Source organism: Lethenteron reissneri, chromosome 25, assembly GCF_015708825.2.
Source record: "Lethenteron reissneri isolate LAM-NWPU_2019-01 chromosome 25, ASM1570882v1, whole genome shotgun sequence".
NCBI classification, from domain to species: domain Eukaryota; kingdom Metazoa; phylum Chordata; class Hyperoartia; order Petromyzontiformes; family Petromyzontidae; genus Lethenteron; species Lethenteron reissneri.
The window spans coordinates 1,760,649-1,817,609 of NC_083803.1; the positions used below are offsets into that span (position 1 = coordinate 1,760,649).

General features: G+C 44.3%; 1 protein-coding gene across 2 annotated transcripts; it reads left to right on the forward strand.

Annotated features, from left to right (window-relative positions):
• Window positions 1-7,904: 7,904 nt before the first annotated feature.
• On the forward strand, window positions 7,905-56,185 carry LOC133346990 (thrombospondin-1-like). Of its 2 annotated transcripts, XM_061558854.1 has the most exons (22): window positions 7,905-8,124; window positions 8,710-8,798; window positions 9,286-9,848; window positions 11,446-11,533; window positions 14,843-15,051; window positions 17,363-17,491; window positions 20,084-20,177; window positions 20,747-20,917; window positions 24,946-25,122; window positions 25,798-25,971; window positions 28,951-29,078; window positions 29,587-29,739; window positions 30,111-30,329; window positions 35,295-35,402; window positions 39,079-39,238; window positions 45,771-45,889; window positions 47,168-47,402; window positions 49,399-49,626; window positions 50,189-50,460; window positions 52,070-52,167; window positions 54,024-54,163; window positions 54,285-56,185. In XM_061558854.1, the coding sequence occupies exons 2-22, from the start codon at window positions 8,732-8,734 to the stop codon at window positions 54,290-54,292; spliced, it is 3,540 nt and encodes a 1,179-aa protein (XP_061414838.1). In that variant the 5' UTR covers window positions 7,905-8,124; window positions 8,710-8,731; the 3' UTR covers window positions 54,293-56,185. The 2 variants fall into 2 exon arrangements, with proteins under 2 accessions (XP_061414838.1, XP_061414837.1); XM_061558853.1 differs by lacking the exon at window positions 54,285-56,185 and having other exon boundaries at window positions 54,024-54,183.
• The last annotated feature ends 776 nt before the right edge of the window (window positions 56,186-56,961 follow it).

A 56,961-nucleotide genomic window follows, 5' to 3' on the forward strand; every position in this document is an offset into this window, starting at 1 on the left:
AATAATTGGAAGAGGGGAGAACAATATGTGCAGTGCAGATAATACATTTATGAACTCCTTAGGATTTTCACATATTTTACATATTTCAAACCTAAAATGTGATTAGATCTTAATCTAAGGCCTAATAATAGATAAAGATACGCTGATTAAACAAATAACACAAAAACATGATCATATTTTCACATTTCTTCATCATCAAATTATTCTACATTCAATAACCACGTGTGAAAAAGTATGTGAACATTTAGATTCAGTAACTGGTGACACGTCCTTGAGCAGCAATGACTGAAACTAAGCGATTTCTGTAACCGTTGGTCAGTCTCTGACATCGGATTTGAGGAATTTTGACCCATTCCTCCATACAGAACTCCTTCTACTCAGTGCCATTTGAGGGTTGCCTTGCATGGACAGCTTACTTCAGGTGCTGCATGGGGTTTAGGTTCAGACTTTGACTAGGCCATTGTAAACTGTGGAATTTCTTCTTCTGCAGCCATTCTTTTGTAGATCTGCTTGCTGCAAGATCCACTCTCTGCTTAGCTTCAGCTCACAGTCTGACATTCTCCTCTAGAATCTTCTGATACAATGCAGAACTCATGGTTGTGTCAATGATGACAAGCCATCGAGGTCCTGAGGCAGCAAAGCAGCCCCAAACCATCACATTCCCACCACCATGCTTGACGGTTGGGATGAGGTTCTTTTGTTCAAAAGTAGTGTTTGGTTTTCACCAAACGTAACGTTTCTCATTGAGGCCAAAAAGTTCTACCTTTGACTCGTGTGTTGATCATCACGATGCTCTTTGGCGAACTTCAGACAGGCAGCAATGTTCTTTTTGGAGTGCAGTGTTTTCTCCTTGCTGTCCTTCCATGAACACTATTCTTGTTCAGTCTGTTTCTGATAGTTGAAAATGGCCTGCAGTTCCTTGGATGTTTCTCTGGGGTTCTTTGTGATTTTCTTGATGACTTTCCGGTTCTTTCTTGGATATGTTTTAGTAGGACGACCATTCCTGGGTAGAGTGACTGTGGTCTTGAACTTTTTCCATTTGTAGACTATCTGTCTGACTGTGGATTGGTAGAGCCCCAAATCCTTAGAAATGGTTTTGTAACCCTTCCTGGACTGAGGAGCATCAATAACTCTTTTTCTGAGGCCCTCAGAGATTTATTTGGATCGTGGCATGACTTCTTTCCGCACACCTGTATGGTGAAGACCAAACTCACAACATGTTTTATCGTTATGTAGGGTGGGGCCTCCCAAAACTCACCCTGGAAGATCTACTAATTATTGAAACACCTGATTCTAATAATTCCCTTAAATGAGCTAATGAAACCAGGGGTTTGCTTACTTTTTCACATACCCTGAACCTTAATTACTCATTGTTTGTTTAATTCGTACTTAATTTAGTTTCAAAAGATATGGAATTGGTTAATATAAACCGTGTTAGGTTTTGATTCAAGGAGGCTATCATGGTAAAACTATGGAATTTCCATAATTATTATTATGGATCACAAACTTTTTCTCAGCACTGCAAATGCATTGCCTCGAGTGCCGCCTTGTTAAGCAGCTGACAAAAATCAGGACTTTTACTGTTCCTGGAAAAACCAGGACTGATGGCAACCCGAGTGAGTGCTGACACTTTGAAATGAGTGCCCAATTGTGTAGAAAGCCAGCCATCGCCTCTGTCTGTTCAGTTACTGGGTGTGGCAGCTGAATGTGAGCAACGGTCCCGAGTGTGGCAATTTCTCAGTGTTGGTGGCTGGCAGATGTCGAGCTCGTCATCCCAACCAGGTTGCTCAGCGGCAACTTGGACCGAGCTGGTTGAAAATAAAAACACCGGAGAGCCACTATCACCTTCATTACTAACGGGACGTCTGCATGGTGATGACAGTATCACAATTACATGTATGGCCCTGATAGCAGACATCAAATATTGGATTCCTCCCGTGGGGAAGTGGGAATGTCACACATCACGCCAGCTCACCCACTTTCTCAACAGCGCTGCTCCTGTAGCACCCTCCGTGTGTGGCTATGTGCTACCCCAAGCACCTTATCTTCCCTTGGTGAGCTTGCAACACCTGGTGTAGCAATGGCAGCTCCTAACAACCATATTGAAAACCTCGGTGACAGCTGCACTAATGCCCCAGCTTGCCGACACGCACGTATGATGGCAAATTACCGAGGTGGGAGCAGACAGCTCATATCTGACCTCTCCATGTATCCCTCTGACACACTCACAGCATATGCTGTTTGTCAACGGAGTGTAAACAGGATACGGGATGTTGGTCAAAGCAAGACTATTGGTGGCACGAGGTCAGAACTCGGGACAGCACAGCATAATTTCAGATTATTCGTGCAATTCTAGATTTGAAGCTTTCGTGACTGCAAGGATTCATATTCTTAGGTTTTTTCGGTAAAGTCACGTAGGTAAAACATCAAAATTAAAACAAAATAAAGATCACGACGTTGCGTGTGTTGCCTCCGAAACGTCGTGATCTTTATTTTATTTTATTTTTATTAATTTTGATGTTTTACCTACGTGACTTTACCGAAAAAACCTAAGAATATTCGTGCAATGTTGTGTTATTTATCGTCACAGAAGTGCAGACGTGAATGAGATAATACCTCTTCTTTCAGTCAGCATGTCAATCTCGCGTTTGGTTGCCAAAAGGTAGGAATACGTTTGGCAGCACATACAGGCATAACTTAAATCTACCTATTTTGCAAACCGTGCCTCTTTTTACGATTAATAGTACAAAAAAGGTCTCAATCCCTTTCAGCAGCCAAAATTAAGGCATGTGAAGGACCAGCAAACAGCTTTGCTTTGTTTGCGTGTAAACGCGCCAATGAACTTATGCTGCTGATCTTGTCCAATTATTTTCAATGATGGAGTATTGCCAGACTCTGATGACGCATTCCTCCAGTGGCATGCGATATTCTTTTTTTTGTAACCAGTGTAGAATCAGTGTTCCAAGTGCTTAGTAAATTTAGGTTAGTTGTTGGACACTGCTTTTTCACATCTGAAAGTTTGGAGGAAGGACGTTTTTGTCTTTAGAGCTCAACCCCCACATTCACGATTTAAAGAAAAAAGTTATTCAGTGTTACTTTAGGAGTCAGAGGAACTCTTCAAATGTGTTGACATTTGTTCATATATTTTCAAGGTACTCATTAAAAGGCATAAGGAGTCCACCACGATGGACACGATGCATGAGGTTAACAAATATAGATGAGGTGCCACATTCAAACCAACATGGTCATGCAGGACCGATGCCTGGCCGCTTTGGTCTATGTAAATATAGAAGCCATAATAATGTGGCGTGCTACCTAAACAAACTATATAATCCAGCCAGTGCGTAATTGCCGAGCCACACGATGGCTTCCTTGGAGGCCATATGTTAGCTAGCTCTCGCCATGTGTTAGCTAGCTCTCGCCATGTGTTAGCTAGCTCTCGCCATGTGTTAGCTCTCGCCATGTGTTAGCTCTCGCCATGTGTTAGCTCTCGCCATGTGTTAGCTCTCGCCATGTGTTAGCTCTCGCCATGTGTCAGCTCTCGCCATGTGTCAGCTCTCGCCATGTGTCAGCTCTCGCCATGTGTCAGCTCTCGCCATGTGTCAGCTCTCGCCATGTGTTAGCTCTCGCCATATGTTAGCTAGCTCTTGCCATATGAACCTTATGGCGGGACCCCGAGACCCCGAATAAACGGTAATCAAAATCGCAATTAGTTAATTAACTTTTGGCGACTCCGTCCCATCGCGCACACAGAGGACAAATGCCGTAGTCATCAACAAAACTTTGAAACTTTGCTGAGCGCATCGTGTAGAGCTCATCGAGAGGAATAAATTGCCGTGTCATTCGCCTTCAACAGACGTATTATTACGTCGCAACGCAGTTTATGCGAGAACTGGGGGCTTATGGGACCCCGGGGTCCCGCCATAAGATTCGTTTGTAGATCTCGCCATATGCAGCTCTCGCTGAACTTTGTCAAACTGCCACAGCAGCAGGTCATGAAGACCTCAGCCGTGGAGGTTGACTGTCAGGAACCTGTTCAGCAGGGCCCGCTTACGGCTTGGCAGGCTGCAGGCAGGTGGAGGGTCTGCGAAAAGGAAATGGTTTAGTGCTGATTTTGCCCTCTATTCCTCCTGCCAGACAGTTTCTGCCAAGCAGTCCTGGCGGCTGTGTGGATAGCAGAGGGTGTTGTGATGTACGTATGTTGAACTTCTTTTTGGAGATCTTCGGGTCGTGGCAGGCATTGGTTGGCGTTGATCTTCTCCAGTAGCTCGCTAGTTGCGACTTCCCATCGGATGTTGGGGGCAGCAATGTTGCTCAGAACTAGAAGCCATAGTAGAGGCGTTAGTCGTAGAGTTTTCCAAGATGATGCGCATCATTTAATGTAGCTGGACTTAACTTTGACATCATAACGTGGTGTTATTGGCACTCTCATCCTCGCTTCATCTAGATTTGGCAAATTCTTCATAGTGTTTTTGTATTAACAAAACCGGTTTACAAGAGGATACTCACACCGATATATATAAGACTATTCAATCTTCTATGCAGATAGGTCTACAAGTTAATTTCTGTATAAATGGCTATACCACTAATTGATTTCACGAATTCAAACTCGTTTTCCCCCCTCAGTTTTATTCCATTGTGCTATCAGCGTCGTGTTACGAGAATCAGCAGTGGAAATTCCTATGTTCCTGTGGTGAAGCTCAGTCGTTCTACAAGGCAGCCACTGTTGATTCCCCACCAAATGGACTCAATGAACTCAGGCTGCGTCAACCCCCAACCAGGATGTGAGCTCACGAGCTTCAAATTGTGAGACTCGTGCTCAAATCACAAGCGCCACCAAGCCAGATCTTGAATGGACAATTTAAGCTTGCACGTTGAATGGCAGTACTTGTTAACATACCAAATAAATACGTACACATATCTTACAGCCCTTTATTCAATTCACCGCTGAAATAAATGCCTACCAACGCGGTTGTCAATCACGGGGATTGTTTGACCACACTTTACACCATGTGGGTCTTGTAGATTTCTCAAAATACCCAGTAGGTAACATCTGATTCCCGTGTGCATCTCGTAATGTCGGCACTTTACAGTTTAAAGGGAATTTGCAATCACAAATGTATTTGGATATTAACAAAGTCATGCTGCATTGGCTAACACAAATAACAAAAACGGAACACTTTCGTCAAGAACACTGCCCTCAAGAGGAACCATGCGGTAGGTGACATTTCAGGCAACGGCAATAAAAAACAGCCAGAGCCAGACATTTCCCGAAATATATATGTTGTCGTCTCTCAGGCCAGCGTTATAAACCCATGTTTCCGTTGTTTTGACACACACACACACACACCACCGTGAAACTAGTTGGACTTCATAGTGCCAAGATGGAAGCGGGGAGCTTCATCAGCAGGAGGGATTGTGCTGTCCAGCCAAGGAAGGATGAAAGTTCAATTGGAGTGCCAAGCAGCAGTGTTAGTCAAAACAAATCTATTGCGAGTACAAGGTCAGGACTGGGACAGAACGGTTCCGAATGTTACTTCAAATGATCTACTTCCTGCCATTTCCCATAAACCGATGCTCGATGTATCTGTTAGCTATGTGATAAGTATTTTGTTTGTACAATTATTTGCCCTTTCATTTATTAACATATGAAATGGTCGACAAAATGACACATTGATCAAATGAAAGTTATGCACCCTACAAAGTGTTCGAAATTTCAAAGTGTACACGTTGTTACAACTTGGTTCGAGTTTCAAAACTCGCAGTACATCCAGAACACTCACACGATCTTTAAAATGCTTCATTTAATTGAGGTGGAAATTAATGCAGGGATATTGTCCAAAACGATGTTATTTTTTGGCTACTGTGACATACGGTGTTGTGGCTTCCACCTGCCTGCAATGGGCGGCCAGTTTAGATTGTTTGTAAATAATCCAGCCTCACTTCTTCAGAGGATATGGCTCATTACTACTCATAGTTATAAAAAAAAAACCTGTGGAAATGTCCACCCTTGTGGGTGACCCACAATATACACCGTTAGGGTGGTTCACAAATCACCATACGTGCATGTACGTACGTACGGTGAACTTCTTTAGCACCGTACGTAACCAATCGTGCTAATCCTTGTGTGGGTTCAAAGGCCAGGCAGATATCTCGACGAGCTGTGGTCTACCCATTGATACTGCTGGCTGGACAGAGACAGGAGGTAGGAAACCTACCACATTGGATCAACTGCCGCGCCTGGAGATAGAACCGGCTACCTCTGGATTACAAGCTCAGTGTGCTAACCAAGAAACACCATGGTGACATCCCATACTTTATATATATACAAAATAAGCAATGTATCGTGTAGTGTACCAAGGCAAAGTGTCTCTTGAGATGGCGGTCCGGTGTCACGATCGCCTAGAACCTATTCTGCAACGTAATCCCGTTCACGCATTCATAACAGTTAACGCTGCGCGTCGCTTCACCATTTCATCGTGTTGATGTTGGGGTGCGTTGTGATGAGGACTTTAATGCCAACTGGGAGCAGCTGCGGCTGCTGGCGCGGTTCGCCCTGATAGGGGGCGCCCAACCGACGATAGAATTTCGGCAGCCTCGGCACTTTCCAAACGCAACACAAATGCGTTTGGGCTTAACTCACACGCGGTGGCTGTCTTCCACTTCCCAGAGTTAATCGTGCAGAGCAACAATTAAGGGGGTAATTAATATGATTTATCCAGGCCGACCGCATGCACTCACTGGCACACAGAGAGTAGCACGGCAGATCCGGCCTCTACGGCAGGTACCATGCTTCGTGTTGCTGGGGAACTGGGGACTCCACTGATCGCAGAGTGACCCCCCCAGACAGAGTCCACACCCAGAGTGAGCCCCCCAACACACATGCAGTAAACTATAACGACTATTATAAACTGTTACTTATTTTACTTGACCTGGCCACAAGTGATAGCTCAACGAAGTGGCTTTATTATCATCACCTGGAAATGTATAGCGGCCAAATACTCGAAACACGTGATGTTGATTCTAAATGTCGGGGGGGGTGGGCCGGAGAAAAATCCACGCGATCACGAGGAGAACATGCAAACTCCAAATATCCAGCAACAGGCGTCAGGGTCTGGATCGAACCCATGCCCCATGTATACAAGTCGAGGTAGTTAACATCTCCTAGCCACCGTGATGATGATGAGAGAGAGACACGCAAACCCCAAATATACAGGCAGCAGGGTCGGGATCGAACCCGCAACCTCCTGCATACCAGGCGAGATAATTAACATTTCTAGCCACCGTGACCCCCAAAGTGACCCCACCCACCACTCCACAGTCATTACCCGTCCTCATATTGTCACCCCACCACACTCAAGAGATTTCTGCCAGAAAGATTTTCACTACTTGAGCATATTGGCACAAGACAAAGGCAAGTGGAAATACATCGCGAAATGAGCAGTGGACACCAAGAGGTTATCTGCCCATGGATCGTGATGATGATGATGACCCAGAGTGGCCTCACCGACCCCCCACAGTACGCCCCCCCCCCCGGCCCCACACAATGACCCTCCCAGTGACCCCCCCCCCCCGCCCACAGTAAGCACACCCACACACGGAGCAACCCTCGCCAATGTGAACCCCACTCACAGTGAGCGCCCTGCCCAACGCATCCCCACCCCACACCAACCAACCAGGTGAGAATTCCCCACTACCTGCCCCCCCCCCCCCCTGTGCCCTCCAGACAGACCTCCCTGCTGCTACTGCTGCTGCCTGGCTGTGTTATGACGCGCCCCGGATTCCACGCGCTGGAACAGCACGCGGTGGGGGGGGGGAGTGGAGAGTGGCGGCGGCGGTGGGGGGGGGTCTTCTTCCCTCGGCACGGCGCGTCGAGTCTATAAAAGGCGGAGAGGGAGGAGGCTCCGGCGAGAGGAATCTGCAGCTCGCTCGCTCGCACACTCACGCGCGAGTTCCACCCGGCACTCGCAAGCTGAGAATTGGAGGTTCGGCGTCGACTTCAAACTCGGCGCAGTTTGAAGCGACTCAAGTGGGTGGTTTGCAGAGGGAGCTTCACGAGGAAGGACGTTTGCGAGTGGGTCTCGGCTCCAGGAACGCGCGTTGCAGCGTCGGCACTGCGGCGAGGTAGGGATGGGATTTTTGATTTTTGCAAAAGCTCAACTCGTCCGCCGTACGTAGCATGGTCGTTGTTGGGGCTTCTTTCGCACCGTTCGTAGCCAACCGTGGTAATCGGAGGTGCGTGGGAAGGACAACAGACTAAATACACCAATTGCGGTTCTTAACGCGTGAGTTTTCAATCTATAGATGATTTAAAAGTGCATAGCTCCAGTGGCTGACTAATGTCGGAAGGAAGAGCGCGCTACATTCTTGAGCGCGGATTGCATTGAGCACGGCTTGAATATTTGCAGTACACGCTGACCGTTGTATATTTGAGCTGTGTTTGAGTCGTGAGAGGGGTAATTTGAGCATACTTGACGCTATGATGATGATGATGCTGTCTTCAACTCTTATTCATTCTAACTGTCAATGTGCTGTGAAGAAGGGCCGTTATCCGAAACGTCACATATTGTCATTCAAGAGCAACAGTGTTCTTGTTGAATGTGTTGAGTTTATAAGTTGTTGTTTTTGTTGTGCTTGCATACCACTGCCGACGCGTCACCAAATAATGTGTTTAATTTTTTTCCCATTCCGTGTGCCTTACGGGAATAGACCGCAAACCTCCAGGGACGCCATGCGGCAGAAGAGATGGGCATTCCTGACCCTTTTCGTAGCATTTTTCCCCGTGATGCACGGCTCAGGTGAGTGGCGGTCGCGCTCTTCACGATATCTTGAACGGACACGAGACAATTCCGTTACTTGGTTCACATTCCACAAAATTGTTTCCACGTTGCAATTCTAACAAAGTGCGCTGCGCAAACGTCTGGAAAGCCACTAGCTATATAGATAGGCTGACGAACTCTAACTTTAGTCAATTTAATACGTAGGTTTTCGCGATCAATATATTACGGATCAAACTTTCGTGTTTATATGTGGATATAATGCAGGGAATAGTGTTTTTTCCATATGTTTAATGCGGAATGAGTTATCATTTGTCAATTATTGTGATCTCATTGTTTGGTTTAACGTTTGAGAGTATTTTTACCCGGATAATAATCATCCCTTCAAATGGAACGTATCGTTTGCAAGGGTGGCTAGGGTAGACGATGGCGATGATAGCAATGCTTCTGCTGATGATGTCGTTGATGAAGTTGACTAACGACGGCGATCACGATGCCGACGATACAGACCTGGGCACGGAGGAGAACCCCGTCTTTGACCTGTTCGAGATCAGCAAGCTCAACCGCAGGAACAGCGGCGTGCGGCTGGTGCGGGGCCCCGACCCGGACAGCTCCGCTTACCGCGTGGTGCGCCCCGAGCGCATCCCCGCTGCCTCGGACAAGCAGCTGCAGCGCCTGCTGGCGCTCATGCGGGACGAGGAGGGCTTCGTGTTCGTCGCCTCCATCCAGCAGGACGCGCGCACCCGCGGCGCCCTCGTGAGCGTCCAGACGCAGGACGGGGCCTCGTCGGCGCGCCGCTTTCAGATCGTCTCCAACGGGATCGCCAACACCCTGGACCTCGCCTACTCCGTGGAGGGCATGCAAAGCGTCGTCTCGTTTGAGGACGTGGACCTGGCCAACGGCGACTGGCAGAACCTGACGCTGCACGTGAGCGGCGAGCACGCCAGGCTCTTCATCGGCTGCGACCTCGTCGAGAACATCATCCTGGAGGGCCCCTTCTACGAGCAGCTGTCCGGCCCGCAGAGCCGTCTCTACATCGCCAAGGGCATGGTCAAGGATGACGACTTCAAGGTGAGCCACACAACCAACGCCTCCCTTTGAGGTCTGAGGAACTCCCTGCTGTGATGCCGATTATCTTGGAAGTTCCACTTGGTGGACCCTTTGTTACGAGTGATGTGTGGCGAAATACTGAACTTTGTGGTGCTTTCGCACAATCACGTCGGCGTTTTCTTATAAAGTGAAGGAATACTTTACAGTACTCATTTGCAAGAATGTGCGCTTGATAAATATCTGCGATGTGTTCATTCGTCAATCCACTGCTGGACGAAGGTATTCGCACAACTGCATGTCATGGGGGTTGTTTGACCATACTTCACCACGTTAGTCAGGGAGGGTTAGTGAAGGGGGGTATCCAGGATCAGTTCAGAAACCACTCGCAGGGTTCATAGTGAAATCAGATTTAGGTGAGAGCCACCACTCCACGGCATTGAGAGGCTTTCATTCAGCAGGGAAGTCGTTTTAAACGAACACGTGCCAAATTGTTTCCTCTTATAACAGTAATACATCCGCACGTTTTTAGTGCAGACGAAAGTGAAATTTATTGCGTGTGTGCAAGCAGTGAGCACTAGACATCTGTAAAAAAGAGCGTCATAAGTCATCGTTTTTTTTCCAGAATAAACAAAGATTCTGGTTTTGATCAATTTCAGCTGGGATAGTCAAGAACGTTGTTCTGATAATTATTTTGGCACACTCCATCCAAATTCGACGTCCAGGCATCTAATGTTTATAAACCTCTGTTTACGATTACATGGATATTGGATACAATAATATGGGATGATTAGGGATAGATGCACCTTGTACTCTCATGGCAATGTCTTATGCCAATGATCTCTTTTTCAAGCCAGCATAGTGGCGTACAGGGAAAATATCGAGTCAGAATAAATAATTGTCACAATTATCATGATAATTTCACCTTATAATGCACCGTAACAGCGTATTTGTACACGTATGGAGTAGAAAGAGAGAGAGGACGATTCAGAGGCTTGAGGAGCCACAATCAAGCGGTACGGTGGCAGCAGTAGCCAGGGGGTGAGCCGGCACCAAATTCCCCCCAAGCTCTCGCAGTTCTCTACATATTAAGGTGTTGTCAGCCAATTAATTAGTGTTTACATGTGGGAGGAAACCACAACACCTGGAAGCCACACATGCGTGTGAGGGGGCAACACTCGATCCCATACAGATGGAACAGGTGGTGTTTACATCTGATACTCTTTGGTTCTTTTGGTAAAGTCACGTAGGTAGAAAAATAAAATAAAATAAAACAAAAAATAATATATCACGACGTTTCGATTGCAACACAATCAGTCGTCCCCAGGCAGAAAAAATAATCCAGCAGTGGAACTTTACCGAAATAACCAAATAGTATGGATTCCTGCAGTCACGAAAGCTTCACATCAAGAGTTTACATTTGATGTAGCGCTTTCTCCTGGAAAGCCCAGGTTTGGTACATCGACGCCTATGGGAATGGAGCTTCACAACATTTTGTGTGATCCATCAACCCTTGTATATCTTATTAAATAAGTGTGGAAATAAAGGAGCGTTCGTTTGCGAACTGAAGCCCTGGCTGCGAGTTTGCAAGTGACACCTTTCCGTGCCTCTGTGTGTTCAGGGCTCGCTTCAGAACATGCACTTCATCTTTGGCATGGCCGTGGAGGAGCTTCTCCGCAACAGAGGATGTCCACTCGCTGCCCAGCCCGGTGAGAGCGCGCAACGTGGAGGGAGGGGCGCGTGTTTTACATTTGTTTCCCATTTGCTCGTCTGTGCGTGTGTGCAAATGCCGCGTGGTCCCTTTTTTAAAGCGGTGAAAGTGGATAATCTCTTGAAGGTGTAAAGCTACATCCCCGAGGCGTGGCTCTATAGGAGCGTCCAGATTAGCATGATAACTTGTTGTGCACCAAAGCATGCGAGAAGACATTCATCGTTTGGTATTAACTGGGATGCTTCCAGCGTGGTGAGCACACTGCACTTGCAAACCAGAGGTTACCGGTTCGAACTTCCGGCGTGGTTGGTTAAGCAATGGACACACGTTTCTTAAATTCCACCGCCTCTACAAACGGTTACGAGACCGTTGCTCGGCAGTCCGCATATGGTCGGCTAAAGTGTGGATGCTCGCACGTTTTCCAAAATGTCTGGCCAGCATGGAAGAGTCAGCCAAATACGATACTCTCTGGAGAAGCTCACTCGAGCTCCCTCGAGTGGAGGACCCTTCCGCCAGCAGTGCAATGAGCAAAACATTTCAGAGCTGCACCTTTATCCTTATAATGTAATGTGGTCTTCTCATTTTGATGTCCGCTGTAAGAAAGCAACAAATGTGGTGACATTACCAACACAGACTGTGTTGTGTTATAAACGTTGGTAAAATTACGTATATCCATTTGTATATACAATCATTCAACTCAATATTAAACTCTTCCAGAAGGGTTTAAGACTGTGTTATGTCTACTGCCACGGGATGTTTAGCATATAAAAGTATAAATTGAACTGTCTAGAACTGCCATAATGCTACCTCATATCCGTCCCAAATAATCACTGCTAATTATAACAACAACAATGCAAACGTACCTGTCTAACATGTGTTTGTAAAGGACTAGAAATATAAATGGCGTCAACATTTAGGCGGGAATTTGATATGAACTGTGTATAGTGTAAATGCATTTTTTTGCATCAGAAATCTTTTACACCAAAACCACGCCGTGTATACGTACAGACACCATAAGATGCTTACTCACGTTCACACAACCAAGAGAGATATGAATTGCAAAGCCCTTAACCACCATCAACGTTAGTGTTGCAAGCTCCAAAAGGGGTATTCCAATCAAAAAATTAACAAGGAGGTGGAGGAAATGGCACAGATGCTGGGTTAAGCGGCGCCACGGGATGGAGGTAGGGATTGGATGGAGTTAGTTGGGGCTGGCGGTTGAAGGTTCGTTGGCTCGGGAAGTCACCGCCAAAGAGTGAGTCAAACATCGCCACTGTCATTGTTTATTTCTATTGTTTACTTTTTCTGCAGCAAGCATGCCAAGGACACGTCCTCTACGTCCGCTAAGCGACAGCCTTGACTTTTTAAAAGGCCATTACAAAATACTAATCATGTAAACAGGGTCATTTAGGTTTCTGTTGAAATTAAATTGCTTTCCTTATTTATTTTCGTGTTTTACTTCAGTGATCCCGTTGTAATAAAAGCATCATTGCGTACATAGCACGTGATATATATTGTAAAAAGTAACGGTATTTTCAGTTAAACCTGCATCTAAATGTCACATAAATATTGCAGTTTTAATGTTGGAAGTCTCAAGCGGTATCTCATTATCACAACCATGGGTGGCACGGCTCCCCCTACTCCCAAACTGGACACCTTTATGAATTTATTTTCAATAGTTTACAATTACGATTAAACATACATTATTTATATGCACCCGCGATTCCTAATGTGAGGGACAAGGCGAACCCTCCCCCCCCACCCCTCCAAATATAGAAGTCAACTCTGCCTATGATCAGAACATCAGTCTTCCAATCACCTATTGGAACTCACATCAAGCCCAGATCACTCTTGAAAATAAGACTATTCTGATCTCAAACGTTATCACCAAATAAACTGTTGAGAACTAGCAACCGATAATGAGCACATACTTTGTTTGAGGAAATCTGTTTTGCTCTCTGTGTTCGAGGACGAGGTGTGTGGTTGATAAGTCCTAACTTTCTACTTATAGTTAAATTTACCCCAGTTAAGCTGATGTCAGAGATGGAATAATGTTAAATACCGTACTTTATTGTTCCATGAATACCACAGGAATATGCAAGTTCCAGCACTGGCTCTAGATTGCCAAAGCATATGCTTTAAGCACACCTTGACTGAAATATTACCTCATGTTCTAATTAGAAAAAATGTAAACCTTTGACATTTGAGCTCATCAAATAGATCCCTTTCTTTCTGTGAGTGAAGGTATACAGTATTTGTGCTGATGTGACAGATTGTTTTGGTATACCATTCCATTGAACGTTACAAATTCCTGCAAAATCACTAGCAGGCCTATATTTTACATGTATTTACGTTGAACTTATTTCGCAACGTACCTAGCCAACCGTGCTAACCGAGACTAAACCACCGTGAAATTTTGCCCCACTTTATTTCAACGAATGCGTGGAAAGTAAGAGTTTCAGCTGAGCATTCTCGGACCCCCGAGGGCCACACAAACCATTGGAGATTTGGCAAGGACAGAGCGGCAAAACAAATGTGGCGTACAGATCAGCTATGGGGGACGGCTCCCTGCTGTGCAAAGCGTAGTGTGGCCAGACCTGTGGAATAAACATAAAACATCAAACACTCAGTAGAATTTCTCAGAAACCTCCAAATGAATCTCCACCCTATAAACTCGTAAGGAAATGTGAGAAATTTCCGTGACAGAAAGTGGCGAAACGACAGACGAAAACGCAACGAGAATTTGGGCCCCAGAAGGTGCAAAATCATTTGTTGAGCAAGTTGCACCAAACTGCACAATTGTAATAGGACCGTGTTATTGAATACATGCCAATTAATTATCCACTATGAGTTACGATGGTGTTTAAATAATTATTCCAATGCTTGTTTACCCAGGAGTGTAGGAGGTCAGTAGATTTAGGGGATCTGCATATAATAATCAAAATCAACCCCGTATGGAGTCTTCTTATCCGTGGACCCCGCGCATAACAAGATGAAGTTAACTCCCACTGTGATCACTTCTGTGTTACTCCTCTAAACTGTGATTGTTGACAAATGGTGAAAAATAATTTTGCAGATAACGGTTGTCATTTATCGAGTCGTACCCACGGATCTCGAGGATTTGCTCAGAACAGAGTTGCAGACGGGGAGTTTCATTGCATAATATGTGATACAATTATGATGTTTCTTACAGGAAGAGATATGAGCGAAACTTGTCATGCGATACGGTTTGAGGTCAGCGATTTGGCTTCTTGCTGTGGCGGGTTATTCACAGAGGAACATTCCCCACTGCTTTATGTTCTCCCAGATGGCCTGGTCCTTGCTCCCTTGGAACAGGCTGGACTTGAGAGCACGAGTTCTGCCATTGTCAATAACATCTTGGGCCAGAAGATGGGCAAGACGTTGGAGCCAGCTGGCTACTGTGACTACTCTTGCAAGGATGTTACACACATGTTCTCCGAGATGAAGGGACTCCGCGTCATCGTGAGCAACCTTGTGGATGACATCCAGAATCTGGTATGGCGCATCGCATCCTGCGTCTACTCTCCATTCACTCTTCCAACTCGAGTAATAGGCCTTGTTTGGTCTGTAAACAAAACATCAAGTTATTTACATGTATAACTATGACGTCGTATTCTTTAGATTTTCACAAATCAAACCGTTCAGCGAGTTGGATATGCTATGTGCTATTATTAATTGTCTCTTTTTGTGCCGTTTGAAAACATGATTAACAAAAAATCAACACGTTCATCAACAACACTGCCTAAAATATATATATAGAACGACGACGTTTTGAGCAATGGACCTTCGACACAGGACATAATACTCTTTGGTTCTTTCGGTAAAGTCACGTAGGTATACAATTTTATTTTAATTTATGGATTCCTGCAGTTACGAAAGCTTCAAATCAGGACATACATAGATGGGCAAAATGATCCACCCCCCGTGGTTTGTATTTTGAACCAAGACAGCCGTAATAGGCGAGTGTCTTGTCAACATAACAAATAACCTAGGACATAAAGAAACAGGAGCTCAGGTAAGAAGGTTTGAGACCATTCAGAGCATTATCAGTGAAAATCAGACCTTTGATATGCAGGGAGCTTTAAGAAGATGGACCTAATTTGAAATCGCTATATCTCTGCAACCATGAACCGCCCATGAATGAAATTCTTACCACTTGAAAGGGCGGGGCATAGATAGGGCGGGGCACAGAGTTTCAAATGATTACCACGATATGCCTCTCCCAGCCCACAAACAGCCTCTAGCCTCAGTCATTCGCAAGATGGTGACCCCGCAACACAAAGCGTTTTGCGTTCTGCAGTTCAGCAAGACTGAATCCGTAATTGCGGTGCAGCGTGCGTTTCAACGGCGTTTTGGCATTGATCCGCCAAAGTCAAAGAGCATTTGTCGTTGTTACCGACAATTTCACGAAGCAGGCTGCTGTTTATGTAAGGGAAAGAGCACAGGGCGACCACGCACCTCAGAGTAAAACGTGAGACGAGAGGCGTTTGGGACGAATTCAACTATCATCTCGATGTTGTCCGTACAGCAGGTGGAGGGCACATAGAGCATTTATAAAATGGTTAGTAAAACTGGACAACTCATTAAACCGTGTGTAACTTTTTGTGTAATTGTAACATGTTGCCATCGTGAATATACTGCTTTGAAATTGGGTCCAGTTTTTTCAAATACGCTGTATTCTACTCAAATGAGCCTTGCAGCAAGGGCAGAACTGGAGTCACGTGAAACAATTTTTCAAACGTTTGTCAGATCTCTGGCAGAACATGTTGTGCAACTGGTAGCCAGGACTTGTAAAGTCAGATATTTCAATCGGAAGAGGATTGCAATCATTTATTCTAAATTAAATAAAGTCTGAATCATCTTCTTTGGCATCTGATGAGGACAAACAAAGCCTGGCGTTAGTAATATCTCTGAGGTGACAGAGACCCTGGTGACATCGCTGATATGAGCCTCAATGAAGAGGCCAGGACTACTAATACTGCCAAAAGGGTTTCTAATTCCAATTTTGGTCATGTAGCAAAGCCAATACTGATGGTTTCCAGCAGAGTTCAAGTTATGAAGTGTATATGTGCAATCCCAACACAATTATCCTGGAGAAATTATTTGGGCCTCAGGGAACGGATCACTTTTCCACACTTGGAATGTGATGAGCACTCGTTCAACTTTGCGAGATTTCTCGGTGTGTGAAAGTCTGTGCTGTGTCGCACATATGCTGGGTAATACGTCCACTTACGTTCCCGAACAAGTGGTGGAAATTCCACATTACTATGGTGGGGCTAATCAATCTATAGGAAAATCACCGTAGATTATCGCAGAGAGACAGAGGGCTAGTTTTCTGTCAGAGGGACCCAGCTGTAAAACATAGGCGAGCATGTACACCTTTCGTAGTTGTAACTGAAGATGGGAAAGAGACCAACAATTATTAAATAAAGAGCTGGACGAGTGAGTTGGAATGCTTTAGGAAATCTGAGTCGACCCCTCCACGTTTTGAGCACAGACAAATATATAAATAAAACTTGTATCGTTATACAGTGGGGAAAACAATTTACAGCATGCGTGTGCCTGTAATTCAGCGCTTTCGAGGCAAAGGTTGGTAGATTGCAGATTGGCGATGACTATGGCGTGTCTGTGCGGCCCGTCTGAGTGTGCGTGGTGAGTTCTTTCAGTGCACTCTTTTCTCCTCCCAAATATGATACGCTCCTTTAAAAGGCAGGACCCTCCTAAAAACGAGTATTGTGAATGAACAAATTACATTGTTGATTCTCATCATCATTATTTTTATTCTCTGTACATTTCCGGTGAGCAGAGTGATGAGAATACGAAGCTGCATCGCAGCCTGGGCATCACAGAGAAGGGCATGTGCTGGCACGATGGACGAGTCTACGAGAACCACGCCGAGTGGACGGTGGACAGCTGCTTCTCCTGCACTTGCCAGGTGGGTGGGGCGACTGCATGCCCACGTGGTTTCAAAGAAGCCACACACAGTACTTCAGTGAAGTCACCAGTGGCTGCCAATCAAGTACGGATTGGCTACATACGGTGCAAAAGAAGTTCCAACGTACATAAATACAGCCCTGCAAATTGCTTGCTCACACCGCTGCTGGTGTGCAATGCACTCGAGGGAGCTCTAGAGAGCTTCTCTAGAGGGTATTGGATTGCATGTTCCACAATGCACAGACATCTTGAAAGGGATGGGTGTCACGTCACACTACCCCACCAACAGTGATTTGCCGATCGACTAACTATGGTGGATCGATTGATATTGCTGGGTGGATAGAGGTGAGGGGGGGGGGGGTTTGAAATGCATCTATTGTTTCAACTGCCGCACCGGGAGATAAAACCGGTGACCTGTGGATAACCATCGCACCACGGCAGCATCCTGCTATTCAAGCGAGAATTGTACATTTTTAAGAAAAATATTGGGGGAATTGTTCCAAAAAAACAAATGCAAAATTACGTGTTTTAAAATATTCTTTCATTTATAACTCATGGTCCTGGGCTGTAGTCCAAAAAGCAGCCTTTGCAGTTAATAAATGCCTTGGAGAACGTGTGTGCGCTTTTTTTTACATTTTCGTAATCCTCGGGAGGTGTTTTTTTTTCTTGCAACCATGCATCGTTTACTTTTCTACAAATATATGCTTTGTTAGTAAATGTTTCGTGATTTGATACAAAGTGCACGAGTAGACGATGTTCTTTAAGGATGAGTCAGATTCAACACGTCAGTGCTGGTAGCCGGTCTGGTGTGGTGCCCATCTTGTCTCTGGCTGTGAGGCCACAGAATGCATCCTGGCAGCAGTTCTATAAACAAAGCTGCCTTGGACTCAACCCACCGAGTCTGATCCCTTAAACCAATGCAACTGGTACGATCGAATATAAGCAGAAGTCAATTCGGTGTTTATGAAAGCTCAACAGCATACAAATAGATATACATACGCATACACACGTGTTTTCCGTCAGCCGATTGGATATCCTGAACAATATCAAGCACCATTTGTTTAAGCAGGCAAACCCTGGGCCGATTTTGATGTTCTGGGTCCCATCAGCAGTCAGGCTTGTTAAGTACGTGCGGTGCGAAAGAAGTTCAACATACATCGTTCAACATACATACATGTCACTGAATTACCAGATGTTATTGGCAGCAGCACTCCATGTAAGATATCGGCCCGCATAATGAGTTTGTGATATGATTAAGGGCCAACAAGCTGGATTTAAGCAATAAATAGCAAGTGTGCAAAATATTGCTGCGCTCTTTCGGTGAGCTGTGCTATTAACGAGAAAATACATATTATTTCTAAGCACAAAATGATACGACAATTTCTGTAATACTTTGGCTAATAAGCCTTTCACAAGAACTGTAATGTTTCTCAAGGAGTATTTGTCATTTGTGTTTCCATGGATTTGTTAAACAACTTACCTGTTTCTATTTAATCAATTACTGTAACTCACCATTACCGTAAAGCCCCACACAATTACCTAAGCATAAAACAATATAAGCAGTTTTCCACAAGGCTATCACCCCAACAGTTGGGAAAGAACCATCTGAGGACCCAAACAAAACCATCACCTTGCCATACATAGCAGGGGTCACAAGTTCCAGGTTCGATTTAACACAGTACATAAATGTGTGATCTGATCGCATCTGTGAAGGATGTGATCCCTGACATGCAATACCCCGGCATCTACAAACTAAGCTGTGTCTGTGGCAGTAGATAAATTGGGGAAACTAAGCGACATGTCTCGGACCGTGTTCGTGGACATAAGGCAGATCTTAAACACGTTAGGACCAATACCTCAGCCGTGGCTGATTATTGTTTTAATGCGGTGGGCTCACAGGAAATTGATTTCTCTAAGGCGAAGGTACTTTGCAAGCCCACTGGCTATCAACAAAGATTCGTTCATGAAGCCATTCATATATATAGACACAGACACAATTTCAACGGAGAAGATGGGTACAAACTGAGCAATCATTGCAAGGACGTTATCAACCAGTTTATGTCTTAATTGGCTGTGATGTTCCCATCCTACCACCTTCCGATGTTAGTTGTGTTTTATGCCCATTTCAAACTTGCGCTTTCACAGTCACTTCGCGTGCCGACCCCTTGGTTGCGGCTCTGCGATCTACCATTAACATGCTGATCTCTCTTTAACATGCTAATTTTCACCTGGCAACCCTTTGATTGGTGGAAAACGAACCACCACTGGGTTCGCTGCAGGACACTTACATTATCATTGGCTGCTGACATTTGGGCTACGCCCATTTAAAACCCTTAGAAACAGTTTCCCTTGGCAGCTAATCCCCCTTTTCCTGAAGACGACTGCTTATGTTGTGATTGAAACGTCGTAGTTTTCCGTTATTTTTTATTATTATTTTCTTTGAACCTATCTACATGACTTTATCGAAAGACCCAAGAATATATGGTTTTCCACAGTTAAGTGTATTAAATTGTACCGCATTCCTGTGGTCACATGCCAAATAAGACAGTAATTATGAACTTGTGTCATTTTTGTTTTTAATTTCTCTTGGTAGGACTCCAAGACCATGTGTCGCCAGTTGTCCTGCTCCCCTGTTGCCTGCATGAATGCCGTCGTGCTGGAGGGAGAGTGTTGCCCAACCTGCATAAGTACGCCACACAACATTGCACTGGTTGCTTAACCAAAGTTCTAGAATATCGAATTATTGACTGCCATTAAAGTGTTCGTGCATTTTTTATTCGCTAAATTTCTGTCTCGATAAACAAAGAGTCCACATCTTGGAATTCCCTTCCACTGTCTTTTTTCTTAAGATTGTATAACCTTGCTCAATGAAAGAACAAAGTGTAGTTTGGTTAAAAAAAAAAACTATTTCCATGATTGCAGTGGACTAACACATTGCTGTAGATTCAATAGATATTAACTCTTTTCTATTACAACCTTTCCAATAGTGCTGATTGTTGTTGGGCACTTGGCATATTGGACCTCTGAATTTGTTCTCAGCAACAGTGATTAAAAAAGCAAATTTCTAAACGAACTAATAAACCTCAAACTCAACACAAGACATGACCATCCGCGGGCATTATCCGAAATAATGTTGTTCCATCTAAATTGTGAAGGGGTCCGAGCTATGTTTAACCGTGAAGAAAGCGTTTTGGTTTGGCGATTTTCAAAGGTGAGGTCCGGGAAGCTAATGTGTTGTGTTCATTGCGGTGCCCAGCGGTCGACAAAGGCGAGGGCTGGTCCCCGTGGTCCGAGTGGACCGAGTGCTCCGTGTCGTGCGGAACGGGCTCCCAGCAGAGGGGCCGCTCCTGCGACCGCATCAGCAGCACATGCGAGGGGCCCTCCATCCAGATTCGCAAGTGCCACACCAAGAACTGCGACAAGAGGGGTGAGCGTCAGTCACTCTGTGCACGCACAACGGTCACAACCGTGGCTGTCGCAAATTAGCATCTGCGTTTTGTTTTGCGTCTAAACATTGCAATTATTTCCATAAGTCCGGCGACCAAAGGGAAAAGCTAATGTCAGATAATGAAATACTGTAAGGGCTGCGGGATCTGGCAGACGGTAAAAAGCGCTGGCGAGGCAGCGGTGGCATCAACGGCTGTGGCCATCGTGATTTATCGAGCGCTAAAATACAAAGTGTCTCCAAGCGCTTTAACACGCACACACATCTTAGGAGTACAAAATCACCGGGGAATGGGAAGAGAATAGAGAGGAGAGACAAAGACATACAAGAACAGTGGCACAAGGATAGCACAAAATGCACGGCAACCAATCAGGCACGATTCAAGAATCTTTTAATACTTACATTATTGGGGAAAGTAGCACCTCCAGTGGCTGCAGGGGTCACGTGAACAAGTTGCATACAACATGTGCCAATAAAGAATAATGCTCTCTTACATGTACCATTTCCCCACGAAAGAATGTGTCCACCATTGCCGACTCCAGCATGGCCTGGACACCTCAGGTTCCTTCAACTTTAATCAATACATTTCACCTCGTAGATGAGGTATAGAACCACGTACATTTATAGAATGATTGAAATTAATTATACCGACATATACACTGCGAAATAATTTTCAGTGGTTTTCACTGAAACGTGATGAAGGTGGTCTCTTTTCTTGGACATAGCAAAATAATGTTCAGCTTTGAGTTGATGGATGAGTGCGGGTGTATGGTGTGAATCAGGGCAGGCTCAGGCCAGCTCACTGTGTCCAATAGACTTATTAAAGTAATGGCACCCAATCAAAGTAGCCGCGAGTGCTGGGCCCTCAAATTTATCACCAGATCAGAGCAGAATAATAGTCACCATTTAACCAGAAGCAGATGCTATCGTTCTGGAAATCGCTTATGTAAACAATTATATAATTCTACTTTCACATTTGCATTATTTTTACATAGAATCTGAAAATAGACTTGAGAAAATATGTCTCTCAGCCGTTCTCAATCTACCGACGGGCACAATGTCAATCATGTGCTTTTTTTTACCATACTTCACTATACTGTGGGTTCTGTTAAGGCTGTCAGGGATCTATTTGGTGGGGCCATATTAAGACTCTAAAAGTGGAATAAAATAATACATAACTTACGTCATTTCCTGCAACACTATCACTATCATCTTCACCTTCAAATGTACTCTCGCCATTAACAATAGAGTCAGGTTTCTCCATAACTTTTACTACATTAGCTATCTCTGCTAAACGATCAGCATAGTCACAAGGCTATACTTGTCTTGATCATAATCAATTGTTTTGGGTTGACTAGGTCGTTTCATTATGTTGTTATAAAATTAATACAAAGTTATTTACTTATTTAGTATCATGCATTATATGACACCTTTGCTCTCCTGTACCTGAAAGTGCTTTATGTTTATTATTAATCGTAAGTTACATAAAAGTGTCTGTGATTTCCCAGATACGCACCCTTTAACCACTACACTGGCAGTGGTGCACGAGCACAAATAATAACTCTTCCCAAAAGAGGAAATATTATTTTGTTGGCAAAGTTTCACGCTATGGCGCTTGCATTTTTTTGCATAGTAACTCCAACATTACTTTTACAGTGATAAATCCTGCATACGGTGGATTAGTAAAAGTTTTAAATGCTCCAGTGTTGATCAGCTTCAGTGCATCATTGCCATCATTAAATATGTACCATATAATTTTTAATCACAGGATGTTCAGTAAAACTGAGGTAAAAGAAATAGCTTTCAGTTTTTGTTAATATGCTTCTTCAGGAACAGACATTGTAAAAATAACTATCGAAAGGGAAGAAACCACCTCTCTGTGTTTTACCCCTCTGTGTCAAGCTCTTTAAATTAAAGTTGTCTAAAGAACAAGAGGCAGACGTGCCAGATTATAACTTAGTGTCTTTGATGTTGGAAGTCTGAATAATAGGTCTACTAATCACAGCTCTTATACCACCAATGAAATCTCAACAGCACAAAAGTAGGCAGATCCGGCACTCTGCACACAAATCTTTTCACAGTTGAGGGTCCCCAACTTCACGGTGAAGAAGGCACTTTTATGAAAGCCAAAGTATGGCTTTTAAAGTGGAATATATTTACAACAAAATTCTGTTCAAGGTGTCAACATTTTTCCACCAATTGAAAAGAGGGGGCATTTTTCTATCAGGGTTGGGGGTGTAAAAAAAAACCCTATCCCTTGGTACTCAAGGCATCTGGAAAGGTTGGTTAGACAATGTTGCTGACCATCGAGTCAGGTGGCAATGTGTAGGAAAGGGGTCACCACGACTTGACCCAGCCCACCCGACCTCCGGTGCTCATGCCTGCGGGCGGAGAGAGAGAGACATTCTGCTTGGCGGAAGACAGGATCATCTTCCTCTTGCTCTGCTCCCAGCGTTGCTCTGCACCGGTCTCCTTGCAATTTTTTTATTTTTTACATTTCAATGCTTTCCACATGTCAGAGCCAAGTTTATATCGGCGAAAAATTCTAACAATATTTTCGGGCTTCTTTGCCGCCCACATGAAACAACCTCCACTCGCCCATGAATCAGACGCACTGTGCTTATGACACTTGCGGAGAACAGTGTGGCCAGCGGCATCCGAGGTAGCGTGTAGGTCGTGGAGGGCAGAATATCGGCGGGGGGGGGGGGGGAATAACGATCAAAGTTTCAGATATAATTGAGAACATGAGGACGATTGGCTTCAATGGAAGAGGCAGTATGGAAAACAGATTGCAAAGGTCATCAGAGGTTAGATAGGCAGGTGTTAAAACAGAATACCTTCGAGAACTTCAATGGGAAATTAGTGCTGAGATGTGGTTTATTCAGGACAGGTGTCACAGTAGCATCTCGCAGACATTTAGGAGAGTTACTACTGGAAATCTAAATACAAATGTTGATTATTTAATATTTTTATTAAATAATAAATACTGTACTTTAAATGTTGAGGGTTTACATCTTTTGTCATTTTATTTCTTCTTAAATGTTTTTTTTCAGTTAGCCATTTGTATTATATGCACTGCATTTACGTATTGAATCTGTACGGATAACGTCACCGTTTGTTGTGCATTCATGAGTTTTAAGTTGTGCCATGTAATCAACTTTGTATCTGATAATTGTTTACGAATTGTAATGTCGGCCACACGAAGCTACATGTTAAGTCATACTTTATGTTACTCACATTTTCCTACATCTTTCACACTGCGTGATTACACTGTGTATTCAACAACAACTTAGTTTGGACATTACAACATATGGAGTATTGTAAATTTGCTCAGTTTATTTCAAAGCGCTTGTGTACAGTATGCCATTTTAACTGTTGCAATGTATCACCGTTAAAATGTTTAGATAATTTTCTGAATGAAACTAAATCTTTGACCAGTCAAAAGTTTTATGTCTATATAAATGCTTACAATTAAAACTGGTCCCATCTGCTTCCAGTTCAAATCGTCACACCACATGCTCCGATGTGCCACATTTAATAAAAAATATAATTGCTTTATTTGGGCCAGATTTGTTAGATTTAAATAATTTCCAATGCATTTGACCAGCATTATTGTCACCATAACCTTCGAGACAAATTATCTATTTGTATCGTGCTCATAGACATATAGCATTGGAACTATCGTTACACATTAAAAAAAATATCCCACGAAAAATTGTTGACTTCCTTCTAGAAATATACTTTTGAAACACACTCCATTTTTTAACATTGTGCCGCACCGGGACAGCTGCCATGGCAGGGGGGTTCCCCTTGTTTCGACTGCAATAGGGTATTGGAACCGTTGAGATGAGACATTGAGGGCACTTTGAATTGCTGAGTCATTTTAGCGCCCTAAACATGCAACAATCGTTATCCTTAAAGGCGAGAAGCTTTTCGCCGTGAAGGTTGATCGTCGTGTGGACCCGCGGGGTGTCATGCTGCTGCTGCTTCTGTGTCTGCGCGCGACGCAGTGAAACGTGACGGCGGCTGGAGCCACTGGTCACCCTGGTCGTCGTGCTCCGTGTCGTGTGGCGACGGCGTCTCCACGCGCATCCGTCTCTGCAATTCTCCCGTCCCTGTGCTGGGCGGCCGCGAGTGCAACGGGCAGGGCCGCGAGAACGTCCCCTGCAACAAAGAACCCTGTCCTAGTGAGTGCCATTGTTTTCATGTTCATCTTGACACTACACTTTATTGTTTCAGTGGTTCAACGTTGGGCTAATTTAATGTATTATTTTCTCTTTATACGTGACTTTACCGAAAGAACCAAAGAGCAACGTTGGGTTATTTTGCCGAGTAAAAAATAAATATAAATGGTAAAAAAGATAAAGGTGCAGCCCTGCAATTGGTCACTCATGCCACTAACGGTGGAAGGGTCTGCACTGTAACAAACTCTATAGAGGCCCTCTAGAGGGTAATTGGCTTGCTCTAACCATGCTGGCCAGACGTCTTGGAAGGGTTTGGAGTGCTGTACCCACACGTTACCCCACCACACCCGACCGGCCGATCGACGAATTGCGACGAACCCATTTATACTGCCGGCTGGACATTGTTTCGAATTGCCGCGCTTGGAGAACGAACCAGAAACTTTTGGATTGCAAGGCCAGTGCCGCTGCCCGTTACATGACGACAAGCATCCCTGCAAAAATAAACGCAGTGGGTACGACTACCACAACCTTGTCCCTTTGTCCGAAATAACACTTTCAATGCTTTTCAATGCCACAGGTATTCTACTCTTTAGCTTAAGGCTGGTATCGCGTGTGTTCACCGAGAGCACTTGTTCCATTGGTAGGCAGGGTGTAATTCGGGTGTTTGTGTCATTTCAGTCGACGGCAACTGGGGACCCTGGACTCTGTGGTCGCCGTGCCCCGTGTCATGCGGAGGGGGGCTCCGTGAGCACACGCGCCTCTGCAACAACCCCGAGCCGCAGTTCAACGGCAAGAAATGTGTGGGAGACGGACGCGAGACGGACATCTGCAACAAGGAAGAATGCCCCATCGGTATTTACGTGACTCTTTTTGTCTACCACAGACACGTTAAGAACATGAAACCTCATTCATGATCGGTTTCGTTGTCTGTTCGGTCGCGTGTAAAAAAGATTGTATGTCATTAACCCTCCTTCGCCAGACACAGCCAATTAATAAGTGCCACGTGAATCAAACGTGGCCAAATGTATCCCTGCTTCAGCAGCGCCACCAGTGTTGTTGTTGTTGTCGAAGTGTTATCTCACAACATTTAAATGGGTGCGACGTTTCGCTGGAGAATGCATCCAGCATCGTCATGTTGTTGACAGGAGCTCAGATCTGTAAGCATTGCAACAAGAAAAAGAAATTTTATTGTTTTTGCTTACTTATGCACAGTTGCTGAGCACAGGCCCAAAGGCCCAATATGCCAAGTGACCAGCAACAAGCAGCACGATTAACGTTGGATTATAAGAGTGAATATTTTTATTGGCAGTTCGCTGCTGAATAAAGGTCTCCCCATACCGTGTCAGCCACGGGAGTTCTTTAACCAAACTTCACCACACTGTTCAGTGTGGTTTGGTGAAGAGGGTAGCCCAGGATCAGTTCAGATATCACTCATCACTGATGTTAGCCGTGCCCAGGAATCGAAGCGAAGTAGCCGAATTCATTGTCCTCTCCACCACCAACTCTCCCCCAAATATTAAAATAGGCAGAGGTTATGAAAGTGTACAACATGGACAGTGAGCTTGAAGTGTTCTTGAGTAGTCTGAGGTTTTTTAAATGAAATAATAGTTTTTTTTTTATTGATGGAGGTCACAACTTACCAACAATTCAAAACGTATTTTGCAAGGGAAACATGGTATAACCTTTTTAACATTAAAAACAAATCTGTAGAGCGAACTAGAGTGAATTGGAACATTAATATCACAGTGCTGAGCATTCTAAGGCTTCCTAATTGGTTAAGAAAGCATTACCATGGGGAGATGTCAGAATAAAAAAATATAGCATGAAGCAGCTGTAACTGTTATATTCCTACACAAAATCTCAGCCGTTTCTGGCTCATAAAACGGCAGGGTTGAACCCATAGTTAATGCTGATTCATCAAAATTTTGCAATCACCCTTTGTGGTTCCATAATCTCTCGTGATTGTGGCCCAGTGTGGTTATGGTTATTGCCACAGAAAGGACCGAACTCCATTTCCTCACTCCTCATTTTAGACCGTGTTTCGATGTGAGACCAATTCTCTATGAAGACGCTACTCGTGCGATTAAACAATCAAACGTGCACCTGAATTTGCGGTAAAAGTGCAAACCCGCACGGTGTGGTGGCGAAGCGAGTGACAAGATGAACTCCGACTGCTGGGACACGCACAGCTCCGGGTGTCCGTATCCCAGCTGACGCTGTTGATGGCAGCGTCAGGACGAGGCTGTAACGCTGTCGATGACGTTGACGCCAGCAGCAGTGGACAGAACACGAGCGTGTGGACGCGAACCAGACGTAGTTCTCCTGCAGCCCTTACATGCGTGTGTCTGTGTAGCCGTGAAATAGAGGGCACTGCATTGGATCCGAAGAATCCTGCACGCAGATTTGGGTTTGCACCGGTTTTAGTCGACCACCGCAAGTGACAAGGCATCTGTCGAGTACTGCGCGGTGATGTGAACATTATCATATTGCTTGCGTGCATGTATTGTATGTACTGGATGTGTGTGGGATATTAAAACAAATAGTAGCAATACTAATACCACCATAGTTAGCACACTAACCATGGTGGTTAGCACACTAACCATGATGGTATTAGCAGGCTGGATTTGTAATCCAGAGGTCGCCAGTTGGGGTTTTTTTTATCTCCCCGCACCGGAATTTGAAACAGTGGCTCAGGTTTATGAATCCCCGCCCCACCCCCAGCCCTGTCCACCGAGCAGTCGTAATGGGGAGACCACAGTTAGTCGAACAGCGGGTTTAGTTTGGTGGGGCAAAGTGTGGGTGACTCCCATTTCTTTCAAGACGCTTGTCTCCGACGAGGTAGAGTAGGCCAAATGCCCTCCAGAGGGGTCCTATAGAGCTCCCCCGATAGTGGATGCCCTTCCACGGCCAGTGGTGTGGCTAAGCAGTTGCAGGGCTGCACCTTTATCTCACATCTCTGATACCACCATAAAGCTCTAAAAACATCTTTACTTAAATAGACTGCGCAGTATCAACAAACCAATGAGTCATAACGTGTTGAAACCTAATTCTGCTGCACAGCATCATGCTGTCAACAGAAAGCTTAATATTTAAACAACAGTCAACTTGTCTCACATTGTGCAAGCGTGTGCACACAAGATGCCTTTATTCAGCTGTGCAAAAAAACAACCAAAGTGTAATTGCAATAGGATTGCTGAGATGCGAAGTAATTCAACGTTTTTTTAAAATATATATCCCTTTGTCAACGCATGGCTGGACGAAGGCCTCCCCCCACTCGGTTTGCACGCTTCACATTGCCGCTGTGCTCATAGGACGTAGAGGTGAAGACTAAGATGCAACCCTGCAATTGCATGCTGATGTTACTGCATGCGGAAGGGCCTCCACCAGAGGGAGTTTTAGAGAGCCCCGCTCAGAGTATATTGGCCTACTCATCCACGGTGGCCAAATCTCTTGGAAGAAGTGGAATACCCATACTTTACCCCACCTGCCGATGGACTAACTGTCTTGTAACCCATTTATAATGCTGCTGGTTGGATCTACAAAGCCTGACCAACCGCCACGTCGAGAGATCGATTTGAACTGGCGATCTCTGTATTGCTAGCCCAGTGTGCAAACCATTACACCACGGGGGTTGTTTAATGAGTTACAAATTCAATTCCTCATTCTTCTCACGTCTCAAGCGGCTCGCTCATTCGAAGCCCTCTGAACGGGGGTCACTCTAGAGGTCATACTCATACAGGCGATCACGTCCACCTTGCGTACACACAAACTTGTAAACGCAGCGGTGTGCGTGTGTGTGACGTCTCTTGTGATACTTTGTGCGCGTCACAGATGGCTGCCTTTCCAGCCCGTGCTTCACGGGCGTAGAATGCACGAGTTTCCCAGATGGCTCATGGAAGTGTGGCCCCTGTCCCGCTGGCTTCCGTGGGAGCGGAGCAGAATGTCTTGACATTAACGAGGTATGCACCGCACGTGATTCGACGCTCCTCTGTGAAAGTCATTTGCCGTGTTTACACTTTTACCCGCGGGAAAAGGTAACATAGATAAATGAGGTGCACAAAAAAAGAAACGAGAGCAGACTCAAGCACATTTTCGCTTTCCATTGTTGTTTGTTCTCATTTGTCGTGAATGTTCTCGAGACTGCATTGTTTTTGGACACCATATTCGGTGCTAACTCGCTTCCTCGCCGACTAATTATCGCAAATACCCCCTTTGTTCTGGTGCCTCGGGATGTGCTGCATGGGAGTTGTGGTATAAAAAGGAATACACGAGGATGATCGGGGATTAATTTCAGATGGGGCTTGGCTCCGGAAATTATTTCCTCACTCTCCCATTGCTGTCGAGGGCGGTGGTGGTGGGGGGGTGCGGGGGTGCAATTTGGAGTTGGGGGAGACCCTCGAGAAATCGATCACGTTTTGATTTGTGCTTTGAGTGATCCGGTAACGGCACCATTTCTTGCATGGGTAGTGTGAAGAGGTGAAGGACATCTGCTTCCATCTGAACGGGATCCATCGCTGTGAGAACACAGCACCCGGGTTTCACTGCCAACCCTGCCCGGCGCGCTACGGTGGAAACCAGCCGTTCGGCGTGGGACTGTCTGATGCCAAGCGAGCGAAGCAGGTGTGTGGTGGGGCGGGCTGGGACATGGAACGACGGCACTGCCCGGCATCTCGAAATATTGCTTTTATCAATTCACTGCTGATTTAAAGGAATGCCCTACGGTCATTGGGGTTGCTTGACAAAACTTCAGTGTGGGTTTGGTGAAGTCAGGAAACTCAAGACCGGTTCAGATTTCACTCACCACTGGTGTTAGCCATGGTTGGGACTCAAACTCAGCTAATCAGGGTTGTGCTGCGGTGCAAAAACCACCGTGCAGCCTCTCCCCAAATTTACATGTTATTGGGAGTGAATTTCTCAAATTAAGTTTACTTTGTTAAAAAAATATATACGTGTCAATATTAACAAATGTGATTGTTTACGGGTTTTTTTAGACGTGCGAGCCCAGAAACCCCTGCAAGGATGGCACTCACAACTGCCACAAGCACGCCAAGTGCATCCACCTGGGCCAGTTTGCAGAGCCTCCGTTCAAGTGTGAGTGCCGCACGGGCTATGCTGGCAACGGGGTCATTTGTGGAGAGGACACCGACCTTGACGGCTGGCCCAACTACAACCTGACCTGCGTGGTCAATGCCACTTATCACTGCCGCAAGGTAAGCGCCGCGTTTATATTTGATGGGACTAGCTTGACCACACATACACACCTTTATATGATGTTGTATTATTATTAAAAAAACATTCTAGAGCAGACCCTTACTTATTTTCCAAGCTGCCACGTGTAATAAACGTGTCTCTGAAATGTGTATTTAGCTTAACCCAGCTTAGCGTGTGTTCATTGTCGAAAAATATTTATGCGCCGTGATTGTATCCAGCTGGTTGCTCGTGCTGAGTCCTCGAAACGTGTTTTGACGCACTCCCTGACTCGGAGATGGAGCAGGGATTCCCGTCACTAAGAATGCCTTGCAGACATTGGGCACACAGATTGCTGACACAATTATGCCTCCCTTAGATGTGTTGTCTCTGGGAGACATAATGGGACGCTTCATCTCATGACACGATGCCAGTACAGGAGCACAATAAACTGGGGGGGGGAGGGGGGCGGGGATGAAAAGTCTTAAAAACTAAAGGTGTGATTATGTACTTTATAAATACAAACATTATTCACCAATCTGCAAATGTACTTATGGATTTTAGATTATTTCTCACTCGAACAAATTATATGGGTGGTGAATCATGTGATTTCCCGCACCCCGGTCATTCTATTTATTGCGAAGTAATAAATAACGTCAACTTGCATCCGCATAAAACTAGTATGGGAGCGTTTTTCTTTTACAGGCGTTTGTGGTTGACAAAAATTCTCTCTTGACTCCATTCCAAATGAAGCTTTTATGCTTCTTATAAAATTCGACTTGCATAAAGCCCATTACATTCTCTGTCATTCTCGTACTGACAATGCTGTCACACTCTCTGGTCCGCTTAAATCGACTGCTCTCAGTGACCGACTGAGTAATTCTCCCCAAACTCTGAATATCGTTCTCCGTCTTCAGTTCTTGGGAGAGTGTTGTTCTCCACCGGACGTGCAGCAAGGTCCATTTAAAAGACACGGACACTTGTGCAGTTAGACTTTAGCACTGTTCAGCAGGAATTGTATCTTTTAAGCTACTGTTTCATCCAGACTAAATGAAATATTTGGCTTTCACAAATCCCTGAAGACGAGTCTGGCAAAATCCACCCATTCTTCAACCACAAACCTTGTGCTGGAGCCATCAATGAACATGTACATTCTTGGAATTTGGTTAGACTCAAATACAAACTTCATCATGCTGATGCAAAAAACAACAACCACAAACTGAAGTTTAAATTGTGTTTGTTCTAAAAACAAGTTATGTTTGTCTTCATCCATCCATAATTGGTTCATCTCCTGCGGTAGAAGATGAAGGAAGTTTGAGGCCTCGGTGCACGCTGACACAGCACAGAGCGGGGGCACCTGTGCAGGAGGCCCGCCATCACCAATGCGTAGAGCTGCACGGAGTTCAGCTTTGGGCCACCACGAGTTGAGACATGCGGGTCTCCTGACCCTAATGTTTTGATCTTTGAGGCTCCCTGTACAGCCGCCGTGCTCACACTTGCAGGCATGTAACTCGGAGTTGCCACATGTCCTGGCTTTCCGAGGAGTGTTCCCATTTTGAGCACCTACTACTACCACCCAGGCGTGAGTAGACGTGCCACTAGATGGCACTTTCCATCCCTGGGATCCTGCCTGGCAACATTGCACCACCTGCACCCGTTTTGAGACCCAGTCCTGATCTTAAATTACATTTCCATTCCAAATATTTTTAAGATGTTTATATTGATAACGGGGGAAAATAACAACGTGAAAACATCTCAAAATCTAAAGAGAAAGTGTCTGCGAAAAAGAATACAGATGAAAGCACAAACTAAGCAAAACTAAGAGTGAAAATTGTAGTTATGTACGTGCTGTGCGCTAGCTCACGTCAATGCTAGTTCAGCAAAGTCTATTATCACGACATCAAAAGGTAGTTTGTAGTTGCTGACAGCTCTGACACATTTCTATATAGCATCACAAGTAGCTAACAACGTAAGGGCTTGTCAGCCAGCCACCCCCTGATACAGACTGCCAAGGATCTCATCAGTGTGCCATCGCTCTCGTAGCTGGGTGTGACATGAAATATAGCACAGTATCTGTCAGGGAATATAACTTGCCTTTTAAAGTACGTTTGTATTGTTTTACATTGCTTCATGGTGAAATGGGTCGCAGAATATGGCCATTCGAAATATTCTAGATTTGAAGTTTTCGTGACTGCAAGGATCCATACTCTTTGGTTTTTTCGGTAAAGTCACGTAGGTGAAAACAAAATAAAATAAAAAATGTAGTTGTTTTATTTTTATTTTATTTTGTTTTCACCTACGTGACTTTACCGAAAAACCAAAGAGTATGCATTCGAAATATGTTTAAGTCAAACTATTTTCGAACTTATGAACAAACAGGATGAATTATCTGCAAGCATGGAGATTATAGCGATAATTATTATATACAGTAAACTGGTCATTTTGGAGGCACTGTCTCATGCCATTCCCAACGTCTGGATGCTAAAGCTCAAGGTTTTTGACTGTGTCCATTATATGTCCCCCGCTTTTACATTGGTAAGTCCACAAAACAAAGACATTCAACAAGGAAGGCTGTTGCCAATTGCATAATCACTGCAAGTGATCCCTCGCCTTAAAATGGTGTAAGGATTCTATTATAGAGTCTTGTCATTAGTTTCGGATGTGTGAGAGGATCGTTTTACCTTTGAAAGGTGTAAGAAGAGAATGATTTTTGTCAAGCCATTTTATTGTAGTAAAAACTTTCGGGGATATTTTGAGAAATGGAAAAATATGCAGAGCTGCTATATCACACATATGTCGAATTAATTTTCTCTCCACTACTTCTCGAATTTCCGAATTAATAAAACATAAATATATATTTTTTATAAAAGCATTTAACAAGACCAGTGTTAGATGCAAGTGCCAATAAGGTCAGGTGTTTTCTCACAAGTTCAAGGGCTTGGCCCATTTTTTTTGCGCTTACAGGGAAAGTCAGCACTCGCAGTCTGCTCCATATTGTTCATAGATCTATAGATTTTTTGGTGGTTTACATTTTCAGAGTGAGTGCAGGAAGTTTTTCCAGGGTGCATGGGGAGCAGGGCGGGGGGGGTGAAGACTGGAAACGTTATTTTTGCCATGCCATGTCTGAGCGGCTGTCAAAATCCAGACAGCAGTGGTGGGAGAGGCTACCTGAAGGAATGCACGAGGCTAGAGAACGCACGGGACTGGCAGATTAATGCGCGTGACCCATGCCGCCAGAAAGGTTAATGCATTCCTGAGAGGAGGTGGGGATGTGGGCGGGCTGCGATGGGGGGCGGGGGGGGCTCTGCGCCAAACTGGCAGGGCTGGAGGGAGAGAAGGGAGCAGCAGGCAAACACGCCGCGGCCACTGAACTGCTACAGCCATGCACACAGTCCCGCCAGATGTGATTTTTCATGGCCTTCTTTGCCTAAATGACGAATACAAATTCACCGCCACATCTGGGTTTCATTATATTTTGTTCAACTAAAAATTTTAACTCATATTACTGCATTATGTTTGTTATGATGGCACTTGCTTTCATACAAAATTACTCTAAATTATTTTTTTTGTCCCAGTCTTTTGAATGCAGTTAAACGTTTAAATATGTACTTGTTATTAATCGTCTTATCTACCGAAGGAATGGTATCAAAACAAGATTGCACTTCATCTGCGGTTGGAAAACTAAAATGCAAATGTTGGTGCAATTAAGCAAAACAATGGATCCTATAACAATGCACATTTACTGCCTGATTAGTGCACTGGAGAAAACTGCTTCTTCTCAGTGGGAAAGGGGCCAAACCGGCAAGAAATAGCAGCGACTTGGCCATCCATAACGTACATCGGTGAACACTGCCCTTTTTCCAACATGAATGAGACCCTTTGCTTAATAACTTTGAGAGACTAAGGTCATGGCATAAAGTTTTCACCAGTAGCCGTTTTCTGGATTCAGCCAGCCGTGATTAAAAAAAATAGGCAGAGCTCACGTTTCCTGCACAGATGGCAGCGAATCTCGCGGCAGGGCCAGGGTGTACGGTGTCTGCCTGAGTCTCTCGTGATGCCATCTCGTAAACCCAGCCCTGAGCTGCACAGACCAATCAGGCCACGAGTTGTGACAAGCAAAGATTTGACACACACACACGGAAGCATGCACACACAATGAATTGTCAGTATTTTTTTGCTCCATCGAGGAAAGGCTGCCACTACTCTCCTCTCCACAGTCCTGAGCCAGTAGTGGAAATGCCCCTGACGTTCATCCACAGCGACAAATACACAGCTGGCTTTTAAAAAATTAGTTCGGCACTCATTTGATCAACCCCCGGATAAATAAGAAGTGAAGTTGAGCTTCACGTTGCAAGCCGCTTTGACCCATAAATGAAGAGCGTGCGCATAAACAGAGTACATATAAAAGCATCACGGAAACTATGCGTTGTTCAAATATCTGCTTTAGTTATGCCAGTTCTATAAAAACTTGAAAAACAAAATTAGGAATGTCAGCGACAACTCTGACTATCTATCTCGGTATGTTCATTGGTCAGTCATGCAAAACTTGACATTGTATATATTGGTTTGGTTAATTTAAGTTATTCATCAGAATTAAAAACTAGTTTCCGCTCCTTACTCAAAACTCGTTTATTTTCCCGAGCTCACGCCATGACCCCACCTTAATCTCCTCCTCGTAACCACCACCGCCACTGTTACTGTTCCCTCTTCATATTCTCATTATATGGCTATCACTCATTCGCCATTCGTTCAATCCATTCATCATCATCATTTACTGTCATCGATTTCGCTTTCACCGAATTCACGCATCATCACAGATTCGCCCCCATTGCTTCCTCTCGTCTATTTCATTCACCTCACCTCCACCGTTACATTCACAAATACCGTTGTTAATTCTTTGCGAAGCGCCTCGGTTACCGCGCTATATAAATTCTGACAACATTACTTACGAATTCTCATAATAATGTTGCTGTGTTTTCTTTTCAAAGGACAATTGCCCACACCTGCCTAACTCGGGTCAGGAGGACTATGACAAGGACAACATGGGTGACGCCTGTGACGATGACGATGACAACGATGGAATTCTCGATGACAGGGTAAGTCGCTTATTTTGCAATTAATTCTGTGGCGCTATGGTGGCTCGTAAAAACACACAGCACATTTTGCAGCGTGGAACAAGATAGGGCTTGCACAGAAGGTATGCGACAACGGATGCCTAAAGTGTATTAACATCGCACGAGACAGACATTCGCAAGCCATTTGATTAATTTGGAAATTAAAATCTGTTAGCTACCAGGTTGGATTTGGATCATGTCCTCTGTGTTGCCACCAATGATTAGTAGCAATTGTGTCATCACCGTCTCTACACATCATCAAAAATAACCTTTAGCGTGTCTTCTTTTCTTCCCTGGAAATGCTGTGAAAGTGTTACATGCATTGCAACACCACATATGCGATTGTCACATATCCACCCTGACAAATGAATTTCCAATACCCAGTGCAGTTTTTGTGTATGGCTGTTAATGTCATTATCTATAGATGTGTTCTTAATATCGCATACATTTTCTTACATCTAAAGTAATGTAAAGAATTTTCCCGTGGTTAAAACAGTTATCACTTTATTTTTATCTTCTGTCATATTACTTAGATGTTCACAATTATGACCTTTTTCACATATCATCTATATACCACAGTCCCCAAGGAGTTGGATATCCAACGTTGTAGTGTATTCACCGAATGGTATGTTGTCCTCATTCTGTCATTGCACCTACTATGATGGATATCATCAATGGCCTTTTCCGGTCCAATAACGGATGAAGCCATCCACACTTTTGCCGCTGCCAATAGGTCTGCGCAGGTGTTATTTATCTCACGCCAACATTTTCTTGATATCAGCACTCAGTCTACTCGTTTCCTTTGCCTTCATGCATTTCCAATCTCTGGATGCATTCTTTCCTTAGACCAGTCTGTTGATAGTCATTCTTGCTCGTGCCAAGTCCTGCTGTACTCTGTTAGTATTTTCCAATTCAGTGATGATTAGGATTTCTCAAATTCTTGTTTCTCATCCAAGAATGGCCTTCCGGAATAGGCCTCGTGTTGAGCAGTTTCTTCTCTCCAGCCCTTACCGCTGCTATGGCGGCGGCCATCTTCAAGCTTGAGAGACGAAATGCTCGACACGCGGCCTAACCCAGATGACCGCATTTGGAAAACGAGTGGCACTGAAACACCCCATGTGCTTCTTGCCTCTCAGTGTGTACCATTCATCAACGCGTGCCGCTGTGGGGCCGTCCATAAATGACGTCACGCACCTAGGGGGGGGGGGGTGTCAGACATTTGTGACGATGTGTGATGAGGGGGGGGGGGGGTTGAGAAATGTGACATCACATCAAAATGCGCAACTTTAAATAAATATAGACAACAAGTTCTACTTAATTAAATTGACTTTTTAATAAATGTTTTCTCCTACAACATCAGAGTGCAGCGCCACATTAAATACGCACTTCAATGACAATAGTTTAAAGCGATTTGAAGCATGTTTTATTTGGGGGGGGGGGGGCAGAGCTTTGTGACGTCATATTTGAGGGGGGGGGGGTCTGACTTTTTGTGACGCCGTGTGACGAGGGGGGGGGGGTCAAAAATCGTCCAAAATCGCGTGACGTCATTTATGGACGGTCCCTGTGCCCAGCTCAACGCATAAACCAATTAATAACAAATCGGCCTAATTTCATGTAATCATCTAATTATAACTCGAAATAAAGATGTCGCCGACCGTTACTCTCCACCCCGACACATAACAACTTGGTGAATACAGTCGCAGCGTAAAGAGTGTCATAATTTGTTGGCACCCACCCCAGTAAGTAATTAGATGGCCCTCAAGCCCCATGGTGGCCCTGAGCCAGTTCGAGAAATTCCACTTTCCCATTCGGGGTTGCCAGTCTCTCCACACTGTGGTCACTGTTTAATTAAAAAGCGGTATTTATTTTATTCACTCCAGAGGATTGCTGTACAATTATTTTTAACGACTATAATAATGATTTGCATTTCAAATACTCGAATGGTTGTTCGTTGTGAAACTACGTAATAAGTACAGTTGTATCGTAAATATGATGGAAGTGCAGCAATTCAGTTGCTGATCTATTTTATGGATGTGCAGGTTACGTCTGGGTGGTACAGCTTCCTACCGCATGCTGATATGCACAGTATAGACAGGGCCCAACATCTCTGTCTCCTGAATAGCAATGTGACATTCGGAGATGATTTTTGGGAAAAATTTATAAATTATAAACTATTTATACTTTAGCAGGTAAGGCCCACTGAACTATATAGCTCTTTTTCAGAAGCGACCTGGCCACAAATGATAGCTCATTGAAGTGGATTATCACGTGGAAATGTACAGCAGCCAAATACTGTAAACGCCTTTTCCTAAATGTCGAGGGAAAAATCGGAGGACCTGGAGAAAAAAATCAACGTGACCACAGAGAAAACATGCAAACTCCAAATACACAGGTGTCAGAGTCGGGATCGAACCGACGACCTCCTGCATACCAGACTTATGCTAGGGGCGCTACCATGGTAGAATGGTTAGTACACCGGACTTTAAATCTAGAGGTTATCGTTTAGGTTTGACCTCCTGACGTAGCAGTTAAAACAATGTGACAAGTTTCCTAAACAAAACCACCCCCACCTCTCTCTGCATAACTGGGTCCTACCACAGTTAATTGTTTGGCAGGTCGTGTGTGGTGGGGTAAAGTGTGGGTAATCCCACCTCTTCCAAGACATCTGGCCAGCTTGGAAGAGTAGGCCAAGTATCCTCTAGAGGGGCTCTCTATAGCTACCTCTGGTGGAAGCCCTTCCACGAGCAGTGATGTATGCAAGGAGATGCAGGGTTGCACCTTTATCGCGATCACTTTCGTTACAGAGGGTCAGCAAACCGACTGGGTTAGGTATGAAAACATGAAACCCGTGATGTTGTCGTGAGTACCCAGTGCCACAGAGTGGAACCAGATCCCTTGAAAATGGAACTGCTTCCCTAAGTGCTGAGTGGTGGAATGTCGAAACAGACTGCGGTTGATGCTGCAACAACATCGTCCGTTTCTGTTTGCCACATTCTCCTCCATCTTCACCTCTCTCACCCTGTTTCCCTTCCGTTTATTTAAGTCTCTCGAGTGTCTATTTTGTCTGAATTTTCCACATATTCCTTGCAGTATTAATGTGCTTGTTGGGGTACCCCTAATGTGTGATATTTTTTTAAAGGTGTAATTTCTATATTTCTCTTGTTTTTATTTTTCTCCTTCATTCTGTTGTTTTTTTTTGCATCATCGTGATCGTCATTCACGTTAAGTCCTGTCATTTTATTTTTACACGTTCTCTTCTGAATTATTATTCAAATATGAATATAGCATTCCACTAAAATGAACAGGTGAAAGATGCAGCATTACTGGCAAAAGGGCTTCCACTGGAAGGAGCTCCAGAGAGCCCCTCTAGAGGGTATTTGGCCTACTCTTCCACGCCGGTCAGACGTCTTGGAAGAGGTGAGAGTACCCACACTTTACCCCAACACAATTAACCTTCCGCTCGACTAACTGTGCTGTACCAGATTGTGCTGCTGGGCAGACAGCAGTAAATCTTGACTGTTGTTTCCACTGCCGAGCCAGGAGATCGAATGGAACCTCTGGATTGCAGGTCCGGTGCGCGAACCGTGACTCCGTGGCAACGTCCCTGCCATGATAATAACAGCACAGTTGATTAATATTCAGTGGCGTCTCTGTACAGGACAACTGCCGACTGCAGTTCAACCCGAGGCAGTACGACTACGACCGCGATGACGTGGGAGACCGCTGTGACAACTGCCCGTACAACCACAACCCGGGGCAGATTGACACGGACGGGAACGGGGAGGGGGACGCCTGCTCCGTGGACATCGATGGAGACGGTAAAACACGCCCGTTCCATTTTACCCATTCAGCTGTCGAACACGCGGTTGACACTTGTCCTGGGTTTTCCCAGGATCATCCTCTTGTTGAGGCAGCTACCTTGGACAATCTCCAAGTCTCACCGGGACATTGAAAGTCACGGTTTTTGTAAATTAGGGTATTAATGTGCCACTTAACACGATGCATGTTCATGTATTTCTCCCCTCTTCTGGTATTGTGAGATATTTTATTTACATAATATCACCCGGTCTTTTGGACCCTCGAGGTGGCAACTTTAGTCAAGTATTGTGGATCATGGAACAGATGTCTTAGTTTTATTCCTGTTATGCATGAAACAATTTTCAACTACTATCATGCTGTCACCTACCATGTGTTATGTTTTATGGTGATTGAAGGCATTGCCTACCCAATCATGCATGGGTCAGTCAACTCCTTGCTTCGTGACATTATCAATGTTTATTGTCTGAACGCTGCTGTACCATTCGCATCAAAGCATTGACAGATGCTTGCTTGTTGTTTGTGATTGCGCACCACTGCCAGTGCAGCATCGCCCACCTTTGATCATCAGAGTGCGTGTATCCCTCAAGCAGTAATTGATACGGAAGCATTCGCATTCAGCCGCTGATGTGTCTGATTGCAACGCTACCATTAACTTTAGGTTAGTGGCACACGTTTTAAAGCAGTGAGTTGACTAGGAGATGGTAGTGATGCAGCAATCTCTAGGACATAGTTGCTTCTTTCAGGCATTTAGGTAATTTTTGTGCCATACAATGTTCGAGAGTATTAGGTCTGACATATGCTCAGTGACCCCTAAACCACCTGCCTGCCTGTATTTCAATCGACGAGTAAATAATAACGCGTTATTCAGTGATCCCATAAGTCCCTGGGTCAACATTTACTTGTTTCTAGTCCATTCAAAACATGGCTAGATGGAATGGCATGCATTCACCCAGTCATTCAGCATCTGTGACATAGGTTATTAATTCCGAATATGTTATACTGTACAATCATTCAGAAGTAAAAACACAGCTACATAGAAGCAAATAAGGGACATTTATTCCACTACTCAAACCATTGTTAGCACGTCCGTTATATGATAGGACACTTCAAAAACAAACAAAACACACCCTAAAACCTGTGGCCAGTGTGAATAACATTATACAAATCTGGCCAACAACACACACACACATACCTTCTGGACTATGAGATGCAACCCCAACTTTTGCTTTTAAGTACACGGGCAAACAAGTGTGGCCTCTAACCCATAGAATACAGGACGGCAGGATGATAGAACTTCTCGCAGAATGCCTCAAGCCTGGATTGTTTAGTTGTGGATATGTATAGTCTTAAACACACCAGGTGTGTTAAAAATTGACCTACAAACTAAAATCTTGGAAAAAAACCTGACTGGAAAATTGGAGCACTCTCTGGGGGTTGGAGGGGGGGGTTGTTCTCTTAAACTTTTATTTATCACTACGAGTGAGCTCTGGAAAGCGGTGAAGCACAATTCACAGCCTCTTGCAGCTCTCTCCCAGCCCACACTTTAAATGCAGGACTGCAAGCCATGGGTATTTTAAGTATTGATATGGTAAAATAATTAGTGATATATTTAAAAAAATCAAGTTAACATTATTAGTACACATTGATAGTGTCACGTGAAAAGTGCGAAAGTTAACAGTGTAAAGTTTTCAGTACTGTTTGTCTCAATTGTCATAATTTATTTGATAGTTGTGGCTTTGCTATTTATTGGTCTTGTATACTTTTCCCACGTGATTTTTTTTTTACTTTCTTTAAATACTCACTCCTCAATTCATTCGTAGGAAAATGTGAGGGTTATTTATGCCGTGAGCATTCGTCATGGGGCTATCGTAGTGGGCAATAGTTGAGAAGTGCGAGGCCAGGCCCGCAAACCCACCAGGGAGTGAGATCGTTCATGCGCCGCGCCGTGCCATTTCCCCCTGACGTCGTAACGTTGCGGTTTCATGAGCTAAGACTGAAAAACCTCGGTTTTACAAATGCACGTGGGAACAAAAACAACAATTGGATGAGTAGCTGTTGTCTCAATTGCTATAGACAATGGAAAGTGCATTTTTTTCAGTTTAAATAAATTCTACCTCTCTGGCCTATGTGGCTATGAAGAAGAGCCATTGCCTGAAACATCACCGATTATATATGACATTTTAAGACCACAATTTCATAGACGTTTGTGTTGTTTCAACTTTGTATTACTTTTATTCTGGTGCATGCAGCACTATTATAACTATATGATCATGCATATAGCATGTAAAGTACATGTTTTATGTCAACAGATATTTTAAAATATATATTGTTCTCTTTTTTAAAAGGCGTATTATATATGTGAGGATTTGAAATGGCCATTTCTTTAAAAGTCATGAGTACATACTCTTTGTTTTTTTCGGTAAAGTCACGTAGGTAAAAAAATTGAAATAAATTAAATCACGACGCGCCTCCGAAACGTCGTGATTTAATTTATTTTAATTTTTTACCTACGTCTCTTTACCGAAAAAACCAAAGAGTATGAATCCTTGCAGTCACGAAAACTTCAAATCTAGAAGTCATGAGTACAACCAACTGGGTATTATTAGCTTCCATCTGGTGCTAAATTCATACCAGTAGTTCTTGCGCTTGCAAAGTCTATCAAGATGCGTATATGTGTAATAGCCAAGAGTAATTTATAGATTTATATATTACTCGTGCAGAGGCGGCCCTTGACGAGCTGCTGCCAGCAACTGGTGCCCCCTAGGCGAACCACGCAATCGGCGTCCCCACCCTCGAACCCGAAGGGCCGATCAAGGCTGAGGTTTTTGGTAAACTGAGGAACATTTTGTCCCTATTTTCCGCTTAATGTTTTTTTAGCGTATTTTTTTTTCAACAGAGGCATCATCATTCGGTTTGTCCGTCTGTCCGTCTGTCCAACCAAGACATTCTCAGAAATGTTGAGAAATGAATTCTAAGCGATATTCCCTCTGTGCGCGCATGCGAATTGAAATCATGACATCTTCGTTATTTAATTTGTATTTTTTCGTCTAATTTGGCGCCCCACTTAACTTGGCGCCTTGGGCGACCGCCTTGTTCGCCTATATGGACGGGCCGCCTCTGCACTGGTGTGACCTGTTAAAAGAATCCACAATTTGTGGATAACGTTATGAAGTTATCTCTCAATTAGCACTCAACTGCTCTTAATGTTCACATGAATGGATTATTTTATGCCGTCAATTTATTGATACGACAATCCTCGATCTTTCAAGGCTTTGAAAATCATTGGATTTTTTTAACTATCATCTTTAATTAACTGTTAAACATAAGAACGATCCAACTTTATGGCTACAAGCCGAGAGAGAGCATCACGCGTACAATGACTCCATTGAATGCGTGCAACAACAACAACCGCCATTCGCCACTAAGTGGCGGTGACGTCACCACGACGTTTGTGCCAGGCTATGTGCATATGTGCACCTTGAGGCCACGTGAAGTGTCGAACGCCCGCTGGCAGGAGGTCACGGAGCAGACCCAGATGCCACGGGTCGACTGACTGAGACGACTGGCTGATGCGTGCACACACACACACGCGCATGTTTTTACCTTAGAGAGTAATTTCCAATTCACAACCATACAATAAATCTCTGCTCCTGGTATATATGTGTGTATATCCTGTTATACTCAGAATAACGGGATTACTCAGATCACACGGCCTGTATTTCATTTATAACCACAGCCTTAAAACATCCAGATAACTCGAAGGGCTTCATGCGATAAATTTTCGTTTATTAAAACATTGTGCAAGTGCACGCATGAGGGAAGTAAGCAAACGCTTGCACACCTTCCTGGAATTGTGGGCCTTTCCAAAACAGTTGTGTGTTTCTGATTTTTCCTCCTGGATTCCTATGACCGAGACGTTTTCTCAAAACGAAGCCGAGTCGATCGGAGCAATTGGCATGCTGCGCACGGCGCAATAAAGTCATGTTGTCCACACGTGCACATGACCTTTCCGGGAAGGCATTCTTCACTTTGAAAATCTAAACCACAGCTCAAAACTCCTTAAGGAGATCTCAAATAACACCGTGGAATCATTGCACAACTACTGTGCCCCAACAAGAACACAGCTCCTTTTGTTAAACAATAGAAATGACTCCGCTTTTCCAACAAGCGTATATTTAAATTTTGTTAACATCATGTATTTTTCAGTTGGCTATAATAATAATAATCAGAATTTCTAACAAATTACAATTCCAGATAGTAGCTTGTGCAGTGCTCCAAAAAAGCCAGTTTTACAGGGGTTTTGTAGCTAATTGTAAGTCTGAAACATATCCCAGCCATAAGTCACATTACTCTCGACAGTTTGGTCATCTTAATTAATTATTTGCGTGACTTGTTATCCATGGACACTTTATTTTTTACCAGTTTTTTTTTATGTCTGGCAACAACGTTTGATGCTGCGTCTGACAGCATCCGCATGTGCGCTGTAGACCGGCTACTGACAGCAAGCAGCACTCACTACGTCTCGCACTCGCACTGGTGATAATCGAGCAAATTCCACATCCAGGATGCATCGTCTTGCATCCACATCACAGGCAACGTGAAGTGCACTCATTGTTCAGAGTGCGCGTAAAATATTCTCCTAATTGTTTTTCTGTCTTCATTTGTTTAAGGTCAGTGGTTGGTCTGTGCTGCTCTATTATTTACACGGTTGGTTGGGTTGAAAAGGCATTTTTAGGGGTTCAGCCCCCCCACCGCATAATGCAGTAATAACCTAATATTTCTCTTTTGGCTGCATTAAAGGTTTTGGATATTTTATCCTTGGCCACACACATTTGATTTAGATGATGAGATTCCCATGCGTGGAGATTATTTTCAAATTAGTTGGTGCCTATGGTGTCAGATGAGCACAATGTAATTATATTTCTCTTTCCTTTTTTCAGTTATGCAAATAGTATTGTGTCATCTATACCAAATCTTTCCTTTTGCACAGGTTACTGCTGCCGTTTGACAGAGTGACCGTAACGAAACTTAAATAATTTAAGCATGGCTCTATTATTAGGGGTTAGAGCAAGGTCACATATGCATGCGGTGACGAGATCCGTGTGACGAATAAACACACAATGCAACTAAAGTCCAGGATTAAGCAAACCACAGCCAGCTGAATTTGCTCAAATAAACTGGAGTGTACTGAGATCCTTTTTGTTTCGTTTGTAATTTTCCCTCCGTCCCTTTTGCCCCCGTTTCTGCTCTCGTGCAGCTGGAACCAATCCCACTCAGAGTAAATACTTCTCACACAAGTCTCTCCAAGTTATTAAGTCACCTCTTACAAAAAAATAAACATGATGTCGGCAAGCCTGCAATTGGAGCGCGCAGCTCAGAATCGGAATGTTGAGGTCAATTGCGAGTCGGGGGTTATCGCAGCCCGTCCGTCAACCCTCTGTGGCCAGTAAATTTTACCGACTTTGTGGCAAGCAAACAGTGGTCTTCATGTGGAAGAACTGAACCCTGGCATAGAAATGTGAAAAGTCTGATGCTGTCTAGGGCCACCAGTAGAGATGAGTAGTCGCCTGGTTTGAGTTTGTCTATTCATATACACGTAATTTTATAAACTATTCTTCTCTTTTGAATTCCATGGAGGTTGCCCATCGTTTAAGCAGCACTGAGACTGGTCACGTGTTTATTTTATCAAGGCTCCCATGCCTCGGATTTTGGGCAGATTGACCTCAAACCCACCGTTGTAATCTGACACCGATCACAACCACAAATCTTGTACAGTGAGGTCGTCACAGGTCATGTTCTTTGTCAATTAAAAGGCGCCTATACCATTGCAAAATAATAAGCAAGTTCATTATTAAAACAATAATTTACAGCCCTTTGTCAAATCCGGCACTGGACAAAGGGGTCCCCATAACGTGCCATGCTGGGGAGTATGAATTGATGATGTTCAGTGGTTCACATATCACTGGCCATTGATGTTTGCTTTGCAGGGAAATGCTGTCTGATAACCACTGCACTGCTACTTTATCACGAAGGTCATGATACACTGCTTTATCTGTTCTCATTTTTGATATATGTTGTTCTGCTTTATTACACGTATTGTATTTTTGTAATTCGGATTTTATCCTTCCCCCTAAATCACATAGAGGGATGATGGCCGATGGACGAGACTGACTATGGAGATGCAGCCCTTTTTCAATCCCACTCCTGCATGATATCTGGATGTTTATTCAAGTTTATCAATTAACACACTTTTAGAACTGTCATTTGTGTTTACAGGCAATAAGTACCTGCTTTCCCCCACAACACCAAGAGTGTCTGACAGAGACAAACGTGTAATTCACGAGAATGAGATTTGCTAAAAAACGAGAATGGGCCATCATGCATGCATTTCAACAACATGGAAATCGTGCTACAGTTGGATATCAGATAACAGAATGCATTGATGTGGTGGCTGTTTTGATCGATGCTTAATGTCAAGGTGAAGTTAACAATAACACCCGAGGGCATTAACTGTTTGTCTTCGTTGCCCAGGTATTCTAAACGAACAAGACAACTGTCCTTATATCTATAACGTGGACCAGAAGGACACGGACAAGGATGGCGTTGGCGACATGTGCGACAATTGTCCACTGGAGCACAACCCAGAGCAGGTGAGGGTGCTTCCCCCTATGTGCCTCATGAGATCCCTCGGCCTCTGGTAGGCTTTGTCATACTGGTAGGGACCACTTGGTTCCACCAGCCCACAGGGGATTGTTGTGTCCGTCCGTCCGTCGTACATCCAAAAATGGGAGGGGTTGGGCTGGGTCGAGAGGGGAGGGTGGTGAGGGGCTGTGTGGGGAGGGGCTGGTCACCCCGTGGTGCCCTTATAAAACTCAACGTTTAACCTACTCAAGCCGGCTTGTGCCCGCCCTCACAGTCGGGCATATTTGCGGAATACACCACGCTGCCGTTGACCCTGGCCATTGACCGAGCAACCCAACGTTCCTACCAGCTCCCTCTGCAGGAATGTATTTATAATGGGGGTGGGGGGGGTAAACTGATAAACTGTGTCATGTTATAAGCATAGGCATGGGGTTAGTTAAATTATATGCATGCTTTCATTGGCCCCGTTATGAATTCCTGACACTTTTATCCCATTTTGTTCGTATTGCACAGTACAGTATTCACATATCACAAATCACAGTAAAAACTCGCCCTTTTACGGTGAATGTCAATTGGCAGTGCACCTCACGATGCAACGGTTGATTTCACACTTCTCTCCATCATATGTTTCACAGCTTGCTGCCGATATTTTTTCCCTCGAATGCTTACCCTGAAATTTTAAGTTGTTCCCTATGTGTTTTTGTAAGGAATTTTGAGATTCACCATAAAAAATAAATGTTAATCCCAATGATACATTTTTCTGATAATATCCATAATGCAGGTTTTTTTTGGTTAGATCGCGTAAATATATAAATGTGTCGTTAAACCCGCCACCACCCGACACAGCTAATTAGTAAGGTTTGTCACATAAAGAGAACATGCCAATTGCTGATGCTAGTTGTAATTACTGGCAAAACGTTGTACTCAGATTGTAAATGTTGTGGATTTACTTTCCAATGTACTAGTAACGAATTGACATGTTCTGTTTACATGACAAACCTTACTAATTGTCTGTGCCGGGTGGTGGCGGGTTTAACGACACATTTATATTTACATGATCTAACCCCACAAAAACCCGTATTATAGATTAATTTAGCTCCTGTCTTCTGCTGTCTTCTGCGCAAATGTAGCAGGGAAGTCGCGGATGATTTAACGTGTTTATAGGCCAGCTTTGTGCCTGCAGCACATGACAATGGTGCATGGGATCACTGGCTAGTTGTCCTAGCATGGGCGTAATATTGTGCACGGATAACACTTCTGCGTGCTTCATTCTTCTGTTTTTACAGATGGACACAGACTCTGACCTCATTGGAGATAAGTGTGATAACAATCAGGACATTGATGAGGATGGCCATCAAAACAATTTGGACAACTGCCCCTATGTGCCAAACTCTAATCAGGCTGACCATGACAAAGATGGCAAAGGTGACGCTTGTGATTGGGATGATGACAACGATGGAATTCCCGACGACAAGGACAACTGTCGACTCGTGCCAAACCCTGACCAACTCGACTCTGATGGTACAGCACGCACGTAGACACACAAAGACAAAGATCCCCCGTATAGGCTTACTGACTGTTGGGGCAAGAGCTAGTAGCGAGTACATATGAAGGCCGGCACATTGCACGAAGGGGGTGGTTTGGCCAGCAGCACTTCAGGCAACCTTTGTCTTCCCCGTTCCGATGTTTAAACATCATTCCAGGTACCTATTTAAGGTAGAGATAACCTAGGGGAGGCCCAGGACCGGTTCAGATAGTGTCACTGATGTTGCGCATGATCGGGAATCGAAAGCAGCTCGCTGGGTTTGTAGCGCAGGGCCACTGCACCACCGCTCCCCGCAGTGACAAAGACACACACAAGCACACTTGTGCATGTTAACAAGTACTCGCACATACTTGTAGTGGACATAAAGCACACATAATTACAGGCATCAGGCTACTTTCTCCTTGTTATATATTTTAAGTTAATTCTCTCACAACAGAAGTGCTTTAGTAATTCCCTCACTGTCTACCACTTGGCTATGCAAATCTGCAAAATTCCATTTAAATTGTTGATGAAATTTGCACCTGTCAAAATAATTAAGTGCTGTACTTATAAAAAGAGTGCTCGTACCCCGAGGGTGTTTAACAAGATACCCTGGGCTGCACACTGACCACACACAGCATGTGGACTGATGTCGAATATCCCATGCCTTTTCATTCCATGTCATTCATCTTCATAAGAGAGATATTCGAAATGAATCAAGTTGATCGATGATATAACTCTAATGGAGATCAGGCTCCCAAGTTTAATCTCAATAAATATATAAAATTAGTACAAATCTGTCGTAACAATAGCGGAGAGCTCTCCCCTGTCAGTGATGTTGTGGACCTTAGGGAGCCCCGGGGCTCGCTGGTGACATCCTCCGCGTGCTACGTGTGCTGCAGAGCAGTGCTGATCTAGGCAGCATTTCATATTTCATCGTAGTCTTAGTCCGGTCAACAACAGCAACCTGTGAATGTTGTCGTCAAATCTTACCCCGATCATTTATGTAGTCATTGTATTAGTCCGGTAGACGAAAGCAGTCAAGAATGTAGCCCGTTCTCCGCTGCTATTAAATGTTGGTGTGAGGGGTGTGCAAGTTCCCCTCAATATAATCAGGTCAGCAAATTAGTTAACTAACTCGATCTTTTTATATAAACATAGAGACAAGCACCCTTTATGGTTTACTAGATTATCTTACTTTGCATCTTGATCCACACTCATTAAACTGCACGCTTTGGTGGGTAGCCGTGGTGATCATTATGCCTGATGATTTTCATCCAATCATAGTCATCGCTGACTTTGACTAAAATTAAAACCCATTGCCAAACATGTCCCTCCCCTATCACGGGACCTCCTTTGCCAGTACCAAAATATAATAATAGGTTTTTCCCCTTTTTTATGTTAAAACACCAAACTGAAACCGTTTACAAGGAATCATGTCTGCATTAACCACAATGCTTGTGGTCAGAATGCAAAAAAAACACACTCTGATAATATTGGCATTGTCCATGAAACTGATTGGTCCACACCAGAAACCTATTCTCATGTTCCTCCGTAAATTTGTTCCCGAAATAAACACTGGTGGAGAGCGCATGCAGACACACACACGGGGGGGAGGGGGGGGAAAGAGGCATCTCTGCCTGCTAGAAATCGGGCAACACGCGATGAGTCTCCCATGATTCATCGAATAATTCCACAACAGTATAATTACCTGCCGTAAAACGCCGTGCGTGATGTACGATACGATGCTAACAGCGCTCAAAGCAGGATCTCGCTTTGTTCCATGAAGTCACAAAAAAGGAATTTGTTTAACATTTATTGCTCATAAAGATGTACGAGAGAGGTAAAAATCCACGGGATTAACCATCTCTTCTTCACGAACAACGTGTACCATGTACCCCTCCGTGTGGGGTTCGTTTAAAGCTATGCAGCACGACTGCGATCACCTCCGCAGCGGTGTTGTCATGGTATTTGCTGTATGTTAATTTACAGGCGATGGGCGAGGCGACGCCTGCAAATACGACTTTGACAACGACGGAATACCGGACGTTGAGGACAACTGCCCTGAGAATGCGGCTATTTTCCGGACAGACCTGCGTAAGTTCCAGGTGGTTCCCCTCGACCCCAAGGGCACAGCTCAGATCGACCCGAACTGGGCGGTGCGCCACCAGGGCAAGGAGCTCGTGCAGACGGTCAACAGCGACCCAGGGATGGCCATCGGTGAGTTGATCACGATCGCCCTCATTGATTCCTCAATGTCGCACCTCGGAGTAAGAAACACGTCTCTTGTTAAGCTGTTATGCGTTGTTTACGTTGTCCGTGCTGCGTCAACTGTTCAAAGACTTCTATTCGTGTCGTAATTATAAAAAAAATTGTAATGATACTGCCTATTTAGTCAGTAAAGTTTTTTTAAAGATATGAACGGATATCTTTCGTGAATTTGTGAACTTATAGCCAGGATGGTGCTGTGGTATCATGGGCCGCAATCTGAACTTGCAATCCAGAGGTCACTGGTTCGATCTGCTGGCAATATGCATGGGTGCACCACAGTTGGACGGCAGGTCGTGTCTATGCGGAGAGGTGAAGTATGGGTGCTCCTACCTCGTCCGAGACAACTGGCCAGTGTGGAAGGGGAATTGAGGCTCTCCAGACCTCCTTCCGGTGGAGACTCTTCCACCAGCAGCGACGTGCGCAAACGATCGCGGGGTTGCGCCTTTACCTCGAAGTCCCAAACGTACTTTGTGGTGAACACAATCTTAACGTTCCCCCCCCCCCTCTCTAGGGTACGACGAGTTCAACGGCGTAGACTTCAGCGGCACTTTGTTTGTAAACACGGAGCTCGACGACGACTACGCGGGCTTCGTGTTCGGCTACCAGTCGAGCGGCCGCTTCTACGTCGTCATGTGGAAGCAGGTGACGCAGACCTACTGGCAGAACAAGCCGACGGTGGCGCACGGCTACGCCGGCTTGCAGATCAAGGTCGTCAACTCGTCCACGGGACCGAGCGAGAACCTTCGCAACGCGCTCTGGCACACGGGGGACACCCCTGGACAGGTAACGCCGCGACGGGTACCGCCGAAATCTCGCCACAACACAAGTCCCTTTTTATTTTATTGGATTTGATTGGACGCCCGTTGTTGCAGGAGAGAGTACATTCGAAGGGGTGCAGTCTGTGGGCTGTGTCCTCTGGGCTGGAGCATCTCCCTGTAAGAGAGTGTATTCGTTTGGGGGGCGGGGGGCATGTTCTACTTAAGCAGAGGGAGGGAGGAAGGGGGAGTGAGAAAATATTACAAAAGCCACAACATGACTCTTATCCAACCAAACGTTGCTTAGCCTGGAGTGAAATACACGAATACACTGTATAAAATCCATGTATTGTACAGGGTGTTCAAAGAGGTATCATTATTAAGCAACTGCAGAGAGCGTTTTGAACGGTGCGATTACAATTTCTGCTGCTCATTTTTTTAAATCCTAAAAGCTTGAGCGATCTTCGGGCCTTCGGCCGCACATAACAACAGGCAGGGGGGTGTCAGCGGACATCTCAAATATCGCGAGGGCCCTCGTCGCCACCCCCGTGGCGGAGACGTGGAGGTCTCGAGGGATGGGAACTCGCACGATGAAATCTTCATACGACCCGTTCGTTGTGCGTGTGTAGTTGGATCGACCCAGCTCAAACTGCTGTGCGACTTTTAACGAGTTAATAAACAGACGATTCCTTCACGAACACGCTGTATTTTCAAACTACCTCATCACACATTCCAGCTCATACCATCGTACACTTTTAACTCCCATCCAATTAACGTCACCTGCACACATGTTTAACTTCTTTCACATCGTACATAGCCAACCGTGCTAATCGGAGGTGCGACACGTACACTTGCTATCCCATAAATATCACTTACACACATACACTTACTGTTCAATAAATATCACTTACACACGAACACTTACTATCAGCATTAAAATGCATTCCTTTTAGCTAAGAGCTGTCACATCACATACAGCCACACCTTGCAACAGTGCACCACATCACACCGAAATGCACCGCTCTGGAATTTGGCTGGGCAAATGTAAAATATTTGGAATGAAATATGTCCGATGTGTTTAAAACAGTAAGAGCTTTTTGTATCACAAGCATTTTCACGAATAATTCCTAAACTGTCGCCTATGTCCGGTGACGCACACTCAGACACTGGTAACCACACAATAACATTGAACAAACGTGGATACGATTTTCCCAATTTATGAATACAAATGTACAAAACGTCCCGGTTTGTTATCATAAAAAATTACGTATGTTTATTGCGTTCGTTTAGGTAACGTAACGTTTGCGCATACTGCTCCGTGTCTGTCATATTAAAAATGTTTCTCTATACATTGGACTAATATTTTACAATTCCATTCATATAACACATTTCCCAAGGCCATGTCAATCATTGCAGTTTTTTAAAACATACTTCACCACGCTGGTCAGTGCCAGTTGGAAGGCAAGACCCGTTAATATCACTCGCGACCGATGTTTGGCGTTCCGCACTTTCCCTAAAATAGCCTTATAACATATCTAAAGTAGAACATGTTTTATGGAAATCTTCCACGTGAAAACTAGTGGTCGGTGTTTGATGCGCAATGCTAACACGGCGTGCTGCTGCTGCTGTTGTTGTAGGTGCGCACTCTGTGGCACGACCCTAAGGTGATCGGCTGGAAAGACTTCACAGCCTACAGGTGGCATCTTGTCCACAGACCCAAGACTGGCTTCATCAGGTACTCACTCACACCGCTCGTGAAGCTTTCACTTCAAAGGCATCTGGTTAATTGCAGTCTGAGCCGAAGTCCGTATACTTCGATATAAGAGTGTGTTGTCACCATGACGGAGAAAGTGTGGGAAATACAAGGTCAATTTAATAAAAAAACACACAACAAAACAGAGAGGCAGCTCAAGTGCCCAGGGTGTTCCAGCTTGCATCAGTCCCGTTAAGCGTGTCCGAGCGTGTTTTTTTTTTAGATCCCTGCCTTCATTCTTGCGGTCGCAGTCATGTTTATTGCTCCATATTTTTTGGGAGTGCGTTCTTCATTAACTTTCTTACGCTGCAGCTTGTAAGGTTGACAGTAACGGCCGCAGCCGAGGCACCGAGTGTATGCTGCGTTGTTGGGTCATGTAACCCACACAACCGGTCTCTGGGTGGCGGGTTCAGTTTAGTTTGATGGGAGCCCGAGGCTGTTATAGATTTTGGGCCCCCTCTTAACTTTTACCACTCATTACAAACGCACTCATTGCACACAAAGTGCTTGCCACAAATAAACCACAATACCTCGCTGATCTCGTCAAGGAACATAAATCATCACGTCAACTCCGATCATCCTCACAGCGGCTTTTGGCTCGCCATCGAACGAAGACGGTCACTGCATCGCACGCTTTTCAAATGCGCTTCTCCGGCCGTCTGGAACGCTCTTCCTTCCGACATTAGGAAGCCACTGGAGCTATCCACTTTTAAATCATCTCGATTGAAACTAATTTCTTTAGAACAGCTTTTTATGTTCAGTTAGTTTCTCTCCCCCCACACCCCCGATTAGCGCGGTTGGCGATGCACGGTGCGAAAGAAGTTCAACATACAGTACATCACCACCTCCAATGTCGATTGTCAAGCACTGTTATTTACCTTGGTTACTTTAGTACTTGCTTTTAAATGTATCGTACAAATTGTAAAGCTATATCAACGTTAAAACTAACAAAGCTATTTTAATGTCTGCATGTAACTTGCAGTCTTCTTCTTAGTATGCCTGATGTTGTTTTAGAATAGCAACAGATTTACTTTGAGGTGGTGGAAGCCAGATCATTGTGTCAGGCACACTAAAAATCATTGGCACGATGCTATTATTAAAAAACAACATTGCCTATATCATCATGCTCCAAGATTGTGTTTCAACAGTTACAAAGCAGCAAATATTTTGGGGGTAAGGCAGTGGGGGGGGGGGGGGGGGCTTGAAATCCGAGGCTCCGGGGGGTTGCAGCCCTCGGTAAGTACGGCCCTGTGGCTGTGATGAAGCAGCCGTCGCCTGAGCAGATAGCAAAGGGCAAATGTGCACACCGCAAGCGAGAGTAGAAGTGAAGTGACACGGTGCAGGAAACCCCTCTTGGAATGTAAGAAACTTTCCACTGGCCGGTACCAGTGTACTCATAGCTGGCGTAATTTGTTCAGAGACGAGTGATGTATAAATCAGAGGCGAATGCAATAAAACTACATCTGAGGCAGCTACAATTAAATAGAAATGTCACGGCACTTTTCATCGGACTGTTTCATTTGAGGAATTGTTATGGACTGCGGTGAAAATGTTAAAATTTTCTGCCGACGGTAACACAACACCTCGAGTGTGTTGCGCACCAGACCTCTGCAGACTCTATCTTTTTTTCCACGCCGTTACAAAAGCCGCATTGTCCAGCCAAACGCCCGAGTGGACTAAACAACCGAAGGTGTCACAACGTGCGCCATGACTCACCCCTAAAATGCAATATCCAGACCACCGCATTACACAAACCCATCATTCCTTCTGAGTTTGTTCGCAAAGTGGCTCATGGTCGATTTCATAACTTGCGCCGTTCTCATCTGCTTTTATTGCAGGGTTGTGATGCACGAGGGAAAGCAGGTCTTGGCTGACTCGGGACCCATCTACGACAAAACATTTGCGGGTGGTCGGCTTGGGCTCTTTGTGTTCTCCCAGGAGATGATTTACTTTTCAGACCTCAAGTACGGCTGCAAAGGTGAGGCTTCTATGAGTTAGTTTTTTACACCTTCATTTTGAAAATGAACTACAAATATTGCTCGTTCACGTTTAATATTTCCACGCCGGTGACAATTCACTCTATTTCCCTCTGTTTACAGATTCTTAGATGAAAACCTGAACGAGACAAAGGTACCAGCCATTGTACCAGATATTTTCCCAAAGCTACCTTGCAAATGCTTCGATCAATATTCAGCGAGTGATTGGCTGAAACATAACCACATTAATGGAGGGTGTATTCAATGTAACGTTTGGGTTATACTTTTGTATACCTTCACACAAATGTAGAACTCACCAGGAATCACTCGTTCCAAGTGACGCAGCTTTATCCGAAGCAAAGCTAGAGTACAAGAAATGTAACGACGTCACAGGGGACTCCACACAGCAATTTAATATTTCAACTTCAGATACGGCAGTGGACTCCCCTCTAACATATAGCTGTGGTGAATAAGCAATTGTTACGCATTATTCTCAACGTATGACTGATGCCATCTGTTGATTAAACTTCCAAAGTATACAGTACCTCGGTAAAATGCTTAAGATGTTGGATGCTTGAGGTGTTAATAATGGATGTTGTTGCATTTTGATAAATGTAGAGTAGAAATATAAGATGTTACGTCAAACTTGCAATGTTATCTTTATATGCTTGAAATTAATGGAAAAAAAACACATATACGGACTATTTAAGAAATCATTTTATACTTGCATTTTTTTTTTACATTGACATCTTGTCAAGTTTGCAAGACCAATGCGTGTCCAAAGAGTTGATTGTAAACAGCAATGTGCGGCAAATTTCTTAGCAAAATTTTTTACACGTAACATCCAGCTCACCTGGGAATCATATTCAGGTTTCAGAACTGAAAGATTGAGTCCACTGTAGATAACGTTTTGTTATGTATGAATTAAATTATTTATTTTCATGTCAATGTCAATTGTGTATGATTCTGATTACTCTCCAGTTGGTGGTATTGTGCTGCTTCAGGAATGAAAAAGGAAATCTGTATGATTGTAAATAAGTATTTATTTCTAAAATTACCCATTTATTCTGATCGGGTGTGGGACGAAACACAAAGCCAGGGGGCTGAACCATCGGGGGTTTTTTTTTAGAGAAAGTGACAGATGAGCTCTGTTAGTGACGATTCTTTCCCGATCACCAATTTCCATATTTTAATGTGGATGTGTCGGGTCTTTCTACATGTCATATTTGGATGCCATGTTCCCCCCCCCCCCCAAAAAAAAAAATTAGCATGTCGCTTATTCTGGATGGCGTTAACTTTATGGTCATTAAAAGAGAAATATGGAGGCACATAAAAGTCAGAACTTTTAAGGGAAATCAGCTGAACAGGAGCAGGGAGGTGGTGAGTATTGAGGGTGATGAGTAATGGAGGTGACCTCACCAAGGTTGGATTGAATAAGTATTTCAGTAGGAAAAATATATTGGCCTTTCACCAACTTTTAAAGGCTACTATGCTTGTGTGAAATAATTCATTGGATGATGTAGTCAGTTAAATTCCCCACTGAAATGTTTTCATTAAAGATATTTCCCCCGAAAAATGTTAGCAGATGGAAAAAGTACATTCCACACAAATCGCATTATCAAATGTATCCTTGTTTTACCCAATTCGTCCATTGTTGATTTGAAACCTGTTTACACGAGAACATCAATGGGTAAATCTTTGATTTGTACATATGAAAACATCCCATTTCCAACAAGAACGCTCACGACTATTTCTGCGAAGTGAGATTTAAATGGAAAACAAGAACGCGCACATTGCGCGTACGCTTTCAGTTAAAAATCAGCAAACAATCAGGATGCACCGAGTACAGTAATCATTTCACATATACGGTTCATTGAAGAAATCATACGGTATTTTTTACTGCATTGTTGAAAGCTGCCAAACTTGTTCTGTGGCCTGAAAGATAGTTTGTACCGCCAATATTAGTGTATTTTAAGAATAATGTATGAAATGTCTGAAATAATAAATGCCCACTTTATAATAAACCGAATTTTGTCTTCATGTGCATTATTTGCAATATATCACCTTTAATGTGTTGTATTCAGTGGGTTCGTGGAAACAATGTAACGTTTTACTACAACGTCCAACAAACCATGTGCTCAGGGTCTCGTGATCAGAAAATTGCGAGTTCAAATCCAGGTTGCACGTTGAACTTCTTTCGCACCGTACACAGCCAACCGTGCTAATCGGAGGTGCAGTTTGGGGGTTGACACAGCTCATCAACCCTCCAGGATCGGTACAATGTGTACCTACTGTGGGGGAGTTAAGAGTGGTGTCGTTTGGAGAGATCCTCTCCCCGCAGTAGGAATGTGAAATGTTGACCACTGGCTCAGGACTGTGAACGGGAGATGATCACCGCCTCAATTCTCATTAACGCAGAAAATCACTCTGACCTTTGACTTTGCACCTCCCATGGTGATTGATAGGGTTGCCACCTCGGAGGTACCAAATAACCCAGGAAGAAAATGGGCAGAAGAAGAATATAGGTTTCCCTCGCTTTACGTGGGTTCGGTTCGTGCGATTTCGTGTATATGCGGCAAACCTATTTGCTGCCCAAAATTCGCTATATGGGGAGCGGTAGTGTAGCGGTTAGCGTGCTGCACTACGAACCTGGCGACCCGGGTTCGATTCCCGTTCACGGCCAACACCAGTGACGATTATCTGAACCGGTCCTGGGCCTCCCCTAGATCGACTCAGCCTCAAATGAGTACCTGGTGCGATGTGTAAACATCGCCGCTAGGGAGACAAAGGCGGCCGGGCG

Bases quoted from the DNA above. Each gene is read 5' to 3' on its own strand.
- LOC133346990 (XM_061558853.1), top strand. From the start codon at position 8,732: ATGCGGCAGAAGAGATGGGCATTCCTGACCCTTTTCGTAGCATTTTTC. The intron at 11,534-14,842 runs GTGAGAGCGCGC...ATGTTCTCCCAG, and splicing joins TCCACTCGCTGCCCAGCCCG to ATGGCCTGGTCCTTGCTCCC. The intron at 29,079-29,586 runs GTATGCACCGCA...TTGCATGGGTAG, and splicing joins AATGTCTTGACATTAACGAG to TGTGAAGAGGTGAAGGACAT.